This window comes from Equus caballus, chromosome 29, assembly GCF_041296265.1.
Source record: "Equus caballus isolate H_3958 breed thoroughbred chromosome 29, TB-T2T, whole genome shotgun sequence".
NCBI lineage: Eukaryota > Metazoa > Chordata > Mammalia > Perissodactyla > Equidae > Equus > Equus caballus.
The window spans coordinates 10631987-10704075 of record NC_091712.1 but is presented as its reverse complement, the minus strand read 5'-3'; the positions used below and the strand labels follow the sequence as shown (position 1 = coordinate 10704075).

Genomic DNA, 72089 nt, shown 5'->3' with positions numbered 1-72089 from the left:
GTGCTTTTCCTGCATCCCAAATGAATTGGTATGGTGCGTTTTCATTTTCATTTGTCTCCAGATAATATTTAATTTCTCCTTTAATTTCTTCAATGATCCATTTGTTGTTCAGTAGTGTGTTTAGGCTCCACATTTTTGCCACTTTACCAGCTTTATGCTTGTAGTTAATTTCTAGTTTTATAGCATTATGGTCAGAAAACATACTCGATATTATTTCAATCCTCTTGAATTTATTGAGTCTTGCTTTGTTTCCTAACATATGGTGTATTCTTGAGAATATTCCATGTGCACTTGAGAAGAATGTGTAACCTGCTGTTTTTGAATGGAGTGTTCTATATATATCTATTAAGTCCATCTTGTCTAGTTTTTCATTTAATTCTACAATTTTCTTGTTGTGTTTCTGTCTGGATGATCTATCCATTGGTGTTAATGGGGTGTTGAGGTCCCCTACTATTCTTGTATAGTTGATATCTCCTTTTAGTTTTGCTAATAGTTCCTTTACATATTTTGGTAGTCCTGTGTTGGTTGCATATATATTTATAAGTGTTATGTCTTCTTGGTGGAGTTTCCCTTTTATCATTTTAAACTGCGCCTATTTGTCTCTCTTTACCAGTTTTATTTTGAAGTCTACTTTGTCTGATATAAGTATGGCGATACCTGCTTTCTTATCTTCATTATTAGTTTGGAATATTGTCTTCCATCCCTTCATTCTGAGTTTGTGTCTGTCTTTGGGGCTGAGGTTTGTTTCCTGGAGGGAGCATATTGTTGGGTGTTGTTCTTTAATCCATCCTGCCACTCTGTGTCTTTTGATTGGAGAGTTCAATCCATTTACATTTAGAGTGATTATTGAAATGTGGGGGCCTACCACTGTCATTTTATTTCTTATCCTCCACTTCTCCTGCATTTCCTTTTTCCTTGTCCCGTGATTTTTAGACTACCAATTCAGGTAGGTTGTTTTCTATATTGGCTTTCTTCCTATTTGTAATTTGTCTCTATTCTTGTTATTTAGTGGTTACCATGTAGTTTGTATAAAACATCTCATAGATGAGATAGTCTATTTTCTGATAGACTCTTATTTCCTTAGATTAGGTAGCTCTTTCCTTTTCCTCTTCCTCTTCTGGGTTGTTATTGTCAGATCTTTTTTTAATTTCTTCTTGCATTGTGAGGTTGTGGTTAAAATGACAAGATTGTATGTATTCTTGGTGTTTTCCTTCCTTTTATCATTAATGTTATACTTAGGATTTGCTAACCTGTTCTGATGGAGAGTTGCAATTTTCTGATTTTGTCTTTCTACTTATATCCTTTGCTCTCGGTTTTGTAACCCCTTTCCTTTTTTTATTTTCAGATATGAGGGTCTTCCTGAGCATTTCTTGTAGGAGGGGGTCTTGTGTTGATGAACTCCCTTATTTTGTTTACCTGGGAAAGTTTTTATTTCTCCACCATATTTGAAGGATATGTTCGCTGGATAGAATATTCTTGGCTGCAAGTTTTTGTCCTTCAGAGTTTTGAATATTTCATTCCATCCTCTCCTAACCTGTAAGGTTTCTGCAGATAAATTTATCTTTTTCATTTGATGAATATGAAATCCTTTTAGGATGAAATAATATTAAACATGCTCTGATTTCAAATTTGAATTTTTGCATATAAATTATCTCACTTTTTATTTAAATTTGGATTTTAATTATAGATTAATATATTCATCACTCTATGTCTGTTACAGTCTATAGCAGTTATGTTGCTACTCCAATGCCAGAGTGTGAGGGTACACCTAACTCCGGCAAAGGAATACATCAGAACTTATAAGTCTCTGCTTATTATGTGGAGAAGGAATAGGGAAGTAGCAGAAATATATTAGATTGGTATGTCCACAATACTTTTTCAGAATGGTAGGAAATTACTTCAGCTACTGAAATTCCACCATAAAATTTTTTATAAGAAGACATTTTTTCAAAGACCGTTACTAATAATGACCTTGGAATTTTGATATAACTAAGTCAGATTGTACTACTTTTCACTAATTGAAAACACATTTAAAATATCCTAAATAGATATGTGATGAGATCACTCCAAAGTACATGCTTAGATGAACATGAAGTATGATCTATCATTGTTCCTAAGAAATACATATTTTATAGAGATCAAAGTGTCTCTCATAATAAACAAGTACTTTCAAAATTATAATGTTGTCATAAAAAGGTTACTTAAATATACAAATGATAAATATACTCTTCTCATGTACATCATTTTCTGACCATTATATACTCTGTAAATATTCCAGTTATGCCTTTAGCCTGTGTTTACAGAAACCAGAGATAAAGAGCTATAAAGATCTGCATTTAATTTGTCAATCATTTCCATTTTTTTCCAAGCTATATTTTCTGATTCCTAGCTATTAACTTATAACCTCCACCTCTCTGACTTTAAAATCTTGACCCTTCCCCTTTTAGTAAAAAATAATGGTTAATAATTGTGCTTATTCCATTTCATTAGCATGGCCTCATTCTATCAAAGCTTCTAGGTCATGACTGGAGCCCATCTACAGGATTCAAATCACTATTGGCAAGGAGAAGGAAAGTTAGAATTTCTATCCATAAAATCTATTGAAGCTATTATTATTTTACTTTACTGTACTGTCATCAGTAAAAACTGAAAATATAATTAGTGATTGCATGGAAGTGAGTATAAAAGCTCTGACGAAAAACTCTATAGCAGTGGGCCTGCTTGCTGATCAGAAGGGGTGACCAGGTAAGAGAGGTTCCCAGCAACAGATCCCACCTTTTTCATTATCAGCCTCAGATAAGGTAGACCTTTCTTCATGTTCCCTGGATAGTGCCACTGCTTGAAACTCTCACATTAAATATATTCTCTGATTTTCAACATGTGCCACCCTCCCTGTTGCAATTGGTTAGTGAGTTTTATTTCCTAGAATACAGAGTTTTCAAAAGAGGACATTAATAGTGACTATTTTAATCATTTGTGTATTTCCATTGCTGGCTAAGTATCTTCCAGTTTGTTCAGGGTGATATATCTCTGTCTATCTCTATTTGTATATGTACATATATAAGGAAGAATTAAATAAAATTTAAAATATCATTCCTGCTTAGTAAATGCAACTAAAACACAATGCTTTTAAAATTGGTTGTATTCATTTTAATTTTTAAAATATTTTTTGTAAATATACATTTTTGCATCACTCACAGTTATATTTAACAGCAACCTTAGGAGAAATGTGAAAAATGAATTAAAATGTTTAGACATTTCAATTTATGTATGTTTCTATTTCCCTAAAACACTAATAAAACTAAAATAAATCACCCCAAGGTCAACTCATCACATAACTACTTCAAGTTTTAAGGTGAGTTCACCTAACAGAATTTTTTGTGTCTGAAAGAGATATTAGCAATATTTTATTTAAACTCTCTGTATAAATATGATGGACATGAAACAAAGAATTTATGTGTGATACTAAAGATCACAAAAGAAGTAAAAGTAGGAGTTTGAATTCACAGATTTAGTCATAGTTTCATCAGTTTAATATTTAGTTTTAGTCCTGTTATGTGCAAGGATGATTCATAGATGCTAATGAGGTACAGTAAAGAATGAATCTAGGCCAATGTTTAAAGGACATTGGGGTTAGTGATGAATAAAAAATCAATGATAATAGAGTTTCATAAATGATCTTTCATCCTTTATTGTTTTGGCCAATAATTCCACCACACATTGTTTGTATTATATATATAAATATATATACTCATTTAGAGTTATTCCTATGAATATTCACACATATTTTAATGCAAATATGGATTCATACATGCTATTTTATTATATTAAAATATACATAACTTAAAATTTATAACTTTTTTACTTTTTGAGTATGCAATTCATTGTCACATTCACATTGCCTTGAAACCATCATGAGAGCTTATTCATCATCCTAAACAGAAACTCTATGCCTATGAAAACAATGACCCAGAGCTCACTCTTGCTTCTCATCTCCTCGTATAGTGGCTACATGCCATGTGATCAACACTTTTGAATATTGAAAAAAATGCCATAATTGATATAACTCATAGGAAATTTGAGAAAGTTTCTAGAGATAGAAATATTTCTAGAGAAATGCTACAAGCTTATCTTCTTCTACCTACATTATTTGCCATTCATCCCAGTGAAATTATTAGTAATGTTCACACCTCAGAATGTCAGAAGTTGCCACTGCCCTAATTTCCTTCAGCAATGGGATCTTGGTTGCCACTTGGTAAGAAATCCAATTTCAAATACTATTTTGAGAAAATGACTCCAAAGAACACTTTAGGAAATTGAGCTGTATCCAACAGAGAACTCTTGGAACCACTAGAAAATACATAGCCCAGGGTTATCCCATTAGTGAGGCAAGGTACTTGGTACCCCAACTCCTGTCTGTCACTGGTGAAAGTTGGGCACAGACTATATTAGATTTTAGTACATCTAGTCTGCTGCACAGCTGGGTTCTTGAGGTCAGTAACATCACTCTGGCAATAAATACAGGGATTTGAGTGAAAGTGAGCTTGTAAACACATAGTGCTAAGAACTAATGTATATGAGTGAAATGATATCTGCTATTTCTTATTGCCATGACATATGTGGAAAAAGTAGTTTACAAATTTCCAAAAGGGAAACCATTCATTTCCTATTTGCATTCTTACAATCATCCAAATAAACAATATTTATCATTTAGAATTAATTTTTCAGAGACTAAGAAAAGACAAAATGCTTCTTTATATCACTATATTAGGCAAATACACTCTTGTTATTAAAAACAAATAAGGATAGTTCAGCAAGAGAATGTTAGATTATACTTACACTCATCAACATGGAGACAAACATTATAATGAAAATTTTCAAAATTAAAAGTTGAAGCATGTAGGGGGCTGGCCCCATGGCCAAGTGGTTAAGTTCACCTGCTCTGCTGCAGTGGTCCAGGGTTTTGCTGGTTCCGATCCTGGGTGTGGACATGGCATCACTCATCAGGCCACAATGAGGTGGCATCCCACATGCCACAACTAGAAGGACCTGCAACTAGAATATGCAAATATGTACCGAGGGGGATTTTGGGAGATAGAGAAGAAAAAAAAAAAAGATTGGCGACAGCTGTTAACTCAGGTGCCAATCTTTAAAAAAAAAAAGAAGTTGAAGTATGTAAAAAGAACATGCATATAATCTAGATGACTGTCTAGAAGAAATGTAATTTGGTTTAATTAATATAGGATGTAATTCACCACTTTAACATGAAAGGAGAAAATAAAACATATTTCAAAAGAGGAAAATGCAATTAGTATATTTTAATCAACATTTGCTACAAAATATTTTAAAAATAATGAAAACGGACATATCGTAGGTTGTCGCATCTGATGATTAAACGCAGAACACAAATATGAACCCACTACAGCCATTCATATCTCCCATTTTCTCCCCGGGTCCAGCAGGCTTGGTTGGAGTTACATAAAATACAAAAGCAAGCAAGCTCACTTGCACAAGTGTTTTTCAGCACTCTGCATGATGTCCACTAACTTCCAGTTTGCCAGGCAAGTCATATGGTTTAGACCAGGGAAGGCAATTCTGTCCCACCAACATAGAGAGGGTGCTATCACAATATAAGAAAAAAGACAGACAGGATGAACAAAAATGCAGCATACCACTTGTGGGTAAATCAATATTTACCCAGTGTGAGCTGGAAGGAGTTGCTTTCCTGAGCATAGGGAAGATGACAAATGAAAAAGATGATTATGGAGACAGCAGAACTGTAGGGAGACAAGACGGATGGCAACCAAGATTGCTTGTTACAATTCTTATTTACATTTTCTGCATTCAGATACTCAGCACTAATCTTTGTTTCAGAGTGTCTCATACAATAATGGTAATTTTTGGATTAAAGTCATTCAGTGATCTTCAAGTACTTTGTTTTTCACAAAAAAAGATAACTTCTCTTCACTGTTAGGCCATTATGTTTTAGCCATTCAACAACTTTGGCAATTGGCTTATTCTCCTTTTATCTCAAATTCCATGCTCTTAATTATGCTAGTTATGACATATGGTGTATATTTCCCTTTTTGAAAAGCAGTGAATGTTAAAAGAAAAGAGTAAAACACAAGTTGCTAAAATCAGGCTTTTAAAAAATGTGATATTACTAAAGATCCTCCAGTTACTGGAAAATATAATGTGGAACATCATGAAGATATTTATGTCAATAAAACTTACAAATTAGATGAAATGAATAATTATTTTTGCAAAATGTATTAATAACAACTGGTTCAATAAAAATGCCTTAAGTTGTCTTATACATTTACAAAAATTTTCAAGAGGAAAATTCACATCTTTGTGGCTCTCCCCATAAACACTTATGAATATTTGAGAAGAAGTAATATTACACAAACTATTTTCATAAAATAGAATAAGAAGAAACCTCTTCCAACTCATTTTATGATACCAAAAATCTACATTCAAGTAATAATAATAGATGACAAGGACATTGCAGAGAAAAACAAAGACAAATATTCTTCATGAATGTAGAAAAATAAGTCTGTAAAATAGTAGCAAATGTTGTAACCTCTATATATAAAGAATGATATGTCATATATTACTGTGTTTATTACAAATAAACAATGTTGATTATATCTTCATAAATCAACTAATTAATCTACATATAGTCATTAAATAGATGCAGAAAAATTTTGAAAATGGTAAACACCTATTCATAATAAAATTATAATAAGGAAGGAATAGAAATAAATTTCCTCGACCTTGTGAACATTTTAGAAAGCAAACTAATTTTATTTGTTAGCAGGAGATTCCTTATCTATGGAGAACTTTGGCAAAATATATCTGGTTGTCTATGATTGTGTACAGCATCTGGCTCTGTAATCTATGTATTTAAGGGATATGGCTTCCTACCAAATGTCATGCAATGTTACCAGCATAAGACTATAAAATATTTATATTTCTTAGCCTAAACATTGCAATCTCAGAAAGTGTTTCAATTGCACATATCATCCAAATATTTATTTATTAATTATCTTAAAGCATGTCCTAATGTGGCATAAGATGATCTGTGAAGCATCTTTGGAGATCTTGAAACAGCATATAAAACACTGACTAGTTTTAACTAGTTTTGCTTCCTCAAAATTGATTTTTGTTTAATAGAACCTTAACTGGTAATACAGACAGCACTGAACCTATCCCAGGCAGCAATCCATAGTCCCAGGGTGACCCTAGAACAAGAATCTTCTGAAATGTTGCCACCAGAGCCCTTTAAGATTAAGATGTCCTTCAATAAGAAAAATCAGGCTTTGGCAGCCCAACTAGCTTGATCACCATAAATGGACTGATTCGAGACTAGCCAATCAGCTTCCGCCAAGTTTGAAGTTCCACTACCTGCTTAAATTTTGGCCTAAACCCTGGATCAGAGAGACAGATTTGGAAGCCTTGACTCTTGTCTCCTTCCGAGTTGACCCCACAATAAATGCTTTTTACTTTCTCAAAACCTGGTGCCATAGTATCGTCTTTTATGAATATCAGGCAGCAAGCCATTGCTTGCTAACAGTCTCAGATAACTCTCTACTTCACCAATTATTTTCAATAGGATTTATGCTTGAAATTATACACAAACTTTATTCTTAATTAGATCTCTGCTTTTTCTGAGTACAAATTGATAATTTAATACTTTCTCATGTCAGATGAAAGGTAAAATAATACAATTGAAATTAAAGAAGGGGTACATCTGGAACTAAAAAAGGAAAAATATTAAGCTTGCTTTATATCTTAATATATTAGTTAAATGGAAAATTTACAATTATAAAATGCTGCAGATATAACTCAGTATCAGAAAAAGTAATACAATATAATGTGATTAAAAATAAGCAAAAGAAACATTGAGGCAAAAAGCATGAAAGAAGGGTTTATAAAGTATGTATAATCAATTATAAATCCAAAAATGAAGTGGAAATACCAATATCACACAAGTAGGATAACTCTATAATATAAAATACAGTCAAGAAAAGATACCAATGGAAGTAATGGAGAAGTGTGCCTCTAATGTTATTTCAATTGAATGAGAATGTAGCAATTTCTGAAGTATATGCAGCCTACAACATGACTTTATATAATGCATGATAACATAATAATTTTATTTTCACAATCAAAATCTGGACAAAATGAACAAAAATTAAAAATAAGATAGTAATAATTTTTATGATGGAAAAATGAATTAAGCAGCTAAATGGAAACATTGTAAAGAAAAATTCAAGCTAAAATGATTTCATTAACAAATTTTATGAAAAAATTAAATGTTTAAATCTCCCATAATATTTCTTGTTGAATGAAATGTAAAGCATACACTCTATCTAATTGAATGAAAATGGCATTCACTTGATGAAAAGAATCAGATATGGAGAGTAATAACAAAATTAAAATAGATAGAAATTAAAAAACATTTTAATAAACATATCTAGCAAGGTGTAAAATGGGTAATGTGAAATGATGAACTCTTGCTTTCAATTCAGGAATACAATTCATCACTGGATTTACCTTACAATTTAGTAAATTAAATTTGTAACATTAACAGAACAAATGAAAGCCATCTGGATAATCTCAAAAAATAAATAAAAATATTTTATAAAACAACATTCTTCATGATGATATATACTCTTAAAAAGTAGGAACAGAGGGAAATTTTGAATTTGATAAAATGAAAATGATAATAAAAGAATCATAGCCTTTATAGAACTCCACATTTTCTTGCAAAACTTTGAAAGTGTTTCTGTGATTAGGAAAAATATAAGCATTACCATCACTCCTACTCAACATTAAAGTGGTAAATACAGCCAGTGCAGAAGGCAGGATATGAAAAAGGAAAATGAATTAAAAATAGCAAAGGAATTCCAAATTCTATGATTAAATTGTTATAATAAATTGGTGCTCATGCCAATAACAGAAAGCCACGGAGATTCTTATTCTATGATGTTACAGCCTCTGATTCTTTACTTAGTGTATTTGACTATTTATTTTACATTTGACAATTAATCAAGGAGACAGATAAATAATTATAATGTGTTTCATGGAAAGCTTTATTTTATCTGAATATCATAAAAAGTAAATTTACTGAAAATACAAAAAAATTACATTCACATCAAATAGTGTACCAGAGTTCCTTTTCGTCTTCATCCTCACCAATTATATTTTCTTTTTGATGATAACCATCCTATTATATAGTCACTCCTAGTTAAATAATATCTCACTGTGGCTGTGATTTGCATTTTCCTAATGATTAGTGATGTTGGGCACCTTTTCAGATACCTGATGGTTGTTTGCATATATTCTTTGAGAAGTGTCTCTTTAGGTCATTTGTCCATTTTTAAATCACGTTGTTTCTTTGCTATTGAAATGTAAGTGTACCATGTATATGTGTATATTACACTATCATATTATAATATAATATATATTCAACATTATATTATGTATATTCAATATATATTATATATATACTTTATATTATATAGTGTATATTTTTAAATAATATTCAGCGTATAATTATATTAATGTAATTTCACTTGTCTATTTTTGCTTTTGTTGTCTGTGCTTTTGGTGTCATATCCAAAAGATCATTGCCCACACCAAAGTCAGCAATCTTATGGGAATCAGTTTGGATAGTCCTAGAAAATTAAAAATATAACTTCCTCATGATCCAGTAATCTTACTTTTAGCTATATATTAAAAGGAAATGAAATCACTATCTCAAAGAGATATCTGCATTTTCATGTTTATTGCAGCATTATTCACAATAAGCAAAATATGTAAATGCCCTAAATTTCCATCAACATGTAAATAAATTAAAGAAATTGTGAGACAAATAGATGCATATTTATATGTGTGTGTGTGTATATATGTATAGATATAATTCAGCCTTTAAAAAGAAGAAAATATTGACATCTATGACAACATGGGTGAACGTGGCAGACATTATTCTAAGTTAAATAAGCCATAGACAGAAAGACAAATACTGTATGATTTCATTTATATGTGGGAATATAAAAGAGTCAAATTCTCAGAAACAGAGACTAGAATCTTGGTATCTTTGGTCAGGGGGAAGGGGATATAGGAAGATATGGGTTAAGAAGTACAAATTTTCTATTATGCAAGATGAATAATTTCTGGACATCTAAAATACAGCATGATAATTATAATTAATAATAATGTTTTATATACTTGAAATTTGCTAAAAGTGCAGATCTAAAGTGTTCTCACCAGAAAAAAACAAAAGAAAAAAGTAGTAACTATGTGAGGTGATGGATAGATTACTTTGCTTGATTTTTGTGATTATTTTACTCTGTATATAAAAACATCAAGTTATACACGTTAAATATATATAATTTTATTGTCAATTATACCTCAATACAGCTAGGGGGAAAACCTCACAGTGTAAGGATAGGAAAGGAGGAATCAAATTGCTATTCACATATAATATGCATGTAGATACAGACAATTCAAACTAATTCACATATAAATGATTGGAATTAAAAAGAATTTATGGGGAGTGATATCAGCATCATGGCAGGGTCAGTCATAGAAAAAATTAATGAAACGAAGAGCTGATTCTTTGAGGGAATAAACAAAATTGACAAACCCTTAGCTAGCCTCACCAAGAAAAAAAGAGAGAAGGTATAATAAATGAAATCAGAAATGAAACAGGAGAGATTACAATGGACACCTCAGAAATACAAAAGCTAATAAGAGAATACTATGAAAAGCTATATTCCACCAAATTGGGTAACCTAGAAGAAATGGATAAATTCTTAAAAACACACAACCTTCCAAAACTGGACCAGGAAGAAGTAGAGAATTTGAGTAGACCAATCACCAGTAAGGAGATTGCAACAGCAATCAAAAACCTCTGAAAACATAAAAGTACAGGACCAGATGGCTTCCCTGGTGAATTCTATCAAAGATTCAAAGAAGACTTAATATCTATCCTTATCAAATGCTTCCAAAAATTTGAAGAGGAGAGGAGGCTTCCTAACTGATTCTACAAAGCCAACATTATCCTGATACCAAAAGCAGACAAGGACAACACATAAAAAGAAAATTACAGGCCAATATCACTAATGAACATTGATGCAAAAATCATCAACAAAATACTAGCAAATCAAATATAACAATACATTAAAACAATGATACATCATGATCAAGTGGGTTTCATTCCAGGGATGCAGGGATGGTTCAACATCTGCAAGCCTATCAATAGGATACATCACCTTAACAAAATGAAGAAGAAAAATCACATGATCATCTCAATAGATGCAGAGAAAGCACTTGACAAGATACAGCATCCATTTATGATAAAAACTCTAAATAAAATGGGTATTGAAGGAAAATACCTCAACATAATAAAGGTTATATATGACCAACCCACAGCAAATATCATTCTCAACAGGGAAAAACTGAAAGCTATCCCTCTAAGAACAGCAATGAGACAAGGATGCCCACTGTCACCACACTTCTTTCACATAGTATTGGAAGTCATAGCCAGAGCAATCAGGTGAGAAAAAGACATAAAAGGGATCCACATTTGAAAAAGAGAAGTGAAACTGTCACTCTTTGCAGACAACGTGATTTTATAGCTAGAATACCCTAAAGAATCCACTAAAAAATTTTTAGAAATAAATGAATACAGTCAAGACAAAGTATATAAAATCAACATCCAAAAATTCGTTGTGTTTCTATACGTTAACAACGAAGTAGCAGAAAGAGAAATTAAGAATACAATCCCATTTACAATTGCAACAAAAAACATAAAATACCTAGGACTAAAATTAACCAAAGAGATGAAAGATCCGTACACCAAAAACTATAAAACATTGTTGAAAGAAATTGAGGAAGACACAAAGAAATGGAAAGATATTCCATGCTCTTGGATTGGAAGATTTAACATCTTTAAAATGTCCATACTTCCTAAAGCAATCTACAGATTCAAAGCAATCTCTATCAAAGTCCCTACAACATTTTTCAGAGAAAAAGAACAAAGAATCCTAAAATTTATATGGGACAACATAAGACCCCAAATAGCCAAAGGATTCGTGAGAAAAAAGAACAAAGATGGAGATATCACAGTCTCTCATTTCAAAATATACTACAAAGCCATGGTAAACAAAAAGGCATGGTACTGGAACAAAAACAGAAACACAGATCAATGGAGCAGTGTCGAGAGCCCAGAAATAAACCCACACATATATGGAGAGCTAATATTCGACAAGGGAGCCAAGAGCATACGATGGAGAAAGGAGAGTCTCTTCAATAAATGGTGTTGGGAAAACTGAACAGCTCCTTGCTAAATAATGAAAATAGACCATTACCTTATACGATGCACAAAAATCAACTCAAAATGGACTAAAGACTTGAATGTAAGACCCAAAACTATCAAACTTCTAGAAGAAAACAAAGGCAGTACGTTCATTTACATCAGTCTCAGCGGCATATTTTAAAGTACCACGTCTGACCAGGTAATGGAAACATAAGAAAAAATGAACAAATGGGACTACATCAAACTAAAATGCTTTGCACAGCAAAGAAAACCTTCAACAAATGAAAAGACAACCTAACAATTGAGACAAGATATTTGCAAACCATATATCAGATAAGGGGTTAATATCCCACACATACAAAAAACTCATACATCTCAACAATAAAAAAAACCGACAACCCAATTAAAAAATAGGCAAAAGAACAGAACAGAGGTTTCTCCAAAGAAGATATAAAGATGGCCAAAAATCATATGAAAAGATGTTCAACATCATTAGTTATCAGGGAAATGCAAATCAAAACTACAATGATGTATCCCCTTACTCCAATCAGAATGGCTATAATTAACAAGACAGGAAACAACAAATGTTGGAGAGGATGTTGAGAGAAGGGAACCCTCATACACTGCTGGTGGGAGTGAAAACTGGTGCAGCCACTATGGAAAGCAGTATGGAGTATCCTCAGAAAATTAAGAATAGATCTACCATTTTATCCAGCTATCCCACTGCTCGGTATTTATCCAAAGAACTTGAAAACGCAGAGGCATAAAGATACATGCACCCCTATGTTCATTGCACCTTTATTCACAATAAGCAAGACTTGGAAGCAACCTAAGTGCCCATCAAGGGACAAATGGATAAATAAGATGTGCTATATGCACACAATGGAATACTACTCAGCCAAAAGAAATGATGAAATTTGGCTATTAGTGACAACACGGATGGACCTTAAGATTATTATGCTAAGCGAAATAAGTCGGAGGGACGGTGAATGTAATTAGCCCAGGACAGGATCAGAGAGAAAGGAGAAAATAAACAAAGACTGACAATAAGTTTCAAACACTTTGAAAAATTGAGATAATGAAAATGTAACGTCAACCTGCAAAAACAGAAACTAGTTTAAGAGGCAAAGGTGTTTACTTGGAATCAAACAGTTACAATTTTGGAACCAAAGATTCAGGTAGAAACCCAAATAATATCCCAAATGAAAGATGATGTGAGTGGAACCACATTAAAATAGATCCAGAACAGCCATTTTAAAGTAATTGCTGTGCATGTCTTGTTTTATCTTCCAAACTAAACAAAACTGCAACATTCCAAGAAGGCAGTAAGGAGAAGAAGATTCTGTTTGTAACGACTGACAAAATTAGACTTTCCTGATGACCGGTCAATGATGTTCCAATCTAACCCTTTGCCTGATGATCAAATCTCCAAGCAATGTATAAAGAACATTGTTAGCCTTACCTCATCTAGCACAGATAAACTCTTCTTTGATACAAATCACCTCATCTTCCTGCCTTTTTCCCATAAAAACCCTGAGCCCTTCTGCTGTAATCAGAACATTGTGTGGGTTTCTCACTGAATCAATGCTACCCAAATTGCAATTCTCTGATCCCAAATAAACACTTTGCCTTGTAAACCAGTCTGTTTTTGTTGACTGACACCCACTAGGTGGTAAAAGTCTGGAGCTTTTAACGGTGAACAAGGGAGGTTGTATTACAAAGAATTTTAATTGGAATTGGAGGCAGAGGGCTTGTCTGGGCTTAACATTGATTAACTATTAATTCTATCTTCCAAGAGTACACAATTCTCAGTTTTTAAAAAATTTATTTTTAATTGAGTTCATAATACTTTACATCATTGTGAAATTTCAGTTGTACATTGTTTCTTGTCTGTCACCAGATAAGTGATCCCCTTAGCCCCCTGTACCCACAACCTACCCCCTTACCCCTGGTAACCACTGAACTGTTTTCTTTGTCTATGTGTTTGTTATATTCCACATGAGTGAAATCATATGGTGCTCGCCTTTCTCAGTCTGGTTTATTTGGTTTAGCATAATTCCCTCCAGGTCCCTCCATGTTGTTGCAAATGGGATGACTTTGTCTTTTTTATGGCTGAATAGTATTCCATTGTGTGATCCCAATCAGAATCCCAAGAACATTCTTCACAGAAATTGAACAAACAATCCTAAAATTCATATGGGGCAACAAAAGACCGTGAATTGCTAAAGCAATCCTGAGCAAGAAAAACAAAGCCGGCGGAATCACAATCCCCAATTTCAAAACATACTACAAAGCTACAGTGATCAAAACAGCATGGTACTGGTACAAAAACAGGTCCACAGATCAATGGAACAGAATTGAAAGCCCAGAGATAAAACCACACATCTATGGACAGCTAATCTTCGACAAAGGGGCAGAGGGCCTACAATGGAGAAAAGAAAGTCTCTTCAACAAATGGTGCTGGGAAAACTGGACAGCCACATGCAAAAGATTGAAAATTGACCATTCTTTTTCACCACACACCAAAATAAACTCAAAATGGATCAAAGACGTAAGGATTAGGCCTGAGACAATAAGTCTTTTGGAAGAGAATATAGGCAGTACACTCTTTGACATCAGTTTCAAAAGAATCTTTTCGGACACTATAACTCCTCAGTTGAGGGAAACAACAGAAAAAATAAACAAATGGGACTTCATCAGACTAAAGAGCTTCTTCAAGGCAAGGGAAAATGGGATTGAAACAAAAAAACAGCTCACTAATTGGGAAAAAACATTTACAAGCCACTTATCCGACAAAGGGTTAATCTCTATAATATACAAAGAACTCACACTGCTTAACAACAAAAAAACAAACAACCCGATCATAAAATGGGCAGAGGACATGAACAGACATTTCTCAAAAGAAGATATGAATATGGCCAATAGACACATGAAAAGATGCTCATCATCGCTAATCATCAGGGAAATGCAAATCAAAACTACACTAAGATGTCACCTTACACCGGTTAGATTGGCAAAAACATCCAAAACCAAGAGCAACAAATGTTGGAGAGGTTGTGGAGAAAAAGGAACCCTCATACACTGTTGGTGGGAATGCAAACTAGTGCAGCCACTATGGAAAACAGTATGGAGATTTCTCAAAAAGTTAAAAATAGAAATGCCTTATGACCCAGCCATCCCACTACTGGGTATCCATCCTAAGAACCTGAAATCAGAAATCCAAAGAGTCCATTGCACCCCTATGTTCATCGCAGCATTATTTACAATAGCCAAGACGTGGAACCAACCTACATGCCCAGAAACTGATGATTGGATAAAGAAGATGTGGTATATATACACAATGGAATACTACTCAGCCATAAAAAAAGACAAAATTGGCCCATTCGCAGCAACGTGGATGGACCTCGAGGGTATTATGTTAAGTGAAATAAGCCAGTCAGAGAAAGACGAACTCTATATGACTCCACTCATAGTTGGAAGATAACATATAGACAAGGAGAACTGATCCGTGGTTACCAGGGAAAAGGGGGAGGATGGGGGAGGGCACAAAGGGGGAAGTGGTGTACCCACAACTTGACTAACAAAAATGTACAACTGAAATCTCACAAGGTTGTAATCTATCATAACATTAATAAAAAAATTTAAAAAAAGTGGGACCTGAAGCAGTCTCACCTTCCTGGACCAGGATCTCCTGGAGATGGATTGTGAACCAACAAAAGCCTCCTCGTATAGTTAGACACTTCCATGAACAGCTTACTGTCTGATTGTGGGACCTCTCAGGCTCATACCTTCCTCCCTTGGCTGACGTCAGTGACTTTCCTTGGGATTGGTGAAGTGGTTTTCATCATTGCAGAAAAATTTCTCTCAGGTAAGCAAGGAATTCTCTAGTTATGATGTTGATGAAGCTCTTGCTATGGGAGTGGATTCCCTAAGATGAGTAGTCTGAATTTGAAGGGGATTCCTTGATCTCTGAATTTGGAGGCATTCCATCAGAGGAAATTTCTGCTTAGATAATCTTTGCTGTGGTTTAATATGCACATAAAATAAAAGCTTTTGCTAAGAGACATCTTGGAAGCCAAAGTTGAAAAATTGGTGGGCACATGTGAGCATTTAAGAGCTATTAGGGTTCTCACCACCTTGAGAAAACTCCTGTCCTGTGTGACTTCCTGCAGAGCAGTGGTGATGGTGGCTTGGCCCATGCAACTGCCCTCAGAGAGGTGGCAGTAGCAGCCTGTTCTGTGTAACTTCTGGTGGAATGGTGGCAGTGCCAGTGGTCCAGCCCATGAGACTGCAAGCAGACAAGCTGGGAGCTGAAGAAACAACTACTGTCCCCTCAGGGGTGGTAGGTGGAACTTGTGACTGGAGTCATCAGGAACCACTGTAGAATCAGTCTTGCAGCCTCCAGTGGTGGCAACTCTGACACCAATTCCACCACCAGTTGGGGCTGAATACTATTCTTTGGAACCCTGGGCCCCTGGCAGTGACAGCAACACCAATGAACACAGCACCCCTGGCAGGGGTGCACCAAAATCCACCTGACAACTCAGAGACTGCAGTTCAGGTGGTGCACAGGATGGCAGCTCCTGTGCCTGCAGAGAGCCAATGGAAGAACATGAGATCCAGGAGACTCCAGAAGCAGCAAAAGTACTCACAGCCTGGAGATCCTGATGGCACAGGATCTCTTATAGTCACATCTAAGCAGCAAGTCACCAGCAACCCCAGAGGTTCAAGCATTACGAGGAGGGCACTAAAAGTGCTTCTGGCAGAGGCAGTGGAGGATGTAAAGAGTAGGCCCTCAAATACAATCAGAAGCAACTCAGAACCAAAGCTGTACCCGAATAAGGAAAGGTGATTACTACCGCAAATGCACCTGCAGAGGATCAGTTCAACAAACACCATGAAGAACTACAGTAACACAGTAGAACAGAAGGAAAATGACAGCTCTCCAGAAAACAAACCTGAAATCACAGAAGATTATAATCTAACTGACAGAAAATTCAAGCCAATTACCATAAAGAAACTCGTTGTTACAAGAAAACTCAGATAGAAAATTAAATGAGCTCATGAACAAAATTAATGAACAGAAAGAGTATTTCACCAAAAAGACTGAAGCTCTAAATAAAACCTAAACAGAAATTCAGGATAGGAGGTAAACCATTAATGAGTTAAAAAAAGCAATTTAGAAAGCATTAAAAATAGAGCAGACACTATGGAGGAGAGAATTAATGAGTTCAAAGATGGAAACCTGGAAATGATTCAGGTGAAGGAGAAGGCAGAACTAAGAGTTTAAAAAAATGAAGAAATTCTTTGAGAAATAGATATCTAAGGAAAAGTAACATAGGGACGGTAGGTATCCCAGAAGGAGACAGGAGGGAGAAAGAGTAGAGTTTTTTCAAAGAAATAATAGCTGATAATTTCACATGTAAGTACATGAAAACAACAGGACTCCCAATCACATCAATACAATAAGACCTTCTCTAAGGCATATAATATTAAAATTGTGAAAAGTCAGGGACAAAGAAAAAATATTAAGGCAGCAAGAGAGAAGAAAATAACCTAGAAGGGAAGCCCTGTCAGGTTTTCAGTGAATTTCTCAGCAGAAACCTTACAGGCTAGGAGAGAGTGGAATTATGTATTCAAAAATACCGAAAAACAAAAACTATTAGGCAAGAATACTCTATCCAGCAAAATTAACCTTCAGATGTGATGGATAAATTAAACCTTTCCCATACAAACAAAGGCTGAGGGAGTTCATTGCCACTAGACCTGCCTTAAAGAAAAGTTGAAGGGAGTACTCCGACCTGAAACAAAAGGTGAAAGTTTACAAAACTTTGACTAAGGAGATAAATAGAAAAAAACAAAAAATTGCAACAATTTTTAGAATATGCTAGCAAACAATTATAACATGAAAGATAAAGAGGAAGAAAGCATCAAACATACTTATAAACACTTCAATTTGGTCACAAATTCAGAACACAAAAAAGAGTAATTTGTGACAACAAAAACATGGAAAGAGAAGAGGAAAGAGACGGAACCTGCTTAGGCTAATGGAGATAAGAGCTATCAGAAAGAGGACGATCTCATCTATGAGATCTTTGTATAAAACTACTGGTAACCACAGAATAAAAAATCAGAGCAGAGTCACAAATCATAAAGAAAAAACTATCGCAGAAAATCTCCAACTTGAAGTGGCAGGCAGAAATACAAAGGAGATGGGGACTGGTGGAAATATTGAAAAAACAGAGAAAAGATAAAATGACAATATTAAGGAATCATATATCAATAATCACTCTAACTGTAAATGGATTGAATTCCAATTCAAATGACACAGAGTAACTGGATGAATGAGAAAACAGGATTCAGAAATATGCTGCCCCAAGGAAACCTATCTCAGAACTAAAGACAAACATAGGCTCAGAGTGAAGGGAGAGAAGATGGCACTCCAAAAAATGACAAGCAAAGGAAAGCGGATGTAGCCATACTTATATCAGACAAAGCAGACTTCCACATAAAGAAGACATTGAGATAAAGATAGGCATTGTATAATGATGAAAGGGGAATTCTACCAAGAAAACATAACACTTATGAATATATAGGTACCTAATGCAGGAGAACCAGAGTATATAAAGCAACTGTAACAGACCTAAAGGGAGAAATTGACAGCAACACAAAAGTAGGGGATCTTAACACTCCACTTACTTCAAAAGATAGATCACCCAGATAGAAAGTCAACAAGGAAACAGTGGCCTTAAAGGAAACACCAGAAAAGATGAACTGAATCGGTATAGATAGAACATTTCTATCCAAAACCATAAGAATATGCATTATTCTCAAATGCACGTGGAACATCCTCAAAAATAGACCATATGTAAGAAAACAAAACAAGTAGCCATAAATTTAGGAAGATTAAAATTATGTCAAGCATCTTTTCTGACCACGGTGGGATGAAACTAGAAATCAACTGCAAAAAAATGTTGGAGTAGTCACAAATACGTAGAGACTAAACATCATGGTACTGCATAACTATTGGATCAATGAAGGAATCACAGGAGAAATGGAACCATATCTGGAGACCAATGAAAATGAAAACACGACATACCAAAACTGATGAGATGCAGCAAATGTGGTACAAAGAGGGAAATATATAGCAATACAGGCCTACCTCCAATAACAAGAAAAATCTCAAATAAATAAGCTTACAATATACCTAAAAGAACTAGAAAAAGAAATATACAAACAACTCTCAGAGTCAATAGAAGGAAATAAATAATAAAAATTATAACAAAAATAAACAAAACAGAGACTAAAAAATAATACAGAAAACTAATGAAACTAAGAGCTAGTTCTTTTAGAAGATAAACAAAATTGGCAATTCTTTAGCCAGACTCATCAAGAAAAAAAGAGAGAAGGTTCAAATAAATGAAGTCAGAGATGAAAGAGGAGAAATTATAACAAACATCACAGAAATAAAAGGTTTCTAAGAGAATACTATGAAAAACTCTACACCAACAAACTGGATAAGCAAAAGGAAATGGACAAATTCTTAGAATCATATAACCTCCCAAAAGTGAATTAAAAACAAGTAGAGAATCTGAATAGGCACATCAGAAGAAAAAGCGATTTAAACAGTAATTAAAACCTCAAAAAACACAAATTTCAAGGAACAGAAGACTTCTACAGTGAATTTTATCAAACATTCAATTTTTTTTAGGAAGATTAGCCCTGAGCTAACATCTGCCACAAGTCTTCCTCTTTTTTCTGAGGAAGAGCGGCCCTGAGCTAACATCCATGACCATCTCCCTCTACTTTATATGTAGGACTCCTGCCACAGCATGGCTTGCCAAGCAGTGTGTCGGTCCCCACCTGGGATCCAAACTGGCAAGCCTTGGCCCACCAAAGCAGAATGTGAAAACTTAACTTCTGCACCACTGGACTGGCCTCAAGCATTCAAAATTTTAAGTCCTATCTTTCTCAAATTTTTCCAAAATATTGAAGAAGATGGAATACTTTCTAATACATTTTATGAGGCAATTATTCTGATACCAAAATGAGATGCACACAACACAATGAAGGAAAATTACAGACCAATATTGCTGATGAACATGGATGCAAAAATCCTGAACAAAATATTGGCAAATTGAATGCAGAAATATATTTAAGTTATCATAGGCCACAGTCAAGTGGGATTTATTCCAGGGATGCAGAGATGGCTCTACATCTGCAAATCATCAATGAGATACACCACATTAACAAGCTGAAGAATAAAATTCACATGATCACAATAGATGCAGAGAAAGCATTTGACAAGATCAAACAGACATTTATGGTAGAAAAAAAAACTCTCAATAAAGTGAGTATAGAAGGAAAATTCATGAGCATAGTAAAGGCCATATATGAGAAACCCAGAGTCATTCTCACACTTAATAGGTAAAAATTGAAAGATATCCCTCTTAGAACAGGTACAAGACAAGGATGCCTACTCTCTCCAGTTTTATTCAACAATGGGCTGGAAGTTTTAGCCAGAACAATGAGGTAAAAAAAAAGAAATAAGAGGAATCCAAATAGGCAATGAAGAAGTGAAATTATTACTCTTTGCAGGTGACATGATTCTATATATGGAAAACCCTAAACAGTCCACCAAACAATCATTAGAAATAATCAACAATTCCGTAAAATTGCAAGGTACAAAATCAACACACAAAAATCAATTGCATTGCTATACACTAATAACAAACTAGCAGAAAGAGGAGTCAAGAATACAATCTCACTTACAATCTCAAGAAAAAGAATACAATACCTAGAAATTCATTTAATCAAGAAGACGAAAGATCTATACACTGAAAACTCTAAGACATTATTGAAAGAAATTGGAGGGGCCATCCTGGTCGTGCAGTGGTTAAGTTAACCCACTCTGATTCAGCAGCCCAGGACTCACTGGTTCAGATCCTGGGCACGGACCTACACACTGCTTATCAAGTCATGCAGTGGCAAGCATCCTACATATAAAATAGAGGAAGATGGGCTCAGATGCTAGGTCATGGCCAATATTCCTCAGCAAGAAGAGGAAAATTGGTGGCAGATGTTATCTCAGGGCTAATCTTCCTCAAAAGAAAAGAGGTGAAGAAGAAATCAAAGAAGAAATAAAAGATAAAAAAATGGAAAGATATTCCATGCTCATGGATTAGAAGAAGAAACATATTCTGAAAGTCTATATTACCTAGGGGAATATATGAATTTAATGCAATCCCAATCAGAATCCCAATGACATTCTTCACTGAAATAGAATCAAGAATCCTAACATTTATGTGGAACAATAAAAGACCCCAGAGAGTCAAAGCAATCGTGAGAAAAAAGGACAAAGTTGAAGTTACCGCACTCCCTGAGTTCAAATTATACTGCAAGGCCATAGTAGTCAAAATAGCACGGTACTGGAGGAAAAAAAGATTCACCATTTAATGGAACATAATTGAAAACCCAGAAATAAAACCACACATCTATGGAGAGCTAATCTTTGACAAAGGAGTGAAGAGCATACAGTGGAGAAAGGAAAGTCTCTTCAATAAATTATCTTGGGAAAACTGGACAGCCACATGAAAAGAATGAAAGTAAACCATTATGTTACACCATACACAAAATTAACTCTAAATGGATTAAAGATCTGATGTAAGACCTGAAAAAATAAAACTCCTAGAAAAAAATATAGACAGTACACTCTTTGGCATTAGTCCTAGCAGTATGCTTGAATAACTTGTCTACTCAGGCAAGGGAAACAAATGAAAAAAATAAGCAAACTGGACTACAGCAGACTATAAATCTTCTGCACAGCAAGGGGAACAATCAACACAATGAAAAGGCAACCCACCAACTCGGAGAACATATTTGCAAATCATATATCTGACAAGGAGTTAATGTACAAAATACATAAAGAACTCATAAAACGCAACAACAAAAAATGAACAACCTGGTTAAAACTTGGGCAGAGGATATGAACAGACATCTTTTCAGGCACATGAAAAGATGTTCAGCATGACTCATTATTATGGAAATGCAATTTAAAACTACAATGAGATATCAACTTGCATCTGTCAGAATAGCTATCATTAACAAGACAAGAAATAACAAGTGTTGGAGAGGTTGTGGAGTAAAGGGAACCCTCATACACTGCTGTTGGGAATGCAAGTTGATGCAGCCACTACAGGAAAAAGTATGAAGCTTTCTCAAATACTGAAAATAGAAATACCATATGATCCAGCTATTCCACTTCTGGGTATTTGTGAAAGAACATGAAAGAAACATTTCAAAGAGATAGATGTAACCCTATGTTCATTGCATCATTATTCACGATAGCTAAGATGTGGAAGTAACCCAAGTGCCTGACAATGGTAGAATGGATAAAGAAGAAGTGGTATATATGTACAATGGAGTGCTATTCATCCATAAAAAGAGACAAAGTTGTGCCAATTGTGACAACATGGATGAACTTCAAGGGTATTATGCTAAACAAAATAAGTCAGACATGGAAAGACAAATACTATATGATTTCATGCCTATGTGGAAGATAAAAAAAAATCTATAGATATGGTTAACAGACTAGGGGTTACCAGAAAAGAAGGGTGTGGGGGGAGGGCAAAAGGGATAAAGGGCACATATGTGCTAGGCTATTGGTGGTTAACAAGATGCAGTCTATAAAGAAACTGAAATATAATCATGTACACCTGAGTTTACGCAATGTTATAAGTCAATATGACCTCGATAAAATCATTTTAAAAAAACCCAAATCTCCTATGATAGGCTGTTGGTCATGGCATGGGTTGTACTGATACTAGGTCACAGACTAACCTCAAGCCAACTTTCATGAGACCAGCCCCAGTGGTCTAGTGCTTAAATTTGGCACATTCAGCTTCAGTGGCCTGGGTTCAGTTCCCAGGCAGGGACCTAGACCACTTGTCAGTGGCCATGCTGTGGTAGGGGCCCACACACAAAATAGAGACAGATTTGCAACAGATGTTAGCTCAGGGTGAATATTCCTCAACAAAAGAAGAAAAAAGAGATCTTTTATGAAGTGAGATACACTGAGAAAACATCACACAACCCCCACACACCCCCCCCCCCCCCCATAGCACATTTCTCTTTGGTATTAGTTTGGCTCCAAGAGACCAAAAGCTTAGGTAATTCTGTTAACATGCATATAAAAAGTCAAACTGTCATTCTAAATTGAGTTCTTGTCTTTAACATGAGGCTTTGCTTTCTAAAAATTCCGGAGAATTAACTGTCTCTCTCATGAACTCTAGCTGGTTTTATGCTTAAAAATTATGGTCTGTCTTCTTTTAAATTTCTATCTCAATTCATCAAAATTACTAAAGATGACTTAAAATTATAGTGGCCACTTTAGGTCTCTTTTGAGCTTCCAAAACTTCTATTTTTATGTAACCAACTTGAAAGCTATGAATATAAAATCAGGTCAGCCTAATGGAATGCTTTTTCTTTTTTTTTTTTTGGCGGGGAAAGATTCACCCTGAGCTAACATCTAGTGCCAATCTCCCCTTTTTTTTCCTTCCCAAATCCCCAATGTGTGGTTGTATATCCTAGTTGTAGGTCCTTCTAGTTCTATGTGAGCCACCACCACAACATGGCAGCTGACAGATGCTCATCTGGCTCTGTGACAGGAAGCAAACCCAAGGCCACCAAAGCAGTGACAGCACCAAATTTTACCAACTAGGCCATCAGGGCTGGATCTGGAATGCATTTTTTTTTAATTAAGGTTATGATAGATTACAGCCTTGTGAGATTTCAGTTGTACATTATTGTTAGTCTTGTTGTAGGTACACCACTTCCCCCTTTGTGCCCTCCCCCATCCTCCTCCTTTTCCCTGGTAACCACGGATCAGTTCTCCTTGTCTATATGTTATCTTCCAACTATGAGTGGAGTCATATAGAGTTTGTCTTTCTCTGTCTGGCTTATTTCGCTTAACATAATACCCTCGAGGTCCATCCACGTTGCTGCGAATGGGCCAATTTTGTCTTTTTTTATGGCTGAGTAGTATTCCATTGTGTATATATACCACATCTTCTTTATCCAATCATCAGTTTCTGGGCATGTAGGTTGGTTCCACGTCTTGGCTATTGTAAATAATGCTGCGATGAACATAGGGGTGCAATGGACTCTTTGGATTTCTGATTTCAGGTTCTTAGGATGGATACCCAGTAGTGGGATGGCTGGGTCATAAGGCATTTCTATTTTTAACTTTTTGAGAAATCTCCATACTGTTTTCCATAGTGGCTGCACTAGTTTGCATTCCCACCAACAGTGTATGAGGGTTCCTTTTTCTCCACAACCTCTCCAACATTTGTTGCTCTTGGTTTTGGATGTTTTTGCCAATCTAACCGGTGTAAGGTGACATCTTAGTGTAGTTTTGATTTGCATTTCCCTGATGATTAGCGATGATGAGCATCTTTTCATGTGTCTATTGGCCATATTCATATCTTCTTTTGAGAAATGTCTGTTCATGTCCTCTGCCCATTTTATGATCGGGTTGTTTGTTTTTTTGTTGTTAAGCAGTGTGAGTTCTTTGTATATTATAGAGATTAACCCTTTGTCGGATAAGTGGCTTGTAAATGTTTTTTCCCAATTAGTGAGCTGTTTTTTTTGTTTCAATCCCATTTTCCCTTGCCTTGAAGAAGCTCTTTAGTCTGATGAAGTCCCATTTGTTTATTTTTTCTGTTGTTTCCCTCAACTGAGGAGTTATAGTGTCCGAAAAGATTCTTTTGAAACTGATGTCAAAGAGTGTGCTGCCTATATTCTCTTCCAAAAGACTTATTGTCTCAGGCCTAATCCTTACGTCTTTGATCCATTTTGAGTTTATTTTGGTGTGTGGTGAAAAAGAATGGTCAATTTTCAATCTTTTGCATGTGGCTGTCCAGTTTTCCCAGCACCATTTGTTGAAGAGACTTTCTTTTCTCCATTGTAGGCCCTCTGCCCCTTTGTCGAAGATTAGCTGTCCATAGATGTGTGGTTTTATCTCTGGGCTTTCAATTCTGTTCCATTGATCTGTGGACCTGTTTTTGTACCAGTACCATGCTGTTTTGATCACTGTAGCTTTGTAGTATGTTTTGAAATTGGGGATTGTGATTCCGCCGGCTTTGTTTTTCTTGCTCAGGATTGCTTTAGCAATTCACGGTCTTTTGTTGCCCCATATGAATTTTAGGATTGTTTGTTCAATTTCTGTGAAGAATGTTCTTGGGATTCTGATTGGGATAGCATTGAATCTGTAGATTGCTGTAGGTAGTATGGACATTTTAACTATGTTTATTCTTCCAATCCATGTGCATGGAATGTCTTTCCATCTCTTTATGTCGTTGTCAATTTCTTTCAAGAAAGTCTTGTAGTTTTCATTGTATAGATCCTTCACTTCCTTGGTTAAGTTTATCCCAAGGTATTTTATTCTTTTCGTTGCGATTGTGAATGGGATTGAGTTCTTGAGTTCTTTTTCTGTTAGTTCATTGTTAATGTATAGAAATGCTACTGATTTATGCACGTTGATTTTATACCCTGCTACTTTGCTGTAGTTGTTGATTATTTCTAATAGTGTTTCTATGGATTCTTTGGGGTTTTCTATATATAAGATCATGTCATCTGCAAACAGCGAGAGTTTTACTTCTTCGTTACCTATTTGGATTCCTTTTATTTCTTTTTCCTGCCGAATTGCTCTGGCCAGCACCTCCAGTACTATGTTGAATAGGAGTGGTGAAAGTGGGCACACTTGTCTTGTTCCTGTCCTCAGAGGGATGGCTTTCAGTTTTTGTCCATTGAGTATGATGTTGCCGGTGGGTTTCTCATATATGGCCTTTATTATGCTGAGGTACTTTCCTTCTATACCCATTTTATTGAGGGTTTTTATCATAAATGGGTTTTGGATCTTGTCAAATGCTTTCTCTGCATCTATTGAGATGATCATGTGGTTTTTGTTTTTCATTTTGTTGATGTAGTGTATCACGTTGATTGACTTGTGGATGTTGAACCATCCCTGCGTCCCTGGTATAAATCCCACTTGATCATGGTGTATAATCTTTTTGATGTATTGCTGTATTCGGTTTGCCAAAATTTTGTTGAGGATTTTTGCATCTATGTTCATCAGTGATATCGGCCTGTAGTTCTCCTTCTTTGTGTTGTCCTTGTCAGGTTTGGGGATCAGAGTGATGTTGGCTTCATAGAATGCGTTAGGGAGTACTCCATCTTTCTCAATTTTTGGAACAGGTTGAGAAGAATAGGTATTAAGTCTTCCTTGAATGTTTGGTAGAATTCTCCAGAGAAGCCGTCTGGTCCTGGACTCTTATTTTTGGGGAAATTTTTTATTACCGTTTGTATTTCCTTACTTGTGATTGGCCTATTCAGATTCTCCATTTCTTCCTGATTCAGTTTGTGGAGATTGTAGGAGTCTAGGAATTTGTCCATTTCTTCCAGGTTGTTCAATTTGTTGGCATATAATTTTTCATAGTATTCTCTTATGATCCCTTGTATTTCATTGGTATCTGTTGTGATTTCTCCTCTCTGATTCCTAATTTTATTTATTTGCGATGTCTCTCTTCTTTTCTTGGTGAGTCTGGCTAAAGGTTTGTCAATTTTGTTAATTCTTTCGAAGAACCAAGTCTTTGTTTCATTGATCCTTTCTATTGCCTTTTTTGTTTCAATATCGTTTATTTCTGCTCTTATTTTTATTATTTCCCTCCTTCTACTGACTCTGGGTTTTGTTTGTTCTTCTTTTTCTAGTTCTGTTAGGTGTCGTTTGAGGTTGCTCATGTGAGCTTTTTCTTGTTTAGTGAGGTGAGCCTGTATTGTGATGAATTTCCCTCTTAGGACTGCTTTTGCTGCATCCCAAATTATTTGGTATGTCGTGTTCTCATTTTCATTTGTCTCCAGATAATATTTGATTTCTTCTTTAATTTCTTCAATGATCCATCATTTGTTCAGAAGCGTGTTGTTTAGTCTCCACATTTTTGCACCTTTCTCTGCTTGTTTCTTGTAGTTGATTTCTAGTTTCATAGCATTATTATCAGAAAAGGTGCTTGATATTATTTCAACTCTCTTGTATTTATTGATGCTTGCTTTGTTTCCCAAAATATGGTCAATCCTTGAGAATGTTCCATGTGCACTTGAGAAGAATGTGTAACCTGCTGTTTTTGGATGAAGTGTTCTATATATATCTATTAAGTCCCTCTGGTCTAATTTTTCATTTAATTCTATTATTTCCTTGTTGATTTTCTGTCTGGATGTTCTGTCCATTGGTGTTAATGGTGCGTTGAGGTCCCCTACTATTATTGTATTGTTGTTGATGTCTTCTTTTAGTTCTATTAAGAGTTGCTTTACATATTTTGGTGCTCCTGTGTTGGGTGCGTATATATTTATAAGTGTTATGTCTTCTTGGTGGAGTTTCCCTTTTATCATTATATACTGTCCCTCTTTGTCTTTCTTTATCTGTTTTGCTTTGAAATCTACCTTGTCTGATATTAGTAAAGCGACACCTGCTTTCTTTTGTCCATTATTAGCTTGGAGTATTGTTCTCCATCCCTTCATTCTGAGTCTGTGTTTGTCTTTGGGGCTGAGGTGTGTTTCCTGGAGGCAGCATATTGTTGGGTCTTGTTCTTTGATCCATCCTGCCACTCTGTGTCTTTTGATTGGGGAGTTCAATCCAGTTACATTTAGAGTGATTATTGAGATGTGGGGGCCTACCACTACCATTTTGTGTCTTGTTTTCCGGTTTTCTTCACTATCCTTTGTTTCTCGTCCCATGGTTTAATCTGTTCTGATGAAGAGCTGCTATTCTCTGTTGTTGTCCCTCTACTTATCTCCTCTGCTCTTGGTTTTGTAGCCCCTTTCCTTTTTTGGATTTTTCAGGAATGAGTGTTTTCCTGAGGATTACCTGAAGAGGAGGTTTTGTGGCAATGAACTCCCTTAATTTTTGTTTATCTGGGAAAGTTTTTATTTCTCCATTGTATTTGAAGGATATTTTCGCTGGGTAGAGAATTCTCAGCTGTAGATTTTTGTCCTTCAGATTTTTGAATATATCATTCCACTCTCTTCTAGCCTGTAAAGTTTCTGCTGAGAAATCTGCTGATAGCCTGATGGGGGTTCTTTTGTAGGTTAGTTTCTTTTGCCTGGCTGTCCTTAGTATTTTCTCCTTGTTGTTGACTTTTGCTAGCTTCACTACTATATGCCGTGGGGTTGGTCTTCTTGCATTGATAAAGTTTGGAGATCTATTGGCTACTGTCACCTGAAGATCCATCTCCCTCACCAGATTTGGGTATTTCTCAGCCATTATTTTTTTGAATAGGCTTTCTGCCCCTTTCGCCTTCTCTTCTCCCTCTGGTATACCTATAATCCTTACGTTGCATCTCCTAATTGTGTCTGATAATTCTTGGAGAGTTTCTTCATTTCTTTTTAGTCTTACTTCTCTCTCCTCCTCTGCCTGCAGCATTTCTATATTCCTATCTTCCAAATTGCTAATTCTTTCCTCCATATTATCGGCCCTACTGTTCGGTGCATCTAGATTTTTCTTAATCTCTTCTATTGTGTTCTTCATTTCCAGTATTTCTGTTTGGTTCTTCTTTATCGTATCAAACTGTTTTGTGACATAGCTCCTGAACTCGTTGAATTCTCAGTCAGAATTCTCTCTTAACTCATTGAGTACTTTAATGATGGCTGTTTTGAAGTCATCATTATTTAGGTTATACATCTCATTTTCTTTGGGATTGTTTTCTGTGTATTTGTTATTTTCCCTCTGTTCTGGAGATTTAATGTATTTTTTCATATTGCTTGATGTTGTTGATTTTTGCCTCCGCATAGAGATAGAGTTTAGTTGCTCCTTTCACTTGTTTCTGCTGCTGTGGTGGGCGAGCAGCTGTTTATACTGCACCAACCAGGAACCCTGTCCGCAGTTGCTAACTGGGCCTGGGCCCCTCCTCGTAGTCACAGTGGTTCTTTGGATTCCCTCCTCTGCTGTGGGGGCCGTCACAGGGGGGCTTCAGGCTGCTGGTGCCTACTGTTGCAGCCCACCTAGACGTGCTCCCTCCTTGGTGTCTGCAATGGTGTTATGGGCTTTTCCAGAGGCCAGGTGTGGGATCACTTATATTTGTCGCTCCATCACTGTCGGCACCCACAAAATCTCACTTGTCCACTATGGGTCACAGGAGAGCTAGTGGCATCTTCTACAGTCTGTGGTTAGTTCACCTAGCTATGCTACTTTTGTCCCGGGGTCTTCCAGTCTTGTGGCTGCCGGATGGGTGCTTTCTACTAGTGCTGTGCAGAGGCTTTCCCTGAGGCTGCTGTGAGCCTGTAGAGTTTCCCCCTAGGCTACGGAGCTGGGTCACTGGAACTCCACCCAGCCCCATTCCTGTTCCCCAGGAACTTGGCGAGCCCTTTGCCCTGTCTTGGGGGATAGCCAGAGATCCTGATTTCAGTGGTAGCTGGTCAGCTGCTGCCCTGCCTGATATTCTCCTCTCCGGGACCCTCCCAGTATTGTGGATGCTGGGCGTGGCCCCTCCGCTAATAGCAGACAGAGAGTTTTGTCTGCTGCCAGGGCAGAACTCTGGAGCTTCCCCTCGAGGCTGCGGAGCCGGCCTCTGGAGCTTCACCCAGCCCCAGTCCTCTCCGAGATCTCCAGCAATCCCTAGCCCCATGGGGCGGGCAATGGCAGCTTGGGGTCACCTCGCCCTCTGGGATTCTCTCCGGGACTTTCCTGGAGTTGTGAATGCTGGGCGTGGCCACTCCACTAATGGCAGACAGAGAGTTTTGTCTGCTGCCTGGGCAGAACTCTGGAGCTTCCCCTCCGGGGCACGGAGCGGGCCTCTGGAGCTTCACCCAGCCCCCCCCCAAGATCTTCAGCAATCCCTAGCCCCATGGGGCGGGCAACGGCAGCTGGGGTTCACCCCGCTGTCTGGGGTTCTCTCCAGGACTTTCCCGGAGTTGTGACTGCTAGGCGTGGCCCCTCCGCTAATGGCAGACACAGAGTTTTGTCTGCTGCCCGGCAGAACTCTGGAGCTTCCCCTCCAGGGCACAGAGCTGGCCTCTGGAGCTTCACCCAGCCCCAGTCCGCTCCGAGATCTCCAGCAATCCTTAGTCCCACGGGGCAGGCAACAGCAGCTGGAGGTCACCTCGCCCTCTGGGATTCTCTCCAGGACTTTCCCGGAATTGTGGATGCTGGGCGTGGCCCCTCTGATAATGGCAGGCAGAGAGTTTTGTCTGCAGCCCAGGCAGAACTCTGGAGCTTCACCCAGCCCCAGTCCGCTCCGAGATCTCCGGCAATCCCTAGCCCCACCGTGCAGGCAGTGGCATCCGGGGGACCTCCATACCCTCAGCAATTCTCTCTGGGACCCTCCGGACGCCGTGAACACTAGGCGGGATCTCCCCGCCAATGGCGGGGAAAGACTCTCCCCACGGGCTCAGGTGTGTAACTCTAGAGTTTCCCTCTGCATTTAGGAGTAATTGCGGAGGGTTTAGGTAGGGTTCTGTTCACCTGTTTCCACCATTGCTCCTTTGTTGTGTGCTCACTCCTGCCCTAGATGTGTGTTGATCTTCTGGGGGTGTCCGTTGGAAGAAAGCCGCTTGCGGGTACTAGGCTGTTCGGTCGGGGTCAGAGAGTTTTCACCTATTTCCACATCCTCCCAGAGGAAAGTCCGTCCGCCTTCCGATGTATAGTCACGTGGGTCTCTCAGACGTCCTGAGATGCTGTCTGGTTATCCTTTGTTAAGCAATAGGTGTCCAAATAATTGTAGACTCGAAGGGGGAGAGACAAAGAGGACTACTCACGGCGCCATCTTGGATCCTCCTCCTTCAGTTCCCACTTTTTGACAGCTTGTGTCAATTGAAAAAATGGGAACTAGTTTAAGAAGGAATAAATTTGTTTATTATCATGGAATTGCAATTCAGAAAGCACAGATTTAGGTAGAAACCCAAATAGTGCCCCAATAGGAAGTAAAAGTCAGTGGCTATTAAAGGCAAAGAAGGGAGGTTTGGTTCATACAAAGAATTTTAATTGCAGTAGGAAGCTGAGAGCTTGTCTTGGCTAAACATTGATTGACTATTGATTCTATCTTCAGAAAGTCCATAATCCTCACTCTTTTTGATCAGGACGTCTATTTTCCTGCTTATTACCCAAATAATTGCTTATAAAAGAATTGCTGTCTTGATTCAGTTCCAGGTTTAAGATGGCAAGGCAGTTTCTCTGGAAAAGTACCTCTGACTCCACTTTAAACTTGTTCCATTACAGTCAATTTTGAGAGCAAGGAACAGTACAAGAAGACATATACCATAAAATAATAAGATACATAAAAAAGAAGCAAGGGAGTTAAATAGAATAATTGCAATCAAAATATTTTTAAATGTATAAAATTATGGAATACACATACTGATGAAGGGGACATCAAAAGACAGAGTTTACGGAGTTTATATTTATGGCACAAAGAATTGCAACTGCATAAGTGGACAGAGTTACTCTGTACTCACTATGTTCTATCTAATGCTTGATGAATGAATGAGTATGTTTATCACAATTTTGTGCTACGAGGTAGACCCATCATAGCATTCAATCAATACCTCAAATCTCCTATGATTAAGAAACAATATAAATGTAGTAATGTTTGCTAAAATATTGCATTTTTGTAGGAAAAAATTGTTTTTGTGTATTAAAAATAAATTTCCAAATGTAAAAAATTAAAATTCTTATTAAATTCCGTCACTAAATTTTTGAAAACAATATTTTTCTTATAATCCAGTAAAATTTTTAATCTGAAAAATCAAAATTAAAATGAGTAAATCAAATTATTTCTCTTATTGTTAAATTCTTGTTAATTCATAAGTGTAAAGTCACAGATAAGCCATCTTAGAATTAATAATAAAAATAATCAAATATGAAGAAATATATACAGATTTTAAAATGTGGGGCATAGTCATGTCATACTTCTAGCAAATATTATTAGTTTATGATATTTGATGAATTCTGCAATATAATTGAAAGTAAAATATGAAAGTACTATTTCAAATATATGATAATGGATATTCTATTTTTTTCTAATTTTCAGTCATCGCACACTGATCTTAAAATTTTGAAAATGAAAAAAATATAAAAATAATTATTCACCTTAATTATACAATTTAAGATAGAATTATTTCACATTAACATATTTTAGAAATAGCTTTTACCAGTGATTTCTATTTAAATAAAATTACAACATCATTTCTTTGAACCTGACCATCAGATATCAGACCTATAATGTCTCTGAAGGCATCAGGTCTAATGTTCTATGGCTCTGGGCCTGGACCTCTAGAATTGCTGGTCATTGCTCTACTTTGGACAACTTCTGTGGCTTCTTTGTGTTTATTTTCTCATTTGTAAAACTAATAGGATGACAATAAAATCAAAGTAATAATATTTGCGAAGATCTTGTAGATAGTAGACTAACGACTGCCAAGTAGGCATTCACTATATGTTGGCTACTTTTAGCCATTGTTATGAGTTTATATTTACATGGTATCTTCTTGACTATCTTTCTAAAGAAAAAAATTGGAAAATACTAAAGACATTAACTATGGCCATAAGTAATTTGGACTAGAAATCATATGTTAAATAAATTGGTTGGCCATGAGTGATGCAGATTTTGGAACATATTAGCATTAAGAAATTTATGAAAACCATTATTTAGCATTTACCTCTAATTAGCATATTTTCTTTGTAGTCTCTATTCTTCTGTCTCATGCTTCAATGTCTAAATTGAGATAAGTTTTTCTTTATTAGGATAAGTACTTAATATTCTAGATGCTTTATTACTCAATCAAGCAAAACTTAGGAAAGTAATTAACATTCTTTGCGCATGTGTGTGTGTGAGAAAGATTGGCCCTGAGCTGACATCTTTTACTCATCTTCCTCTTCTTTCTTGAGGAAGATTATTGCTGAGCTAACATCTGTGCCAATCGTCCCCTATTTTATGTCGGATGCCACCACAGGCATGGCTTGATGAGCTTTGCCAGATCTACGCCTGGGATCTGAACCTGCAAACCCGGGACCAGTGAAGTGGAGGACATGAACTTAACCACTACATGATCAGGCCAGCATCTTTAGCTTCTTTATTTACAAAATTAGAAGGATGCTAGATTCTTGCTCCTTAGAGTAGGATCCGCAGACAGTGATGCCTTCTGAAAGTTTGTGTGAAATGCACACCCACAGGCCCCACTCCAGATCACTAATTTGAAAGCTATATTTTGCCATCACCCTCAAGTGGTTCAAGTGCCCATTAGAACTTGGGATCATTGCTCTAGTTGACCCTGAAGACCCATTCTGCTATACATGAGGTACCATCATACCCTGGGGATATTGGGAGCTTGGTTCCAGACCACTGCAATAAAGCAAATATTGCAATAAAACAAGTCACACAAATTTTTTGGCTTCCAAGTACATATGAAAGTTATGTTTACACTATGCTGTAGTTCATTAAGTGTGCAATAGCATTATTTCTAAAAAAAAATGGTACATACCTTAATTAAAAAATACCTTATTGCTAAAATATGCGAAGCATCACCTGAGCCTTCAGCAAGTCATAACTTTTTTGCTGATGAAGGGCCATATAAAAATATGATATCTGCAAAGTACAATAAAGTGAAGCACAATAGGGACAATTATTCCTACATATCCACCATTTCTACCCACTGACTTTGTAGACTCATTTGTAGGAAAGATACACTTGTTGACACTGGATACGTGTAAAAAATTTTCTGTGATTTATGCAAGAGATGAAATGTAGTGTTAGAGAGTATAACAGTCTTATACATGAGGATGGAGAGAGGAACATTCCTTCAGAAGGGAACGTGGAGCCAGCCTGGTGGCTCGTCAGTTAAGTTGGCATGTTATGCTTCGGCAGTCTTGGGTTCACTGGTTTGGATCCTGGGCACGGACCAACCTATCACTTAGCAGGCCATGCTGTGGCAGGCATTCCACTCCACATATAAAATAGAGGAAAATGGCCACAGATGTTATCTCAGGGCCAATCTTCTTAAAAAAAATAAAAGAAAGAAGGGAATGTGGAAAGCGAAGGTTCCAAAGTTCACTTCGTCTTTTTTTCCAAAACCTGCCTTTCAAATGTGAGTTCTGGTCACCTGAATGTTTGACAGTAATAGCTTCCCAATTGATCTTCTAATTTATAGGCGCTGTCCTCAAAATAATGATTCAGAAATAAACTACAATCTTTTTTAAAACTAGTTTCAAAATTATTTTCTGCTTTTAGCCTCTTCTTAGTATGTCTACTTCCAAATGAGCATCAGGATGTCTTAGACATGGGAATCAGTTGCCTTAAGTGCATTGTTCAATAAGAGGCATTCTTTTGTTTGTGTGAAGAACGTGTCACATTAAGTTTAAGTGTGTAAGGATCAAGATCAGAGAAGAAAAATGATTTCACAGCTATTTGTTTTTTAAATTATTATAGTTAACTTGTGAACATTATTTTCGAGGTCAGATCTTATAAATAAGATCAATTCAGAAGCTATAACTGTTAAGCTTAGCTACCTAGAATACACATTTGGGAAGCCTTTTTCTTAAAGACAAAAATACATGTTTTCATTTTAGGGCCATGCAGAAAGTGTCATTTTACAAAGTAGTGAATTGAGTCAATATAAAATGGTTTGCCCTTTGTGTATTTAGATGTAATCTGTGGCTGAGCTGGGGCATGCTACTGCAGGATGATGGAGGTAGAAAGACTGCATTTTACATTTGGATCTGAAGTGCAACTATAGGTGCAATCTTTGTAAAACTGTTAATTGTTTTTGCATGTACACCTCGTGAACTATCAAATTAGTTATAATAATACATGTCTCTCCATTTCATTAAATTAACTGATATTAACCATGCACAGCTCCAGGCACAAAGCAGGCCTTCAACAAATGTTATGCTGTCAGTCTGTATTCGGTTATTTAGTTGAATCACTATTATGAATATATTTTGTTTTATTTTTCCAGGACTGTGCAATTCAGTCAAGGGCCTCAGTGTAGGGCCTCTGGTTTCTTACTTATCTCCTCCTTCAATGGGTACAGACATTAAAACTCTCCTCCAAGACTCTCTGTTGCTGAATTTTCCTGGGTCCCAGGCCCTTCAGCCCTTTCTCTTTGTGCTTTTCCTGGTTATGTATGTACTCACAGGTCAAGGTAATATGACTATCTTGATACTGTGAGTACTTGCCATCAGTTACACACCCCCATGGAGTTCTTTCAGAGAAAACTCTCTTTCCTGGGAGTTTGGTATACCACAGCTACAGTTACTAGAGCCCCGGCCATCCTCCTGGAGGGAAGCCAAACCATAGCAGTTACCAGCTGCCTTTTGCACATATATTTTGCTTTCTCATTGAGCTGCACAGAGTACTTCCTCCTGGCAGCTGTGATTTACAACCACTATCTAGCCGTCTCCTCACCTCTACACTGTGGGACGATCATGAGCAGCCTTCTTTCAGCACACTGGCTCTGGGCTCCTGGTTCTGCACTTTCCTGGTCATTGCAGTGCCCACAGCCCTCATCAGAATCCTGTCCTTCTGTGGCTCATGCAGTATCAGCCACTTCTTCTGTGACTTGTTTCTCCAGGTTACCCCAGCCTGCACCAGCACAGAAGCAGTGGAACTCACAACATTTGTGATGGCTTTGGTGGTGATTCTGAGATTGTGCCTCATCACCCTGGTATACATCATCAGCACCATCCTCAGCATCCCCTTGGCCAGCAGAGGAGCAAAGCGTTGGATCTGAATAAAGCTGTGCATGTCCTGAATACTGTGATGACTCCAGATCTAAACCCCTTTATCTACACTCTGCATAACAAAATAGTAAGGGAAACTGCTGAAGAAATGGAAGGGAAATAAGCCACCTGCAAAAAAAGGGATCTCTGTAAATCATCTCCATAGTTGTGCAGAGGTCCCACGTATAAATATGGAGGAAAAAGACAAATGTTTCTTGACAGAGGGAAAGACAAAAGTGAAAACATTGAACAAAAGAAGTGAAAAAACTGTATACATTTGCTTTACTTTCTCATACATGGTGGGAATGGGAGTTCTCGATATAAGCAAAACCAGACTCTTTTTACTTGAAAAGACTTTGCACACAATTAAATTTGTTCTAGACTTTCACTTATAAAGTTAGGTGCATATAAACAGTAAGAATAGTGTTTTACTAAAGAAACTCTAAATCCCTGTACCCTTTAAAGATTGTTTTGATTACATAAGTGAAAACTCTTGGGAACTATATTTGTGAAATATGGAGTATTAGAAACTCAAAAAGGCTAAATGGATAAAAGTATAACTAATGTCAGAGCCTGCAATAATTACAGCACACTATTTCTTGATGAAATACATTACAATAGATACATATAAAAACTGATAATTTTAATGTGCCACATTTGTTTAGCAAGGACTGTGAACAAAGAAATCTAAAAAGCAGTGGATGGAGATTTCTCAAAAAATTAAAAATAGAAATACCTTATGACCCAGCCATCCCACTATTGGGTATCTATTCAATGAACTTGAAATAAGCAATTCCAAAAGTCCCTTGCACCCCTATGTTCATTGCAGCATTATACACAATAGCCGAGATGTGGAAGCAACCCAAGTGCCCATCAACTGATGATTGGATATAGAAGATATGGTGTATATATATACAATGGAATGCTATTCAGACATAAAAAATATAAAATTGTCCCATTCCCAGCAACATGGATGGACCTTGAAGGTATTATGTTAAGTGAAATAAGCCAGATAGAGAAAGATGAACTCTGTATGTCTCTACTAATAGGTGGAAGTTAAACATAGAGACAAAGATAACTGATTGGTGGTTACCAGGGGAAAGGGGGGGTGGGCACCAAGGTTGAAGCGGTGCACCTACAACATGACTAACAATAATGTACAACTGAAATTTCACAAGGTTGTAAACTATCATAATCTTAATAAAAAGTTAAAAAAAAAGCAAGCGGGGGATGAAAAGTGAAAAGTAGATAAACAGGATCCCATGAGAGTTTGGATAAGGCAATAGAAGTCCCTTACAGAACAATGTGTTGACCTTAGAAAAGGAAAATACTACTGGATTCTGACTGCCAGCAAGTCAACAAGGTTAGGATCTCCAGTGGCTCCAGGGTGAAAATAGCTATGGAAAAAAATAACTATGGTAGTGATTTGATCTTCCTCCAAATGACTTTATCCCTTAGAGAGCAAAAATATGCTCTTTCTCATCATTGGCACATGAAAGTTAATTTCCCTCCATTTATCCCTGTTTTGGGCCATAGGTTAGAAGTAGCAAAAGGGCTCAGCAGGCTGAACCAGTCTGCAGACATACTCTGTCCTGTTCCACACTGGCTCACACAGGTGCAGAGTGGGCTGCTTCTCACAGGGCAAAAGCCTGCAGGGCTGAGGGGCAGCCACTCCTTGGACCCTGTTTGTTTGTACTATTGAAAATTCCTCCTGGGTCCCTACTCAAAAAGGAAGTGGGGGAAGATAGAATAAAAAGCCTATATATTTGAAGGAACTGGGAGAAAATATTTCATTGTGAGAGTAATAAATATGGATTTTCAGAAGTCATGTGTGTGTTGAAAGCCTACCTCTTAAGGTAGCATAATGAAATGATGCACACCTCATCTGTTCCCTCTTTTATCTCAGCATAAGGTTAAAATCCATGAAATTCCTGAGATTAAAAAAACACACAAAAATCACAAGGAAATTTTTGGAAGTGATGGATGTGTTTAGCACTTGGTTGGGGTGATGATATGACGGATGTATGCATATGTCCAAACTAATCAATATGTGTGTAGTAAAGTTGAGCATTCTTTTGTCTATCAAATGTAACTTAATAGAGCTAAAAAATAAAATAAGTTTTTAAGGTTACTTGGAGATTTCTAAGAATCAAAATTTCTAATAAAAGTCAAATTCTTATTTTCTGAGGACAAATGGCATCCCTGCTTTGATGGATGAGCCCCAAATTCTGAAAAATACAAAAGCTGTTGCTACTGTCAATCTCAGTGAAAGTTATGTTCAACATCTCACCCCCTCTGCACACCTCATTATATCAAAACCAAGGAAATAGTCTTCATCATTTAAAGTGAACGACTAAATGCATCAGTTTGACATGATATTGTATCCAAGATTTAACGTTAAGTGAAAAAAATAACTGAGAATGATCTGAATACCTTTATTAACTCGGGTCTTTCTTCCTGTGCTGTTTAAAAAATGACATACTTTGATCATAATTTACCTGATATATTGTCAAGAAAATATCGTTAGCTGCTGGACTTAGATTTTGTTTTCTTTCTTGTTTTAATCAATAATTTATTTAAAAATTAATTTGGGAGAAACTAGAATTATCAGAATTATTCTCTGGAGGTAAATTCCTGGAAGTGGAAATGTAAAGTCCCTGCTAAAGACTTTTTAAGTCATTTAATCCATTTTGCCAAACTTCTTTTTAAGAAAATGGTGTTTGGGCCAGCCCCTTGGCACAGTGGTTAAAGTTCTATGTACTCTGCTTCAGCAGCCCAGGGTTCAAGTGTTCAGATCCTGGGTGCAGATGTACTCCACTCATCAGCCATGCTGTGAAGGCATCCCACATACAAAGTAGAGGAAGACTTGTACAGATGTTAGCTCAGGGCCTCAGGGCTAGTCTTCCTCCAAAAAAAAAAAAAAGAAAAATGTGCAGGATTGGCAACAGATGTTAGCTCAGGGTGAATCTTCCTCACAAAAAAAAAGAAAGAAAATTGTATTAATGTACAGACCTTCAAGTTTGACAAGCCTGTTTCACAAAATTCTGTTCTATTGAAAGATAATTTTGTGTTTTTTTCAAATTTTTTAATATTCATCTATGTAAATTATTTGGCAACATTTATTTTTTAACATTTTTATCTTTTTAACTTTTGAAGCTTTATCTTTTCAAGACAGTTATTTTAGTGAAGAGCAAATTGAATAATATGCATTTGTACAGAAACTCTTATTTTTGAGACTGAATATACAAATGGACAAGGGCCAGATCTTATGTGATAATAGAACTCCGCCCCACAACTTGGAAAGCAATCACCCTAGGAAACCAAATCACAACCCGTGCAACAGTCAGCACAAAACAGTCTGCACCTGATCAATACCTGCCAGCTTCCAAAATTTTACTTCTGCTTTCAACACAGGACCAACCAGAGAAAGCCAAATACACTCCCTAAACCATCACATAGGATGCTCTCCTTCTACCTAGTGGCCTCCAGCTTCCCCATGTCAGCAACTTTCCATCAGGGCACACCTTGACCCTCCCCTCCCTTCTCCTCTTCCCTTCCCTCTTCCTGCCTCTCCCTTGTCTCCTCTCTTCTCTTCTTATTCATCTAGTAACACTTCCTTGTTGTATTACAGACTTTGCAATATTTTTAATGTATGATAGAGCAAGTCTTTCTTCATAACTAGTCTGGATCAGTGTTGTCTTAGCTAGTCTTATGTGTATATTTTTCCATGAGAAATGTAGGATCATTTATCTAACTCAATAAAAGAGCTCATGGAAATTTTTATTGGGGTTATATTAAATTAATAAAATAACAGAATTGACTACCTAATGAGACTTCATAACTTAGAACACAAACTGATTTTCCATTTGTTCAAATTACTTTTTAATTGAAACTTATCCTGGGCTCATTGTATATTTACACATAGTTGTAAGAAATAACACTAAGAGGTCCAGTGTACTCAGATTTTCAAAATAATAACATTCTGCAAAACTATTGGCAGAAAATATGATATTCTGGAAAAGGCAAAAAATATATATGGCAGCATATTATATCACAACCAGCTTATTGGCATTGATACAACCCACAATCTTATTCAGATTTCTACATTTTTACTTGTTCTAATTTCTGCGTGTGTATTTAGTACTATTCAATTTTATCACATGTGCAAGTTTTTGTGTCCACTGCAGCTACAATAATGAACAGTTTTATCACCCCAGAATTTCTTGTATTACCTACTTGAAAATATAGATTTGATTTTTTATAACAGTTTTAAGTTTCACGCAAAATTTAATGGAAAATACAGAGTGTCCCAATATACTTTCTGCCACACACATGCATAACATTTCCCACCATTAATATCCCCCGTTAGAATAGCATATGTTTTGCAATTGATGAACCTATATTGGCACATCACTAACACCCAAAGTCCATAGTTTACATTGTTTCACTTTTAGTGTTGCACATTGTATGGATTTGAAAAATATATAATGACATACATATCATTATACTATCATACAGAGTATTTTCACTGCCCCAAAGTGCTCTGTGCTCTGCCTGTTCATCAATTCTTCCCTTCTATACCCTGGCACCTACTATCTTTTATTGACTCCATGGTTTTGCCTTCTCCAGAATATCATATAGTTGAAATTTTAAAGTATGTAGCCTTTTCTGATTGGTTTCTTTCACTTAGAAATATGGGTTTAAGTTTTTTCCATGGCTTTATAGCTTTTCTTTTTAATACTGAACAATATTCCATTTTCTGAATGTGTCACATACAGTTATCTATTCAACTGCTGAAGGACATTTTGGTTGCTTCTAAGTTTTGGCAATTATGAATAAAACTACCATAAACATACATATGCAGGTTGTGTGTAGACATAGATTTTTAATTCATTTGGGTAAATACCAAGGAACATGGTTGCTGGATCATATGGTAGGAGTATGTTTAAATTTGTAAGAAACCAACAAACTGTCTTCTAAAGTGCCTATGTCATTCTTCATTTCCAGCACCAATGCATGAGAGTTCCTGTTCTCCATATCCTTGCCTGCACTGGTGTGGTCAGTGTGCTGGATTTCAGCCTTTCTAGCTGGTGTGCAGTGATATCTCATTGTTGTTTCAATTTAGCTTGTCTTTGCAAATTCTTCACAGTGATTTCTGCAAAGTGAAATATTTTAGTTGTGATGAGATCCAATTTAACTTTTTTCATTTTATGTAATGTGCTATTGCTATCCCATCCAAGAACTTTCTGACTATCCTTAAATTCTGAAGATTCTTATATATTTACTAAAACAAAATTATAATTTTGTGTTTTACATATAAATCCATGATCCATTTTGAATTATTTTTTATATTGGAATGATTTTTAGCAGTGCTTCTTTTTTTGCCTACCGATGTTCAATTTCTCCAGTACCAATTGTAAACGGGTCCTCTTTCTTTCACTGTATTACTTTTATCTCTTTGTCAAAAATTACTAGGGTATAACTGTATGGCATATTTTTGGATTCTCTATTCATGTTCATTAATTTGCTTGCCTGTCCTACAGTGAAAATTACAATGCCATGATTATAATAGCTGCAGAGTAATACTAAATATTGTTAAATGGTTTACTGCTACATTATTCTTCAATATCAAAATTGTTTTAGCTACTGTCAGCTATGTGCTTTTCCATATAAAGATTTGAAGAAGTTTGTCTATGTCTACAAATAATTTGGTGGAATTTTGGTTAGAATTTTAGACCTATGCATCAATTTGGGGATAATTGATGTCTGTACTCATTATTCTACCCATGAACATGGTGATAACTGCAGAATCCTCTGCACATAACAACTCCTTCCAAACTCCTGCATTAGGAGAAGACTTGATCAAACTCTAGCATGGCTTCTAGCAGCATAAGTCTGTGTAGCTAGACCATCCAGGCCCAACTTTAAAAGACCTGCCTGAGAAAGCTCAAGCTTCCAGAAAACTTACTATTTGTTCTAGCCAACACCGTCTTATAGGCCCCTGCCCTCCATTTTCTATTGTATTTACTATAAAAGTCTTACAGTTTTGAATACACATCTCACAATTCTCCCAAGGACCTGACAGCCACTACTTTGATATGCAATTATTAAGAATAGGGTCTCTTTCTCTCAACCTCTGAGTGAAGATAAAATCCTAACTTTGATAACCACCAAAAGCAAACACAGCTGGCCTAATCACAGTTACACTGACCAACCTTTATACATTTTCACTTCTATGACTCTAGCCCCCACACTTCCCACTCCCCTATACTTCCTTTAAAATTCCAAAATGACCTATGCACAAGTTAGAATGGAGCTCAGATCTTTCCCCTGCTGTCAGTAGTTATGAAATAAAATCTGTTTTCACCACTTTAGCTGATGTGGGTTGTATTTGTATTTGATAACTGTATTTCTAGATTTACTTACATCTTCTTTAATTACCTTAATCAGTATTTTGTAATTTTAAGCATATGGATTTTGTACATATTTTATTGAGCATTTACCTGAGCATTTCATGTTCTTTGGAGTGATGCTAATTGATACAGTGTTTTTAATTTCAGCATCTGCAGGATCCTCGTTAATAAATAGAAATAAGATTGTCTTTGTGAGTCATTTTTGTTTTTGGTGATCTTTTTGTGCCTATGTAAGTCCAAAATTGTTTTTTTCAATTGTGAGTTGACTTTCTATTTGGTGATCTTTTTGTACTGTATATTGCCTTGAATATTTATTTCAATAGATTCCTAGATTCAATACATTCTTTTTCAATAGATCGCTAGTTGAATAATTCACCTAAGAACTGTTTTATTTCTTCTTTTCCAAACTCTATGGCTTTTATTTCTCTTACTCCTATTACTGCTAGAACATTTTGCATTTTGGTTCAATAAAAATGATGAAAGTGGTTCAACAAGAAGGATGGAAGTGGCCATTCTTGCCTTGTTCTCCATTATGAGGAAATGCACTTAATCTTTCACTCTTAAGTATGATGTCAGCTGTACATTTTTTATAGATAATCTTTAACAAGTGAAAGTAATTTTTCTCTATCTTGAACTTCCTGGAGTAGGGCTTTATCTATTTATTTATTATCTATCATAAATAGTTATTGGATTTTATCAAGTGCTTTTTCTACATTCTTTTATTTTTAAACAAATATTGATATTAAACCAATAGATGGTCAGTTATTTCTCCAGCAAAAATGGGTTTAATTGGGAGATCAAAGAATAGCAATTTGGAGTCTGGACCCAGGGCAAAAGACATGCAAATCCACAGCAATAAATGGAGGAGAAACACTTTTATAGAGGAGAAGTGGAAGTCAGGAGGCCTGTTGTAAACAAAGAGTCCAAGCTGTGGATTTGCCTTGTGTGAGTAGTGATAGTCTCTCATTGGCTGAGCTTTTTGCTCGTCAAGAAGTGGAAGTCTTTCTTCTTCCTGTTGGGCTTTGCTATCAACATAGGGCATGAGGTATCCTCCCGTGGCCTCTTGATTCTATATTAATAAGTTTTCTGTTTATTAATATCTAAACAAAATTGATATTCTTGATTTATTTTTAAATATTGAATCAACCTTACATACCTGTAAGAAATCCCCTTGGTCATGGTGTAAAATACTTTATATACATTGTTTAATTTGGTTTGTTAATATTTTTTAACATTCTCACATATAAGTTTATAAGAGTTATTTGTAATAGGAAATATTGTAGTTTTATTTTATTGTACTGTCTGTCTTTTTTATACTTTATTAACTTGGAATCAGGTTATTAGAAATCTCATATGTTTTATTTTCTGAAAAATATTGATATCAAACCTGAAGTAAGTTCACTCACCCATTGCACAATAAACCAATTTCTGACACCTGGTGAAGTAGAAGACCGTAGGAATTTTATTTATGCACAGTGCTGAGCAAGGAGAGAGGGCAGCTAATGCTGAAATCCCAAACTCCCTGAAAAGCTGAAAGGAAGGGTTTTTATTTGGGGTTTTATGTAGGGGAGGAGGAGCATATGGCCTTGCTGGTCAGCAGCTTTCCCACCAGCCGGTATCTGTTTGCAGGGAGGTGATAATTAATGCAGGTGATTGTCCTTGGCTGTGTCTGTCTCCATGGAGGATAGTTGATTCTGGAGCCAGGAAGCCAGGGAGTAAGCAGGGAATGAGTGTTTTGGTTTTAACCCCATATATGCTGGGTTTAATGTAGGGAAACTGATATCAGGGTTGGTATCAATATTGTTTAAAATCTTTGTTAATTTGCATTTAGAACTTAGAATTTTTCAGTGGGCCCAGTCATTTTGTTTCCAGGTCTTTTAATTATCAATTACATATCTTTAATGTTTATGTGACTATTCATATTACCTACTTCATCTTGGTTGAGTATTTTAGTTTAAAATGTTTTCTAAATTGTTTCCTTTTTCCAATTTGTCAAATTTATGAGCATATAACTGCATTTTTCTCGATGGCTGGAGAATCTGTAGTAATATACCCCACTGGTATGCCCCATACCTTTGGGGATGAAGAGGCTGCATTGAAGCATGTTGTGTCAGAATCCCACTTACTGGTGGCCCCTGGCAACTTGGGTATCTCTGGGTTGGAGAATCGAAAAAGACTTCCCACAATAGGCCCCTTCCTTTCAGAGTTCAGAACATGCACTCCCAAATAAGCCACTTTGGTGTATAAATTATTTTGAACAGAAAGCAATTGGGAGCTAGCAGATGAAGAAAAGCTCTTGACCTCTTTTTTAACGGGCTAAAATAAAGTATAAATTTTCCTTTTGTTGAGGAAATTTATATTGACAAAGGGCATTTCTATTAGTAAAGCATCTGTACCAGGAAGAGAGCTACTCCCAGAGACATTCTTTTCACCTGACTTATCTACACAGTAAGATAAACTTTATTTACTATACATTTTCTTCACTCATCTTCCAATAATTTTCCTCCAGCCACCACCTGCTTCTGTTCACCCTGGGGGCTTTCTGCTTCCCAGATTCCCCATGTGCACCAAGTGTGGACTGAGCCCACAATCCACAGTTGATGTGGAGCTACCTGATAAAAGGTTGCAGGGCACCATCCTGAACCTCATGTCTAACATGACCCACGTTGCCAGCAATGCTTAGGACCTGCCACCTCTGCACACGATTGGGACAGGTGCACTGACAGTACAGGTTGTGGGTAATAACTGGCCCAAACTCCAATCTATTTTGCTGGCTTCATGCCTGTTCTGTTTTCCAATTGTACAGGTCCTAAATGAGAAGCCATATCCTGTTGTTTAAGCGGAACTATTGGACCAACTTGAGAAGTTTCTTAACATCTGTAATACTAGAGAGGGGCCAGGAGAAGTATCAGAGCAATTTTAGAAACCTGCAGTAAAATTAGTTGAAATGTCAGATATGTGTGTTCCTGCAGTTGTTAAATTGAGTTGTTTTTTTTTAAGATAGTTCTTCAAGGGAAGATTTACTACACATTTGGACACCTAAAAGTCAATCAAAACAAGCTCCAGATTTTACATACTGTGAGTATAGAGGAACCATTTAAGAGGATGATACCACTCCTTATCAAGGAAATGGAAGGACGAAAATTGCTTTAAAAAAACAGAAAACACAAACCAGAGGATAATAAGTATTTTATAGTAATATGCCATAATAGGAGAATTATACACATCCCAGGAACTTTAGAAGATGAAGAGGAGGATGTAGATAATGATGAAAATCTCATGCTAGAAAAAAAAATATATAAGCATCTCGTATGTCAGAACAGGCCCATAAATTCTGTGTCAAAGAAACAAAAAGCCTAAAAAAAATTCTCTAGTCCATGTAAAAATAGCCTCTGATTATAAATTATTTAAAACTTATGGTGGAACTTCCTTGGAACAGAAGTGCAACTAATCATCTGGATATTTGAGTAACCCAGATTTTTCTGGAAAATGACGATTACGTCACAGAAAAACTGACGAAAAGAGTGCTTAAATATTTGGGTATCATGCTTCTAAAAAAGCAAGCTGAAGTACCCCTTCCTTGTGTTGCAGGCCCTCTTGGAGTAGGTAAAACAAATTTGGGAAGATTAGTGGCCAAGACTCTAGATCAAGAGTTCAAAGTGTTTGCACTTGGAGGATATGTGTTCAGTCTGACATATAAGGACACAGGCACAGCTATGTTGGCAGTATCCCTGGTTATGTAATCAATGACTTGAAGTCTGTTGACATTAATAATCTAGTGTTCCTATTAGAGGAGGTTGACCAACAAGAAAAATGTCTACAAGATAATCCTATAACTTCAAAGAAAATTATCTAAATGTGGTCTTTGACTTTTTCCAAGTTCTCTTCATAACTACTGCCAATATCCGTTGTTGAAAAGAATGGAGATTATTTAGGTGCCAGTGTATACACAAGAGGAGAAGACAAATTGCTGACAGATACTTGATCCCAAAGCAAGTGGAGCAGCATGGGCTGACTCCAAAGCAGATTCAAGTCCCTCAGGTTACTCCTCTTCACATCTTCACCAGGTATACCAGAGAGGCATGGGTTTATTCTCTGGACAGAGAGTTTGGGGCCATTTGCCCAGCTATTGCCATGAAGGTTGCAGAAGGACAATATAAGGAAGCCAAATTGGACCATTCTGATGTGACTGAGGGAGAAGTTTATAGAGAACACGTCTTCAAAGATTCAAAACCTGAATCTATGAATCACAGTGCTGACTTGACCCTACCACCTGCAGTATCAATTTTGATTAATTTCCATGCTCTGAAACATATGCTTGGGTTTCAGATGTATGAAATAGGCATTTGAGTCAACCAGGAGTGGATATAGGTTTTGTTTGGACTACCTTAGGTAAGGAAAACATATTTGTGGAGGCAAGTTGAATGGATGGCAAAGGTCATTTAACTCTAACTGGTCAGAAAGGGGAGTCATGAAGGAGTCTACTCATCTTGCTATTACCTGACTTTGCAACAATAAAAAAAAACTAACTAATGCTGTTGAAAGTTTTGATCTTTGTAACAACACAGACATCCATCTGCACTTTCCAGCTGGAGCTGTCACAAAATATGGACCACATGTTGGAGTTATCAGAGTAACTTTTCTTGTCTCACTTTTTAATGCGTGACGGGTATGTCTAAATGTAGTCATAACTGGAGAAATTGCACTGAGAGGTTTTGTTCTTCCATTGGGCAGAATTAAAGAAATGTGCTGGCAGCACACAGAGCAGGCTTGAAGCAAATCATTATTTCTCAGAAGAATGCCAGAATTTACTGACAAGGTTGATTTTATTCACATCAGTAGAAGTAAGGAAAATGCCCTTAATTTGTGGACATAATCACAGCAGTAATAAACCTTGCTCAAGTGGTAATGATGTTTATTACAAAGACATGTTAATTTAACAGATTGGTAAAAATTGAAACAAACTCTTAATAATCTGGCCACCTCCTTGAGTCTTGTAATTTTAAAACTCCATGCATATTTATATTATTATGCAATTATATTTTTTCTTTTGTTAATATGTCTTATGTCAGTTTAACTCTTTGTCCAGCACAGAACCTAGAAGCTTAGAAGAAAGCCTTATTTTATTCCTCTCCTACAGTGACAAGGTCATTCTTGCTGCTGCTGCCCAGCAGGCTCTACCTGGGGGAATGGGTCTCATTTCTGACAGGGAAGGATAATCTTATTTTGCTTTCTGTTGTCAGTGACATTTCCCAAAGACCCCCTCTTGTTAGTGCTATTTGGAATGGTTCCTAAGACTCTCATTACATCTGGAAGAGGACAAGCCTACCTTGGCTGTGTTCTGTTCATCAACTGAGGAGCTGAAAATACTGGATCTGGATCTCCTTCTTGAGTTGGACCGGGGCTAAGAGGCCCTATTGTTATGTTGTTCAAATCCTAGAGTCTCAAGGCAGTTCATCTTCTTCTAACCACCTTTCAGAGTTCTCATTCAGCTTCTTCTTTCATGTCGTACATATCTTATATTCGTACTTAGCAAAGAGGAACAGGGAGAAATTGCTGTATGACATCTTGTCTGTATTTATGTCCATTATTCATTTTGTATGATATTTTGTAGTTTTCTTCATGCAGTTTCAGATCATTTCTTGGTAAGTTTATCTATTATTGTTGTTATTGTAAATAAGCTTGCTGTTTATCATATGAATGCTACTGAGTTTTGCATGTTAATTTGACATTCTGCTACCTTGTTGGATTCTTTAATGGTTTGGATTAGTTTGATCGTTGATTTTACATGGTTTTCCATCTTTAATACCATTTAATTTTTAATTGGGGTGAATATAAGGGGCTTCACCTGCCAAGGAGAAGTATGCATGTTATAAGGAGTTACATACTTTTAATATCTCCGTCTGCATTTTCTCCACGTTTCCTTCATGGTGTTTTCACACCATTCAAGTAGAGGCTGAGCAGTTGCTATATACAATTGTGTCATTTCCTGGATGAGCGAAACAAACAATTACTTCATGATTCTTGGGGACACATTTGTATGCAAAAGGGATGTCCCTCCAGCAGAATGATTTGGAACTGGATGAAAGGGGGCTGGCCAGAGGTGGCCCAGATGATTAACTGTGCAAGTGGGTCTAGATGCAGACTGAAAACTCTCCTCATAGTGAGCTTGAACTAAGCTGGAATAGATGTCTGCCAAAGATCAAGAAGAGGTAAGCCCCTCTTCTTATGCATCATTCTTTCCCCCTACATTCCATCACGCTTTAGTTGATTTGATATCTATGTTATTAGGGAAATGGAATTGCAGTCTGCAAAATGGACTTTGAAGCAGCATCTCCTGCTTATTATCATACCATCTCTGTCTTGGAGTGTGAGAGAAGCCAGGGGTGACCTGATGTTAAGCCACTGCAGGGAGACAGAGTGTCTGTGTGTGGGCTAGGGTCTGCCTTCTCCACTGAGTCTGTTTGCAGTTCTTCTGAGATTCTTTTTTAAGTTGATTATGGGAGAAACGCTTGTATGAGATACTTCCCTCCTCTCCCTAAATCTACCCTTCCCCCTAAAATGTGGGGAAATCTTTGGTTCTCCAGAGAAGATTTGAGGAAGGATGAGGCCGTACTGCAGAAAAAGCCCTTGGATTTGAAGCTGTGCTGGAGTGTAAACTGAGTAGTCTCTTTCTAGGGTCATGGTCAGTGCTCCTTCCCCAGCATAGGAAAGAAGAAACCTAGTGCCATGGCAAAGATGGGACCCTTGTCACCAACTTCCCCTCCTGAGCACTCAGAGATACTTTCTCCTTGTAATGCAATCATTCCCAGCTCTAACCCAGCTCTTCAGTAGGCATCAAAGCAACAAATCTTTGACATTGTGGAATTGCTGCATTCCCAAGTTTCCTTGCTTACATGTTTACCTTGTACTGGGGGCTGTTTATTTTTGCAACTTTTCAAAGGGAACTTTCCTGGGTGGAAGTAATTTGGGCTGCTATAACAAAAAATTTCATAGACTACTGGGTGGCTTAAACAACAGAAATTTATTTCTTGCAGTTCTGGAGGCTTAAAGTACAAGATCAAGACTCCAGCAGATTTGGTGTCTAGTGAGGGCATGGTTCACGGATGACCATCATCTTACTGTGTCTCCTTACATGGGTGGAAGGGAGGAGGGAACTTTTTGGGGTCTGTTCTATAAGGGTAGTATTTCCATTCATAAGAGTTCTACATTCATGACCACATCATTTACAAAAGTCCATAATATCTCATACTACTATCACATTGGCAGTTTGAATTCAGTATATTGTCTTGGGGAACACAGACATTCAGTCTATAGCACCTGGCTCAACCAAAAGGCTCATGTTCTGGTAGAGCCTCCATGTGTGAATGGAATACATGCGCAGGTATTCACACATGTGTATGCATTCACTCTCCCCTTTTTGCCAAGGATAACTGAATTCGTGGAATTTTCTTACAATAGTATTTCTTTTCCTTCTCGGGCTTAAAGGAAGAGATGCCATACTAAGCCTGAAGAAGGAACATCCAGCCTGTAATGAATCTCATAAAACAGCATGGTCAGAGGTTGACCAGGAAGAGAACATGTAGGGCCTGGGCCTTGCTCATTCAGCAGAAACCCCCAGGCCCATTGCAACCATGTGTACTTATGGCTCTCTTCTGGGCAGGCAGCCAAGCTCCCAAGATTTTTAAGCACCTGGGCCTGGCCAACGTGGATCCTCCCTTATCCCACGTAAAGAACATAGCATCTTACAGGGACACAAAGCCCTTCTATGCGAGTTACTGTTCCTGGAAATGCTGTTCATACCAAGGACAGCCCTTTGGCAAGCATGCAGACTTTGTTCTTCTGCCTACTTAAGCAAGCTTCACTTAGGGGGCAGTAGCAGGTGCACACTTCCTTCTAGCCAGCCACCACTGGACACTCTCCCTTCAAGTAAGTCCCAGTAAACCTATATGTCCCGTTCACAGTCTCTGGGTCATTTCTTTGGTCTCTAGGCATGATAATCCACTGTCCTAGCTCAGCTGGGCTTTTGGCAGAACAGAAGTGGTACATGAATTAATCCAAATTGACAAATTGAATTAAAACTGTTACAGAGGACACTGGTTTAGAAGTCAAGTCTTAGTAACACAAATGGATTCCAACTCCCATCTCATCCCAAGATGTCTTCCTCAGGTGATGGTGCGTGTCTCAAATAGGCTGAGTGATGTGTATGGTGGGGCTTCCTGGTGCTGGGAAAAACTGAAGATGAGGAGGATTTTCCTCAGTATTTAAGTGGATATTAACACAATTATTGCAATCAGCAGCAAAAACAGTGAGTAAAAAAGTACAGTCAAACTGAAAACTCAAAAGCTATATTAGGAGAAAGTGTGGACAACACATGTGATGGACAAAGGGTTGCTCTGAACAAGCATTTTAAATGTCCAAAAAATTCACTAAGAAAAGGTGAATAACTGAATGAATGAGAAAAGTTACACTGGATATTGATGTGCAACTGACAGAAGAGAAATATCAAAATGTCAATAAAAATTTTAAAAGCATATCAAACTGGCTGGAGGTCAAGGTGATACAGATGGGAAAAAACTAAGGAGGCCGTCGAGTATTCCCACACATTCAATTGGCAGCAAATAAAAATCTAACACTACAAGAATTAGTGTAAAGTGGAGAGAACTATTTTGATAAATAATTTGACTCATTTGATACCCTATGTGCTAAATTCCACTTTTTAACACAGAGAAGTTTCAAGCATCTAGTATCAGATGTTCTATACAATTGAATGCTAACAAACAGTGTAGCCTTACTGTACCTAAATGAAATGGATAGGCATGAAGTTTAGTATTACAATCAAGATATAAAAACATATCTTATTGTCATATCATTTATAAGAAACTCAAAATATGAAAATTAAGCAGTATGCTGTTTTGATAAGTTACCTTGTACTCTATTAAAATTCTAGGTACTGATAAATAAAAAGAATCATCTTGGAGGTTAGCAATGGGGTTAGTTGGAGTATTATTGTAACTTTGGTTATGTGCTTTTCGCTTTTTCAGAGTTTTTGCCTGATTAGCTTTTCTGCCAGTTTGTCCATTTTAGTTTCTATTGGTTTTAGCTTCCATCTTGTTTCAGCAATTTTGCCCTGACATATTCTAGCACATTTTTAAGACTATTAGTTGAATATAAATTTTGTACTTGATTCATACTTTAAGACACTGAAGACTTTTCAAAATAATTTTTAATTAGAAAATATTTTTGTTTCAATTAACCCATTGTCTATAATGAACACAGAAATCAATGGACTTTTTTGAAATTTGTTTAGACAACTGAAACTTGCCTCATCAATGAGAAAAATCTCATGTGTTTGAGATACACAACTTTGTGATAAAATAATCAGCTCTCAAAGATGTCTACCTTCCAATCCCTGCAACCTGTGAATATGCTGCACAACATGGAAAAAGGAGATGATGGTCCCAGATAGAATTAATGCTGCCTGTGGGATGACCTAAAGATAGGGAGACTATCCTTCATGATCCAGGGTGACCCAATGAAAGCACAGAGCTCCTGAAAAGTGGAAGATGACAGGGTGAGAAGAGTAAAGCAAGTTCCTGGCTTTGACAGGGAGGAAAGTGACCATTTCCAAGTAAAACAGATGTCCTCTGAAAGCTGGAAAAGGCAAGAAAACCGACTGTATCCCAGAGCCCACAGAAATGAACACAGCTGTGCTGCCATCATGAATTTAGCCTAATGAGACCCCATCTTGGACTTTAAAGTCTATGTTAAGATAATAAATGTGTTTTATCTTAAGCTGTTAAATTCATGGTTATTTATTACAGCGGCAATAGAAAGCTAATAAAACACTGTTAAGTTTTTCTGGATTTTTTCCCAGTTTTATTGAGAAATAATTGACACTCATCATTGTCCAAATTTAAGGCTTGCAGTATAAAGGCTTACTTTTCATATATTGTGAAATGACTATCACAATAGGTTTGGCTAACATCCATTTTCTTATGTGGATGCAATACAACAACAGAAAAAAAGAAAGAATTTCCTTGTAATGAGAAATCTTAGGATTTACTCTCTTAAGTTTTCTAGATAACATACAGCAGTGTTAGGCATAGTCATCATTTTGTATGTTACTTCCCAGTACTTATTTACTTTGTAACGGGAGGTTTGTACCTTTTGATCATCTTCCTCCCCTTCCCCCTCTCCATCCCCCACCTCTGATAACTACAAATATGATCTATTTTTCTAGGAGTCTTTTTTTATAATTCACATATAAGTGAGATCATACAGTATTTGTCTCTGGCTTGCTGGCATATTTCACTTAGCACAATGCCTTCAAGGTCCAACCATGTTGTCACATATAGTAGGATTTTTTATGACTGAATAATATTTCATTATATATATATATATATATATATATATATATATATATACACACACACACACACACACCAAAACTTATTTATCCATTGATGAAAAGTTAGTTTGTTTCCATGCCCCAGCTATTTTAATAATGCTGCTCTAAACATGAGTGTGCAGATATCTTTTTGAGTTGGTGTTTTCATTTTCCTTGTATACTATCAGAAGGGAATTGCTGGATTATATGGTAACTCTTCTTTTAACCTTTGGAGATTCTCCATACTGTTTTCCATAATACTTGTGCCAATTCACAGTCTAACTAATAGTGCACAGGGGTTCCTTCTTCTCCATATCCATGACAGCAATTGCAAGTTTTTGTCTTTTTGATCATGGCCATTTTAACAGACATGAGGTGATATTTCACTGTGGTTTTAATTTGCATTTCCCTAGTACCTAGTGATGTTGAGCAGCTTTCCATGTAACTGTTGGCATTTTGTATATCTTTGGAGAAAGATCTATCAAGATCCTTTGCCCATTTTTTAATTGGGTTATTTGTTTTTTTCTGTTGTGTTGTATGAGATTTTATATATTTTGAATATTAATCCCTTATCAGATATATGATGTGGAAAGATTTTTTTTACCATTCTGCAGGTTGCCTGTTCACTTTGTTGATGGTTTCTTTTTCTCGGCAAAGCTTTTTAGTTATATGTTGTTTCATTTGTTTATTTTTGATTTTATTGCTTGTGCTTTAGGGGTCACATACAAAAAAGTCATTACCAAGAACCATGTCAAGAGGCTTTATTCCTTTGTTTTCTTCTAGGTGTTTCATGGTTTCAGGTCTTATATTTAAGTGTTTAATTCATTTTGAGTTAATTTCTGTGAGTGGTCTAAGACATGGGTCCAAATTCATTATTTTACATGTGAATATACAGTTATCCCAGCACCACTTATTGAAGAGTCTGTCTTTTCTCTATTGAGTATTCTTAGCTCCCTTGTCAAACATCGGTTGACCATATGTGCTTGGGTTTATTTCTGGGCTCTCAATTCTCTTCCATGATCTATTTGTTTTTCTGCCAGTATCATACTGTTTTGATGACTAAAGCTTTATACTATAGATTGAAATAGGAACTGTGATACTTCCTGCTTTATTTTTTTCTGAGGACTTCTTTGGCTGTTCAGGATCTTTTTTAGTTCCATATAAATTTTACAAGTAATTTTTCTACTTCTGTAAAAACTTCCATTGGAATCTTGATAAAGATTACATTTAATCTATAGGTGGCTTTTGGTAGTATTGACATTTTAGTAATATTAATTTTTACTACACATGAACAAGAGATACATTTTCATTTATGTATGACTTTTATTTCTTTGGTCAGTGTCTTGTGTTTTTCAGCATAGGGATCTTTCAACTCCTTAGTTAAATTTATTCCTAAGTATTTTATTTTTTGTAATGCTGTCATAAATTGGATCAAATTTTGGTTCTTTTTCAGAAATGTTATTGTTAGTTTATAGAAATGCTAACTATTTTTGTGTCTTAATTTTGTATCTTGCAAATTTACTGAATTTATTCATTAGATCCAACAGTTTTTTGTTTGAGTCTTTAGAATATTCTCTATAAAATATGTCATTGCCAATAAAGACAATATTTCTTCTTCTTTTCCAACTTTAATATATTTTATTTTCCTTTCGTGTGTGATTTCTCTATCTATGACATCCAGTAGTATGTTGAATAAGAGTAGTGAGGATGGGCGCCTTTGTCTTGTTCCTAATTTTAGACAAAAAGCTTTTATCCTCTCACTACTGAGTATGATGCCAGCTGTGGGGTTGTTATACATGGTCTTCATTAAGTTGAGGTATGTTCCTCCTATGTATAGTTTTTTAAGAGTTTTTATCATGAATGAATGTGGAATTTTGTTGCATATTTTCTCTGTCTATTGAGATGGTCATATGATTCTTTTCTTTCATTCTATTGATGTGATATATCACATTATTTGATTAGTTTATATTGAAACATTCTTCACCCTGGGGATAAATCCCACGTTATCATAGTGAATGATCCTTTAACGTGTTCCTGAATTTGGTTAGCTAGTATTTGATTGTGAATTTTTGCATCTACATTCTTTAGGGATAAGGATTTGTAGTTTTCTTTTCTAACTGTGTCTTTTCCTGTTTTAGTATCTAGAAAATGTTGGTCTCATGAAATAAGCTCAGGGCTGATCTCTCCTCTTAACTCTTGGGAAGAATTTTGGAAGGAACAATGTTAATTCTTTTTTAAATGTTTGTTAAAATTCACCAATGAAGCCATCTGGTCCTGGGATTTTCTTTGTTGGGAGATTTTTGGTTAGTGGTTCAATCTCTTACCAGTGATTGGTCTATTCCAATTTTCTACTTCTTTTTTATTCAATATTAGTAAGTTGTATGTTTTTAAGAAGTTTTCTGTTTCAGCTAGCTCGTCCAGTTTGGTTGCTCATAGTAGCCTCTTACGATCCTTTTATGCTCTGTGATAACAATTATAATGTCTCATTTTTCATTTATACTTTTGCTGGTTTTGGTCCTTTTTCTTTTTGCCTTGGTTAATCTAGATAAAATTTGCCAATTTTGTTTATCTTTATAAAGAACCAAATCTTAGTTTGGTTAATCTTCTCCTGTGTTTTGCTCTCCTCCATTTTATTTATTTCTACTCTTATCTGTATTATTTCCATTCTTCTGCTAACTTTGGACTCAGTTTGCTCTTCTTTTTCTAGTTTCTTAAGGTATAGTGTTAAGTTGTTTTGGGGGGATCTTTATTGCTTCTTAGTGTAGGTGTTTATTGCTATAAATTTCCCAGTTGGAACTGCTTTTGCTGAATCCCATAAGTTCTGGTATGTTGTGTTTCCAATTTTGTCTCAAAAACCTGTTAATTTCCCTTTTAATTTCTTCTTAGATTCATTTATTGTTCAGGAGAGTGTTGTTTAATTTCCATGTGTTTGTGAATTTTCCAGTTTCCATGTTATTGATTTCTAATTTCATGCCATTTTGTCAGAGAAGATACCTGGGCATGGCTTCAATCTCTTGAATTTGCTGAGATTTGTTTCGTGGCCTAAGTTATGCTCTATGCTACAAAAATATCCCATGTGCACTTAAGAGGAATGAATATTCTGCTGTTGTTGAATAAAATGTCCTGTATAAGTCTGTTTGATCCATTTGGTCTGTAGTGTTGTTCAAATCCAGTTTCCTTATAAAGTCTCTGTCTGGATGATGCAACCACTATTGAGAGTGGGGTATTATAGTCCCAACTATTAGTGTACTACTCTTCAATTCTCCTTTTAGCTCTGTGGGCCTTTGCTTTATATATTTAGATTCTCCAATGTTTGCTGCATAAATACTTACAGTTGTTGTATCATGTTGATGTGGCAACACCTTTATCATTATATAATTACCTTCTTTGCCTTGTTTTCCAGTTTTAGTTTAAAGTCTTTTATTTGATATAAGCATAGCTAACCTCTGCTTCTTTTCTGTTAAGCCTAGCTTGAAGTGCCTTTTTACATCTTTTCACTTTCAGTCTACATATGTCTTTAAACCTTAAGTGAGTCTCTCATAGGCAACATATTGTACTTTTTGTTTTATTATTATTCAGCCATTCTTTGTCTTCTGATCAGAGAATTTAATCCATTTAAATTTTAAACAATTATTGATAGGTAAAGACTTACTATTGCTATTTTGTTAATTACTTTCTGGTCGATTTGTGGATTCTTTGTTTCTTATTTCTTGTCTTAATATATTCTCTTTGTGTATTGATGTCTTTTGGTATCAGTATGCTTTTCCTTCTTTACTGTGTTCTTTTGTGTAACTAATACAAAGACAAAACAGGGAAATTCTGATAAATTGTTACAGCCAAGAGAAGCATAAGGTGACAAAATAAATAAATGTAATGTGGTCTTCTGGAAAGACAAAGGACAATAGGTAAAAACTAAAGAAATATGAATAAAGTGTAGACTCTAAGAATTCCATATATAAATAGCAGTTTTTTAATTTAAACAAACGTAACATATTAATATAGAATATTATTAATAGCAAAAGCTTAGCACGGTTTATTTGTAAATTCTTTATTCTCCCTTGTCAATTTTTCTGTAAACTGAAAATATTTCTAATCCTTTTTCCTTCCTGCTGCTGAAAACACAAGGGAATTTTTCTCTTAAATGTATCATGAGGATCGAGTTGAAATCCTGTAGGTAAAAAATCACAGAAGTGTAGAACCCCCCCATGACTACAACTTATTGGAGTTTTTAACTGTCAGAGTTGACCACCTTGAACCTCTAGCAACTTGTTGGTTACAATTCAGGTTTTCCAACTCCAGCACTCTTGGAAGTTTCTGCTCACGAATGTCTGCTTAGGAGAGTCTGGAAGATGACAGCATAGGATAATCCTGAACTCATCTCCCTCCACAGACACAACAAACCTACGACTACCTGGGGAACGTGTTCCCCTGGGAGAGATCTGGAAACTAAATAAAAATAACCTCCACATCAATGGACAACACAGAGAGGGGTGGAAGAAGGAGAAATAGAGCCCTTTGAGGACTTCACGGTCAGGAACAGTCTCAAAGGTTCAGAGATTTTCCTATATGAACAGGGATTTAGAGCCCTGCATTAGGCACCCCATCCCTTAGATCCACCACAAGAGAAACAAGATCCCAAATTCCTGGCTTTAAAAACTAGTGAGGAATATGCTCAGCAAAATTATAGAACTTCAGGGAAAGGAAAAGCTGCTCTTGAAGGGCCCATACACAAATTCACTCAACTCAGAAACCAGCACAAAAACGTGTGAGAGAAAAGTTCATAGTCCAGTGGTAAAAGAGATTCACTTACTAAGTTCACAGCATAGCCAAGAGAGGCAAAAGTGGCTGGGTTCACTATCCAGGGACTGAGGAACTGGCTACAGTTCCTATTGTGACCTAGATCAGCCATGGTCACACAGATGCTGACAGGCATTGGAATCCTTCCTCTAGCCTATTAATACAGGGTTCTGCCCCACCCACTAGAGCAACTAAGGCAACTGAACATAGCCAGGCTGGGCAGTAGCCTGTCCCTGTGGCTGGCCCCATCTACCAGTGAGCCCAAAGCAGACTTGTACCACTGGTCCTCACAAACAGCCACACAGAAGATCTGTCCCACCTGCAATGCCTGAACCAATTGCACACTGCCATGCCTGGGGCCTGCCTTGCCCATCAGCACACCCGAGGTTGCTGTACACTGCAGGGCAGTGTAGCTAGTTTACACTAGAGGACTGCTTCACCCAAAAGCAAGATGGCAACATCCATGTAGCATGCTGCTAAGCTCATCAGAAGCCTGTCTCACCTACCAATGCAGTCAAGGCAGCTGAGCAACTCAGGGCCATGCATCCAGCTACAGCAGGGGCCTGCAGCAGTTGTGCACATGCGGACTTAGCAATCAGATACACTGGGACCCTGAATCACTAAAAAATGCAGTAGTCATGCACCACCAGACTTCACATCCAGCCATATCAGGGGCTTGCCCCACCCTATACATGGCTGTAGCAGCTGCATGTGGTCTCAACTCACAATCAGCCAGCCCAGGGCCCAGCCCAGTCTGCCTGCATGCCTACAGCAATACCAACCCTGCCACAGCAGAAGGGCACATGCAGCCCACACAAAGGAGACCCTTGAAGGATTTGGAATGGGTGGTCAGAAGGATCATGCTGATAGGCCCCTTCAAAAAGCATTCTTATATAACACCATATTTTCAACACCAGGAGATGTAGCTCATGTACCTAATACATATAAGCAACATAGAGAAGTAGGCAAAATGAGGAGACAAAAGAATATGTTCCAAATAAAATAGGACAAATCCACAGAAAAAGAACTAAACAAAACAGAAAAACTATCTATCTGATAAAGAGTACAAGCTAATGGTCATATGGATGCTATCTGATCTTGAGAGAAGAATAGTTGAACAAAATGAGAATATCAGCAAAGAATTACAAAATATTAAAAAGAACCAATCAGAATTAAAGAATATAATAAAGGAAATGAAAAATTCACTGGAGGGAATCAACAGAAGAATAGATGACACAGAAGAAAAGGTTAGCAATCTGGATGACAGAGTAGACAACATCACTCAAGATGAACAGAGAAGTAATTTAAAAGAATTAGGACAGTCTAAGGGAATTCTGGGACAACATCAAGTGTACTAACATCCAACCACTTTATGGTTAATCTCAGAAAAAGAAGAGTGTCAAAGGGGCAGAGAAACAATAGCTGAGAACATCCCTAACATGGGGAAGAAAACAGACATCCAGGTACAGAAAGCACAGAGAGCACCAAACAGGATGAACTCAAAGAGATCCAACCCTACACATTATAAATAAAACGTCAATATTGAAAGGTAAAGAGATAATCCTAAAATCTGCAAGAGAAAAGCAATATTACATACCAAGAAAACCTCTTAAGGCTATCGGCTGACATTTTGACGAAATCTTGCAGGATAGAAGGGAATGACATAATATATTCAAATTACCGAATGGAAAAAAAACCTAGAACCAAGAATACTCTACCAAGCAAAGTTATCATGCAGAATGGAAGGAGAGATAAACAGTTTTCAATACAAGCAAAACCTTGGGGCCAACCCCGTGGCACAGTGGTTGATTGTGCACGTTGTCCTTTGGCAGCCCAGGGTTCGCCAGTTCAAATCCTGGGTGTGGACAGGGCACTGCATGGCAAGCCATGCTGTGGTAGGTATCCCACATATAAAATAGAGTAAGATGGGCGTAGTTGTTAGCTCAGGGTCAGTCTTCCTCAGCAGAAAGAGGAGGATTGGCAGATGTTAGCTCAGGGCTAGTCTTCGTCAAAAAAAAAAAAGACAAGCCAAAACTAAAGGAATTTATCACAAATTGGCCTTAAAAGAAATGTTAAAGGGACTTATTTAAGTGGAACAGAAAAAGCCACAAATAGAACTAAGAAAATTATAAAAGAAAAAATATCTCTGGTAAAGGCAAATCAACATTAAAGGCAATGAATCAATAACTTATAAAACTAATATGAGGGTCAAAAGTTACAGGCACTAAAAACATCTATATCTGTGATATAGAAGAGGTTAAGGGATTCACAAAAATAAAAAAAGGTAAAATATGATGTCAAAACATAAAACATGAAATTGAGTAAAGTGTAGGGCTTTTAGTAAGAGGTCGAACCTAAGAGGTCACCAATGTAATATAGATTGCTATTTACATAGGTCATTATATATATATATATATAAACTTCATGGTAACCACAAACCAAAAGCCTATAGTAAATACGCTCCAAGAAAGAGGAATCCAAAGATAATACTAGTGAATGTCATCAAATCACAAGTAAAAAGATCAAGAGAAGAGGAAAGGAAGAGAGAGGAATTACAAAACATCCAGAAAAAAGTAACAAAACAATAAGTACATACTTATCAATTGCTATTTTTAATGTAAATGGACAAATGCTCCAATCAAAAGACATAAGGAGAATGAATGGTTAAAAAAGCAAGACCCATATATATGCTGCATGCAAGAGACACACTTCCAACCTAAAGACACTCACAAACACAAGTGAAGGCATGGAAAAAGACACTCCAAGCAAATGGAAATGAAAAGAACAATTTCACAGAATGTTTCATCCCCAAATTGTAAAACATACATTCTCTTCAAATACTCATGAGACTTTCTCCAAGGTAGATCACATATTACACCACAAAACAAGTCTCAACAAATTTAAGATTGAAATCCTATCCAGTATTTTTTTTTTTACCATAATGGTATGAAACTAGAAATAAACTACAAGGCAAAAACTGGAAAAGTCACAAATACACGGGGATTGAAGAAAATGCTACTGAGCAACTATTGGGTAACAAAGAAATTAATGAAGATATCAAAAAATATCTTGAGACAAATAAAAATGCAAGGTGCCAAAATCTATGAGATACAGCAAATAAAGTACTAAGAAGGAAGTTTATAGCAACAACGCCTACCTCAAAAAACAAGAAAAATGTCAAATAAACGATATAATAATATACCAAAATGAACCAGAAAAACAAGAATAAATGAAGTCCAAAATCAACAGAAGGAAGAAAAAAAATACGTAGCTCAGTAGAAATAAATGAAATAGAGACTAAAAAGAGAGTATAGAAGATCAATGAAGTTGAGTTGTTTCTTTGAAACGATATACAAAATTGACTAGAAAATGCTCATCAAATAAAATCAGAAAGAGGGGAAATTACAATAGATATTATTTAAATTCAAGGAATTATCAGAGAATACAATGGAAAGCTATATGCCAAAAAATTGGGTAATATAGAAGAAATGGATAGGTTCTTAGAATTACATAACCGGTCAAAACTGAATAAAAATAAATAGAGAATCTGAATAAACCCATTGCTGGTAAAGACATCAATACCGTAATCAAAAAACTCCAAAAAACAAACATACAGAACTAGATGTCTTCCTCTTGAATTCTACCAAACATTTAAAGAAGACATAACATCTAATATCTATCCTTCTCAAACTGTTCCAAAAAATTGAAGAGGAAGGGAAGTTTCCTAACTCATTCTACAAGGGCAATATTTCTCTGATACCAAAACAAGACAAAGATAACAGAAAAAAAGAAAAATTACAGAACAATATCATAATGAACATAGATACAAAAATACTCAACAAAATATTAGAAAATTAAATACAACAATACATTAAAATAATCATAAGACATGATCAATTGGGATCTATTCCAGGGATGAAAGGATGGTTCAGCATCCTCAAATCAACCAATGTGATACACCACATTAACGAAATGAAGAATAAAAATAACATGATCATCTGGATAAATACAGAGAAAGCATTCAACAACTTTTAGCAAACTTTTATAATAAAAACTCTGAATAAAATATTTATGGAAGGAAAGTATCTCAAAATAATAAAGACCATATATAATAATCCCCCAGCTAACATCATACTCAATGGTGAACAACTTACAGCTATCCTTCTAGGATCAGGAACAAGACAATATTGCCCATCATTTTTTTTGTACTTTATCAAAAGTAAAGTGTTTCATGCATCAAAGGACACGACAAGAAAGCAAAAAGATCACCTACACAATGGGAGAAATGTTTCTGATAAAGGTTTAATACCCAGAATGCATATAAAGATCTCTTACAACTCAACAACAAAAAGGTAAAGAATCTAACTTAAAACTAGGCAAAAACTTAAAGGTACATTTCTACAAAGAAGAGATAAAATGTGCAACAGCCACATGAAAACATTTTCAGCCTCATTAGTCTCAGTAGAAATTCATTGATACCTTTTCATATCCATGATAATGACTAGAATCATTAAAAAAAGGAAAATAAGTGCTGGCAAAGATGTAGAGAAATGAGAAGCCTTGTGTATTGCTGGTGGGAATGTAAACTGGGGCAGCTCCTGTGGAAAACCGTTTGGCAGTGCCTAAATTAAAGAATCATAACTATAATACGACCCAGCAGTTTTACTTTAGTGTATACACCCTAAATATACAAAACAGGTTTCAAACCAAGTATTTTACATGAATATTCCTAGCAGCATTCTTCACAATAGCCAAAAGGTAGAAACAACAAAATTGCCCATCAATAGATAAATGGGTAAACTGAATGTGGTGTCACCATAAAATGAAATATTATTCAGTCATAAAAATGAATAAAGTAGCTAGATGTGCTACAACATGAGTGAACCTTGAAAACATGAAGCTGAGTAAAAGAAGCCAGATAAAATACCCCATGATTCCATTTATATAAATATACAAAATAGGCAAAGCCATACAGACAGAAAGCAGATTAATGGTTGCTAGGAGATGGATGGGAGGGAAAGTGAGGACTGATTTCTTAATGGGTACAGAGTTTCATGTTGGAATTAACAAAATACTCGGGAACTAAATGGTGCTAATATTTGTACAGCATTGTGAAATTACTGTGTCACTAATGGTAAGTTTTACGTGCATTTTATGAGAATAATTTTATTTTAGTGATCAATACCTTACTAATAATTTCAATGGTAACTCAATGCAGAAATTTTTATCAGTTATTGTTAAGGGAAACTTTTAATTTAAAAATCAATTCATATATACATTTTGTTGTAGGTAACTATGATAGAGTATTGAATACAAATTTTCAAGAATAAAATACACTACATTACTATAGAATTTTATGGGGAAAATGTGAGGAGAATGTGATATAATGCAAACTCTTTTTTATTTACTAATAAATATATTTATTCATAAAATAAAATTTACTAGTGGAGATAGCAACCATGACTCCGTTAGAACACTTGGGGGTCTTGGAGAGTAGTATGTGCCAATCAGGTATTAACAATATTGTAGAAGTGAATATTCACTATAAGAAAAAGCAATACTACTATCAAATATTCATAGTGACTTCAGTGTGCTGGGCAAATTTCTAAGCACTGTATGTGTATTGAGTCATGGAGATCTCTAAATTTCCTTCAGTTCTTTGGAGATAAACATCTATGAAGTTCGCCAGTGTAAACTCAAAACATGGCATAATGATTGACCATAGTAGCTGCTGATGATATAAATGCACTGCATTAGAATTTTTGAAAAAAATATAAAGGTATGTTGCTAAATGAACACTTAATATATTACTATAAAATGCATTTTCTTGAAGTTTTTGCTTACTTTTCTAGCACAGTGTAGCCCAATTTAAACTACACTGTTCTTGGTTTTTTGTTTTCTTTTCCTCAGGGTTATTGAGATTGACGTGCTCTGTAGGTTTAAGGTGTAAGGCATGTTGATTTGAGAAACTTACATATTGCAATATGATTACAACTGTTCAGTTAGCTAACACCTCCAATACGTCATACAATTACATTTTATTTGTGTTGAGAACATTTAACATTTACTCTCAGCAATTTTCAAATATATAATATAGTACTGTCACCTATACTCACAATTCTGTGCATTAGATCCTCAGAATTTATTCATTGTCTAACTGGAAGGTTGTACCTTTTGACCAGTATCTCCCTATTGCCCCCACCCCCATTCTCTACTCTCTATTTATGTTTGGCTTTTTTAGATTTTGCACATAAATAGTAGCATGCAAAGTTCGTCTTTCTCTGTTTGCCTTATTTCACTTAACCAGAATGCCTTCAAACTCCCTCCATTTTGTCACAAACGGCAAGATTCCCTTCTTTCTCTTGGTTGAATAATAGTCCATTATCTTTATAAATATATATGTATATTTATATTATATATATGCATATTATATACATATTATATACATATATACATATACCACATCTTCGTTATCCATTCATCCATTGATGGACGCATAAGTTGTTTCTATATCTCGCATATTGTGAATAATACTGCAATGAATATGAGAGTGCAGATATCTCTTAGAACTCTTGTTTTCATTTCCTTTCGACAGATATCCAAAAGTGGGATTGTTAGATTATATGATAGCTCTATTTTTAATTTTTGAAGTAGTGTTTGCACTTTTTCTCAAGTGGCTGTATCGTTTTATATTCCCACCAAGAAATCACAGGAATTCCCTTTTCTCAACATCCTACCTGTACTTGATACGTCTTGTCTTTTCAATGATAGCCATTCTAACAGTTGTGAGGTGATATGCCATTGCGGTTTTGATTTGCTTTCCCTAATGATTAGTGATATTGAGTATCTTCTCACTTACCTATTAGCATTTGTGTATCTTTTTTTGAAAAATGTCTATTCAGTTCCACTACTCATATTTTAATTGAAATATTATTTTCCATTATGGAGTTGTATGAGTTCTTTATGTATTTTGGATATTAACTCCATATCAGATACACGACTTGAAAGTATTTTCTCCCATTTCATAGGCTGTCTTTTATTTTTTTATGTTTCATTTTATTATGAAAACGCTTTTGAGTTTGATGTGGTCCCACTTATTTATTTTTTCCTTTGTTTCTTGTGCTTCTGGCATCATGTTCAAAAATCGTTGCACAAACCAAGGTCAAGGAGCTTTTCCCTGTTTTCTACCTGAAGTTTTATGATTTCAAGTATTCTATTTAAGTCTAATCCACTGTGAGTTCATTTTTGTAAGTAGTTTCAAATGTTTGTAAATTCATTTGTGTAAGATAGAGATTCAGTTTCATTTTTCTGTGTGTGGTTGTCCAATTTCCACAATACTATTTGTTGAAAAGACCACACTTTTCCTATCAAGTATTGGTGGCTCCCTTGTCAAATATTAGTTAACCATATGCACGCGTTTTTTCCCCTAAGCTCTCTAGTATGTTCCACTGATATGTGTATGCATTTTTATGTGAGTAATATTCTATTTTGTTTACAATATCTTTACAGTATAGCTTGAAATCAGGAAGTGGTGACCCTTCCTGTTTTCTTCTTTCTCAAGACTGTTTTCACTATTTAGGATCTTTTGCGGCTAGATACAAATTATAAGGTTGCTTTTTATAATTCTGTCAAAATGTCATATTGGAATTTTGACAGGAATTGCATTGACTCTATAGATGGCTTTGGGTAGTATGGACATTTTAACAATATTAACTTTCAATCTGTGAACATGGCATATGTCTCCAAGTGTTTGTATCTTTTTAAATTTCTTTCATCAAAATCCTGTACTAGACAGTGTTGTGATCTTTCACTTCCTCAATTAAATTTATTTCCAAGAATTTTATGGTTTTTGTTATTATTGTGAAGAGGATTGTTTTCTGTACTTCTTTTTCAGATATTTCATTGTAGTGTATAGAAATGTACATAATTTTTGTATGTTAATTTTATATGCTGAAATTTTACTGAATTTGTTAGGTAGCTTCAAAAATTTTTTAGTTGAATCTTTAAAGTTTTTTGTAAGATCATGTCATCTTCAAATAACAATATGTTACTTATTTCTTTCCAATCTGGATCCCCATATTTCTTTATCATGTGGGATTGCTCTAGGTAGGGCTTCTAGTACTATGTTGAATAACAGTGGTGAGAGTGGGCTTTGTTGTCTTGCTCCTGATCTTGCAGGAAAAGAATTCAATATTTCCCTATCGAGTATGATTTTAGTTCTAGATTAGTCATATATTGCCCTTATTATGTTGAAGTATTTTCTTTTATATCAAATTTGTTCAGAGCCTTTACCATTAAAGGAGGTTGTACTTTGTCAAATGATTTTGCTGCATATATTGAGGTGATCATGATTTTTATCCTTTGTTCAATTCGTGTGGTATAGAAAATGTTTCAATTTGAGCATATTGAGCCGTCCTTGCTCCCCAGAGATAAATATCACTTATCATGGTAAATGATCCTTTTATCTTGCTGTTGAATTATGTTTGCTAGTGTTTTGTTGAGAATTTGTGTGTATATTCTCAATGATATTGGCCTATATTTTTCTTTTCTTGTAATGTTCTTTTCTGTCTTTGGTATCAGAGTAATGGTGGAATAATAAAATGAGCTTGATAGTGTTCCTTTCTGTTCAATTTTTTGGAAGAGTTTCTGAATGATTGGTGTTAATTCTTCTTTAAATGTCTGGTAGAATTCACCAGGTAAACCGTCTAGTCCTGAGATGCTCTTTATTGAAAGATTTTTATCTCCTCACTCATTATTGTTTTTTTCCCCTATATTTGTATTTCTTCACAATTTGGTCTTGTTAAGTCGTATGTTTCTAAAAAGTTATCCACTTTTTCTAGCTCATTGCATTTGTTGGCATATAGTTTTTCATAATAGTCTCATGATCTTTTGTATTTCTGTGTATCAATTTTAGTATCTATTTCATTTCTGATTTTCTTTATCTGCATATTCACTCTCTCTCTCTTTTTTTTTTTTTGTGAAAGATTGGCCCTGAGCTAACATCCACGCCCATCTTCCTCTACTTTATATGTGGGATGCCTACCACAGCATGGCTTGTCAAGCAGTGCCATGTCCGCACCTGGGATCCAAACCGGTTAACCATGGGCCATGGAAGCGGAACCTGGCCCCATCTTCTCTCTTTTTTAATCACTTAATGTAGCTAAAAGTTTTTCAATTTTGTTTATCTCTTTTAAAAAAGAGCTCCTAGTTTTATTGACTTGTCTATTCTCTATTTCATTTATTTCAGTTTTATCTTTGTTATTTTCTTTTTTCTGCTAACTTTAACCTTAGTTTGTTGTTTTCCTAGTTGCTTCACATGTAAAGTTGGATTATTTGTTTGAGATTTTTTCTTACTATATGCATATCACTCTAAACTTTCCTTTTCAAACTGCTTTGGCATTATCCAATAGGTTTTGGTATCTTGAGTTTCCATTTACATTTGTCTCGAGATATTTTTCCATTTTCGATTTTGAATTCTTTGAGCTATGGTTTGCTCAAGAATGTGTTGTTTAGAGTCCACATATATGCAAATTTTTCAGCTTTCCCCTTGTTATTAACTTCTAGTTTCATATTATTTTACTCATATAAAATATTTGCTATGATTTCAATGTTCTTAAATATGCTCATAGTTGTTTGGCCTGATATGTCATGATATATCCTATAGATTGCCCCATGCATACTTGAGATGAATGTGTATTCTGTGGTTGTTGGAAGAAATGTTCTACCTATATTTCCCTGGTCAAATTGGTCTAAAGTATGGGTCAAATCCCACATTTCCTTGTTGATTTTCTGCCTGGATGATTTGCAGATGTTGAAATATCCTTGTGTCCCTGGTTTAAATCCCACTTGATCATGGTGCATGATCCTTTCAATGTATTACTGCGTTTGGTTTGCAAATATTTTGTTGAGGATTTTTCCATCTATGGTCATCAGTGATATTGGCTTGTAATTTTCCTTCCTTTTGGTATCTTTGTCTGGTGTTGTTATCAAGGTAATGTTGGCTTCATAGAATGATTTAGGAAGTATTCTGTCTTCTTTAATTTTTTGGAACAGTTTGAGAAGAATGGATGTTAAATCGTTGAATCTTTGATAGAATTCTCTAGAGAAGTCATCTGGTCTTGGACTTTCATTTTTGGGGAGGTTTTTGATTGCTGTTTATATCTCTTTTTTTGTGTTTGGTCTATTCAGATTATCTAATTCTTCTTCATTCAGTTTTGAGAGGTTGCATGAGTCTAAGAATTTATCCATTTCTTTTGGATTACCCAATATGTGGGAATATAGTTTTCTGAGTATTCTCTTATAATCCCTTGCATTTCTGCAGTATCCATTGCAATTTCTCCTCTTTCATTTCAAATTTTATTTACTTGAGGTTTCTCTCTCTTTTTTTTCTTAGTGAGTCTGGCTAAAGGTTTTTCAATTTTATTTATCTTCTCAAAGAACAAGCACTTAGTTTAATTGATGCTTCCTGCTGTTTTTCTACTCTCTACTTTATTTATTTCTTCGCTAATTTTTATTATTTCCCTTCTTCTGCTGACTTTGGCTTTTTGGTTGCTTTTTTGCTACTTCTGTTAGGTGTAGTTTAAGATTACTTCTTTGAAATTTTTCTTGTTTTTTGAGGTGGGCCTGTATTGCAATAAGTTTCCCTCTTAGAACCACTTTTACTGTATCCCATAACAGTTGATAGGGTACAACATGTATTTTCATTTTCATTTGTCTCCAGTTATTTTTTTATTTCTCCTTTCATTTCTTTATTGATCCAATGGTTTTTCTGTAGCATATTGTTTAGTATCCACATATTTGTTGCTTTCCCAGTGTTTTTCTTGTAGCTAATTTCTACTTTCATAACAATGTTGGTCAGAAAATATGCTTGGTATGATTTCAATCTTCTTAAATTTATTGAAGCTTCTTTTGTTTCCCAACATATGGTCTATCTTTGTGGATGCTCCATGTGCACTTGAGATGAATGTATATTCTACTGTTTTTGGATGGAGTGTTGTGTGTATATTATATATTTTGCATATTAACTCCATATCAGATACATGACTTGAAAATATTTCTCCTGTATTTTCTTCTAGGAGTTTTAAGATTTCGTATCTTACATTTAAGTCTTTAATCCATTTTGAGTTAATTTTTCTGTATCATGAAAGATAATGGTCTGTGTTCATTCTTTTGCATGTGAGTGCCAGTTTCCAGAACAAAATTTATTCAAGAGGCTTTCCTTTTTCCATTGTATGTTCTTGTCTTCACTGTCAAAGATTACCTGTCCATAGATGTATGGTTTTAATTCCTGGCTTTCAATTCTCTTCCATTCCTTTGTGTCCATTTCTGTGCCAGTACCATGCTGTTTGGATTATAGCTTTGTACTATATTTTGAAGTCAGCAATTGTGATAACTCAACCTTTTTCCTCAGGATTGCATTGGTTATTCAGGGGCTTTGTTGCTCATTATCAATTTCAGGATTCTTTGTTCTATTTCCATGAAGAATGTCACTGGGATTATGACTGAGATTGTATTGAACCTGTAGTCTGATTTAGGTAATATGGACATTTTAACTATGTTTATTCTTTCAATCCAGGAACATGGAATATCTTTCTATTTCATTATGTCTTCTTCAATTTTTTTCAATACTATCTTATAGTTTTCAGTGTATAAGTCTTTCACCTCCTTGATTAAATTTATTCCTAGGTGTCTTATTCATTTTATTGTGATTGTAAATTTTATTTTAATTTTAACGTATCTTCCTGCTAGTTCATTATTAGTGTATAGAAATGTAAGTGATTTTTTATGTTGATTTTATACCCTGAAACTTTGGTGTAGTTGTTGACTGTTTCTAAATGTTTTCTGGTAGATTCTTTAGGGCTTTATATATGTAGAATCATGTCATCCACAGTGAGAGTTTTAATTCTTCTTCTCCAATTTGGGGCCTTTTTATTTCTTCTTCTTATCTAATTGCTCTAACTAAATCTTCTAGTACTGTATTGAATAAGAGCAGTGAGAGTGGGCATCCTTGTCTTCTCCCTGTTCTTAGAGGCATGGCATTCAGTTTTTCACCATTAAGTATGATGTTGGCTGTGGGTTTGTCCAATGTGGCCTTTATTATCTTGAGGAACTTTCCTTCTATATGCATTCTATAGAGAGTATTTAGCATAAATTTGTGTTATATCTTGTCAAATGCTTTCTCTGCATCTATTGAGATGATCATGTGATTTTTATTCCTCATTTTGTTAATGTGATATGTCAAGGGCATTATATACTGATAAAAGGGACATGCCACCAAGAAGACATAGCACTTATTAATATATATACACCTAACATAGGAGCACCAAAGTATATAAGGCAACTATTAGCAGGCCTAAAGGAAGAAATTAACAGAAAAACAATAGTAGGGGACCTCAACACCCAACTTACATCAATGGGTGTATCATCCAGACAGAAAGTCAACAAGGAAACAGTGGCCTTAAATGAAACACTGGGTCAGGTGGACTTAATACATATATATAGAACATTTCATCCCAAAACAGCAGAATACATTCTTCTCAATTGCTCATGAAACCTCTCAAAAGATGGACCATATGTTGGGAAACAAGGCAAGACTCAACAAAATTGAGAAGATTGAAATAAAATCAAGTATCTTTTATGACCACGATGCTATGAAACTAGAAATCAAATACAAGAAAAAACCTAAGAAAGTCATAAACATGTGAAGACTAAACAATATGCTAATGATCAATCATTGGATCAATGAAGAAATCAAATGAGAGAGGCTGGTCCCATGATGCAGTGGCTAATCTTGACATGCTTTATTTTGGTGTCTTGGATTTATGGTTTCAGATCCAAGGTACAGACCTACACCACTCATCAGCCATGCTGTGGTGGTGACCCACATATAAAGTGGAGGAGGATTGGCACAGATGTTAGCTCTGGGCTAATTTTCATCAGCCAAAAGAAAAAAAGAGAGAAAAAGAGAAGATAGAAGTCAAACGAGAAATAAAAAAGTACCTAGAGACAAAAGAAATTGAAAACACAACATACTAAAGCTTATGATTTGCAGCAAAATTGGTACTAAGAAGTAAACTTATAGCAATAATGGCCTCACTGAACAAACAAGAAAAATATCAAAGAAGTAATCTTAAACTACACATAAAAGTACTAGAATAAGAAGAACAAGTCCCAAAGTCAGTGGAAAGAGGGAGATAATAAAAATAAGACCCAAAATAAATCAAATAGAGACTAAAACAACAATAAAATGGATTAATGAAACTAAGAGCTGGTTCTTTGAGTAGATAATAAAAATTGACAAACCCTTAGCCAGACTCCCTAAAAAAAGAGAGTGAAGGATAAAACAAACAAAATTATAAATCAAAGAAGTGAAATTATAGTGAATACCACTGAAATACAAAGGAGTATAGCAGAATACTACAAGATATATGACAATAAATCGGATAACCTAGAAGAAATGGACAAATTCTTGGACTCATATAACCTCCCAAAAGTGAATCAAGAAAAAATGGAGGCTCTGAATAGACTAATCACAAGTAAAGTGACTGAGACAGTAATCAAAAACCTTCCAATAAACTAAAGTCCAGGGCCAGATAGATTCTTTCGTGAATTCTAGCAAACATTCAAAGAATATATAATACCTGTCCTTTCAAACAATTTCTAATTATTGAAGAAGATGGAATGCTTCCTAACTCACTCTACAAGGAAAACATTACCCTGATACCAAAACCACATAAGGACAACACAAAAAGGAAAATTAAAGGCCAGTATCACTGATGAATATAGATTCATATATCCTAAAAAACATTAGAAAATAAAATACAATACTTTACAATGATCATACAGCATGATCAAGTGGCATTTATTTCAGGGGTGCAGGGATTATTCAACGTTTACCTATCACATGGTAGTCTCAGTTTTGGCATTCTCTCTTTTTCAATCCAATTTTATTCCACTATTATGTTTGTGATTCCACATCTGTATTTATGATATGTTTGTTGAGAGATAGTATATTAACTGGCATAATATGAACACTTCTTCCCTTTCCTATGTATGTTGATTCCAAACTTGTTCAGAAATGCCAATTGCCCAGCTTCTATATCCACTCTTCCAATCAGTGCTTACAGCTTGAGGTGGTGCAGTGGTACAGCCGTGGCCAATATGATGTAAATACATGATTACAGATGAGTGATTCTTAATTTAAAATATAATCATGAAACACACTTTACAATCTTACTATTTTATTTGTCAATTATACCTCAATAAATCAGAAAAAAGGTTAAAAATTAATAGATGAAGACATTTGCTCTTTAACATATCCATCTTTAGCATTCATTCTGCTTGGGTCCTGAGTGAGATGCCTGGTAATACAGAAGCCATTCATAACCCTAGAGAAGACACAGT

The 72089-nt window shown here is 35.9% G+C and overlaps 3 pseudogenes; 2 read left to right on the top strand and 1 right to left on the bottom strand.

The window, feature by feature from the left end:
* On the top strand, positions 35389-36481 carry OR6F5P (olfactory receptor family 6 subfamily F member 5, pseudogene; annotated as a pseudogene).
* Positions 35422-36184, bottom strand: LOC119645808 (olfactory receptor family 6 subfamily F member 5, pseudogene; annotated as a pseudogene).
* An 8044-nt stretch (positions 36482-44525) lies between the features above and the next one.
* LOC100069218 (lon protease homolog 2, peroxisomal-like) lies at positions 44526-47314 on the top strand (annotated as a pseudogene).
* The last annotated feature ends 24775 nt before the right edge of the window (positions 47315-72089 follow it).